Source organism: Palaemon carinicauda, chromosome 28 (assembly GCF_036898095.1).
Source record: "Palaemon carinicauda isolate YSFRI2023 chromosome 28, ASM3689809v2, whole genome shotgun sequence".
NCBI classification, from domain to species: Eukaryota; Metazoa; Arthropoda; class Malacostraca; order Decapoda; family Palaemonidae; genus Palaemon; species Palaemon carinicauda.
The window spans coordinates 37,096,388-37,168,476 of NC_090752.1; the positions used below are offsets into that span (position 1 = coordinate 37,096,388).

General features: G+C 43.7%; 1 protein-coding gene across 1 annotated transcript; it reads left to right on the top strand.

Moving 5' to 3' along the window:
* The first annotated feature begins 1,777 nt into the window (after positions 1 to 1,777).
* LOC137622003 (pre-rRNA-processing protein TSR2 homolog) lies at positions 1,778 to 35,715 on the top strand. The gene is made up of 5 exons (XM_068352490.1): positions 1,778 to 2,038; positions 5,626 to 5,716; positions 15,500 to 15,591; positions 15,748 to 15,882; positions 35,491 to 35,715. The coding sequence occupies exons 1-5, from the start codon at positions 1,979 to 1,981 to the stop codon at positions 35,647 to 35,649; spliced, it is 537 nt and encodes a 178-aa protein (XP_068208591.1). The 5' UTR covers positions 1,778 to 1,978; the 3' UTR covers positions 35,650 to 35,715.
* The last annotated feature ends 36,374 nt before the right edge of the window (positions 35,716 to 72,089 follow it).

The window sequence follows — 72,089 nt, forward strand, 5'->3', positions numbered from 1 at the left end:
ATCTTTTTCTTCATCTATGTTCATCTCATTGAAGTATTCATACATTTCTTTATTAACCAACACCAAGTCTATGGCACTTCTTTGATCACCTCTCTCCCATGTATATGTTCCTTTGCATTTCTCATCTACATTTAATAATATAAGGTTTTTATTGTTTATTATCTCGAGTATTTTCTTTCCATTTTCATTCTCCTCTTGGTATCCCAAGAAGCCTAGATGACCATTAAAATCTCCCATTATAATCAGTGCTTCATCTTCCTCTACTTCCTCTATTTTTTTCTCTAGCTCTGCTCGTATCTCTACGTTTCTCTCTTTACCTTCCCTATCCCCGCCACAATCCATATATACTACAATAAGTCTCACTTTCTTTTTAAGGATATTTCCTTTTACATCCAATATATCTAAGTTCTTCGAATTAACTTTTTCCATTTCTATATCCTTGTCGTCTTTGTATATCACCATTAACCCCCCTCCTTTTTTATCCTTAAAGTCCCTCATACTCTCCTTCTTAATTGTACCATCACTTATATTAATCTTATCAATTTTTTGTTGTGTTTCAGTTAGCACTACTATGTTGATGTCAAAGCTATCGTTTAAGAGACTTTCCATTTCCATGTATTTTTGCTTTGTTAGGCCTTGTATATTTATAATTTTGAAGCTAATTCTCTTATTCTTTTCCGTTGGTCTGTCGCGTGATCCGTTTTCATTCCTTTTTCTGTTCCCCTTTTGCATTTTTTGTGGTCCTATCTCTACCTCCTTTCTCTGGCCCCCTGTTCTCTGAGGAGTTTCCCGTTTTTTATCATCCAGCCATTCTCTCCATTATCTTGTTTTTCTTTAAGCTCTTCCCTAAGTTTTGCCATAGCCTCTCTTTCCTTTTTCGTCATGTCCTTTGTTATCCCAACTCTTTTTTTCAAAGGATTTTGTTCATGTTTTAGTTTTTTAGCACTTTTTAGGATTTTCCACTTCATTTTTAAATTTAATAAGCACTGGCCTAGGTCGTCCCCTTCCCCCCTCATTTCGCTTCCCTAGCCTTATTACCTGTTCCATCTCTATCTGATCTAGTTAACCCCTTGAGTGAAGAAGAATTGTTCGGTAATCTCAGTGTTGTCAGGTGTACAAGGACAGAGGGGAGTCTGTAAAGAATAGGTCAGACTATTCGTTATTTCGTTGTATGTGTAGGCAAAGGGAAAACAATCCGTAACCAGAGAGAATATTCCAACGTAGTAGTCTGGTCAGTCAAATGACCCCATAACTTTCTAGCGGTAGTATCTCAATAGGTGGCTGATGTCCTGGTCAACCTATTACCTAGTACATGGGAGGTACTATATATTTTATTTGATTTTCATAGCTCTCTTTTTCCCAATACTGTAGTATAAAATATGTTTTTTCTACTCTTGTAATCCGGCACGACATTCACTATTTTCATTCATTCATAAGTGTTTTTTTTTTTTTTTTTTTCCCTTCAGGTTCAGGTTCAGATTCATGGGTGAGGCATGGGCCTTTTCATAGAAATGTTATTACTACACTACTACTTGTCAGCTTACTAATAATTTTGTATAATGTTTCTAATTATAATGATTAGCACCCCTCATATAACCACGAGATTTTTATGCAATGACTCTTTTAGAAATTTCAATATTGTTTTGTAAGTGTTATTTGTATTTTCATGCTTGTATCACCCACTTTAAACTATTTTTATCAATGACCGAAACGAAAGTCATTATGAAGCAGTACTAATTTAGTTTACTTAACACTGCCAGGAACCTTCATGTAAGACTAATAACGTAGGGAAAAGAGAAAAACTAGTGAAAATAAGGAACACACAAAACTAAAAGACACAGAGGCGCCGTTGCAAAGGCAAAGCCTCAACCTGAATCTGATCTGAATCATCTGATCTGGGAAAACGTGCAATTTGTGTAAATTGTGTTAGACTTCCTTTAGACCTTTACCGAATACCGGTATATCCTTAAATGTGAAAATGTATCCTGCATTTAGAACTGCAGTAGAGGCGTTGCTGAAGAACTGGAATGCTTTGCAGGTACTGTATATAATTGCCTTTTTTGTAAGCCGTAAAACCAAAGGACCACGGTCTAATCTGTAGGTATGGTACACCAACCTTGTGGTAATTTTGGGTTTCCATGAATGAAAAATAGCCTGATAATGTCATGCGAAGTAATAGTAGTTAAAACTTATTGATCTATAAGTAATAATGAGCAGGCCATTGTTTTCCTTAATTCCTAAAGTATGGTATATGATTTAGAGTTGAGGAACATTTTGTCTTGTTATTTCTGTATATGATCCGTTATTTGTAAATGAAATGAAAAGGTTTAAATTGTAACAAATGTGAAAGATTATACTATACTAAACAAGGCGTAAGCAGAACTGTAAGCCTTTGTATAACGACGGACAGGACTTCTTTCGTCCTTAGAACATCACTTAACTAAACTTCTCCCCCTAACCTAACCTACAAGTCGTGTCCTTTCCTACTTCCCTAACGGCCCCTGCTACCCCCTTACTCTGCTGTATTGTTAGCGATAGGGTTGAAAGTAAAGGAGCTGGAGTCTTATAACGACGGGCAGGACCTCCCTCGTTCATAGAACACCACCTAGCTAAATATGAAGATATATTGTGGTGCCTTGCTAGCAGCTAAACAAAAAATAAAAAATGTAGGATAATTAGATGGAGGGTAGGGGATAGTATGTAGATATGTGGGGGTGTATGTATCATAGCGGCCACCTGTCTGTATCACTATGGCTAACTTTGAATATGGCAGTGTAAGGGGGATCGCAGGGGGCATTAGGGGAGGAATGTAGTTCGTAGGGACAGAGCGATATCTTTCCTATTACTAGCCAAATCCTTTTTCCTCATGGTGAAGATGTTCTTTACTATGATCCCATATACCATAATATGATGTTATTTTTCAATTTGAATAATATATTTTAACTATACCACGGCAATATTTTCTAAGTTCAGCCCGGTCTGAATGCAAGTCACGGGTAGCTCCTGCTTAGTTTCCAAACTTTCCCGATAGATAGAGCCCGTGTCGTCACAGAATAAGAATCGTTCGTTTTTACAATTTAATGCTGTCCCATCAATATACATTCTTACCCCTCGTTTAAGTTTGTTGTTAGTTGGGACACATCCTTTATAGTGGCGTTTCATACTGCTGTGGTAATTATCATGAATTGTTAGATATGTCAAAGGTCGTTATAATGCGCCGTTCGCTGAAGCCACGGCCAAGTTACTCGATCGTTAAATTTCCCCCAAGCATTGTTTCCTGCCTGACTATAATAACACCCGTTGGGCGGCGCTCTTCGCCTATCAGATGGTGGGGCAAGTTTGGAAATGTATTGATGTTCGGACTTATGTTTTCGCTAATTGCAACAATCTACATTCTCAACCCCTTGTTAAGATTGTAGTTTGTTGGGACATGGCCTGATATTATGTCAATCACTAATTTGTTATACAGTATATACAACCAAAGGTTAGATTAGCCAACATCTAGTTAAGATGTTTCGGTAGATAAAGCCAGTGTCAAACAAACCACCCGTACTAACCCTTCGTTTCTGTGCGCTTGTGGGCCTACTTTTGTGCTCAAATTTGTAATCCCCCCCCCAACCCGAGATCGACCCTTTCCAACGCTAAACGCCGTAATGGACAGACGTGTTCCGTATAGTTTGAGCGATGGTGTTGAGTTTATTACTCATATAGATCAGAAGAGGAGGTTGCAGTTGTTTCCTAATTGTCCAGACAAGTTTGACAGGGGAACACCCTGTTGTTGAAAGTTATATCCCTTTTCTCAGGAGGATGTAAAAGCAACGGTGGAGCAAGGCTAGCCATAACTCGCATCTGTCTTGCAGTTACCTTCAATGGTCCAAGCCTTTTAAAGCCAGCTGTAGTGAGAACTGTTTGTGGTAGAAGTAATTCAGGATGGATACCTTGTACCCTTCAAAGATCTTTGACCTTCTCTTATTTGCGCTCTGATGGCATTCCAGAGTTACCCTTCAAACTTGCCGGGAACCCTGGCCCTGGCAGAGAGGCGAAAACTGTATAGAAGTGTGTGTTTAACACACATCATTCAGCATAGAGGTGGCAAGTAGTGTGTCATAGCTACTGGTAGCAACTTTAAGTCAGAAATTACACTATATCAGTTCAATTCTTCAGTTACATATAGAAGATTATAAATTCCACAGTTTATATAAAAATAGGCAACAAAATAGTATTAAATTGCATATATTATTTCAACATCAGAGACCTAGAAGAATGGTAGACCATGAATTTTACATCCTGGACAAAAATTATCATATGCTATAAATTAGCTAAATAATTGGCTTGCAATAGAACTAGTCACTATTTGTACTGATAACACTGAATAATAAGTGAATTTGAAAGCAAAAGAAAAGGACTTTTAAAGGAAGTGATGAAAACTCGGGCACTATTCTTTGGAGACAATTGCCTTATAATTATAGTAAATATATAGTGAGCCAAAAGAAACAACTATTGATAGAGGTATGTAAGGAATGTAGGGCAAAAATTAACAAGAACAAGAGTAGTTATATAACATCAGAGACAAGTCTGAAGGGATAGAGGATATAAAAGTACAGTAACAATGAGCATTAAGTACAATCCTAATGAATAGAAATACTGTAAAGGTAAAGACAAATATATTTATGTTTAAGAAACCAAAGAGAAAATGTGGCAGAAACTTGAAATCTAGCAAACCTTACACTTGCTTTTATAGATAGAATATATAAGATTTTTAAAAGAGGAAAGATACTGGAATAATGTAGCTATACTGTATAAGATGGCATTATTTGATGTGACAGTCTAAGATGGTAAGATTGCAGCAGATAGAAAATGTAGTAGGATGGTTTATGGGCATCAAAATATTGTATGTAGCAGTAGCTACTCAGAGGACTGCCTTTAATGTCAGAAATTAGCTCTTGTGAAATGGGTAGAGGAGGAAAGAAGTGAGCAGTTGAAGAAAGTTCTGGAAGAATGAAAGTTAATGTAATAGATGAAAAAAAGACATATGCAAAAAATGTAGATAAATGATAAAACCTTTTGGAAAATTGGGAGAGGAGATTAAGGCTTAGATTAGAGAAGTAGATATTAAAAGAGGGCAGGAAATGGCAAGTGAATATGGTGTGGATGGTACCAGGCCTTGAGACAAAGCCTTAGTAATTAAGGATGCATTTTATATATAGGGTTTTGTTGCTTTGGATTTAATATGGAATGCTGATACCTCCTGATCTGTAAGTACTCCTCACATAAACTTAGTGTTGTCTTGCTTCCTCTGTGACTTTGTATTTACAGGTAAAATTATGTTAACTTTAATGTACAGTATAATGCTACTCAGTGAATGTAAAAGTGCATGTGAAAAGGAAGCATAACCTAAATTGCTGTATGAGTGTTATGGGGGGGGGGGTGACATTATTAATTCTACTGGACCCTTACAGGTCTACGTGACCTCTACTGGTCATGTGCTCATAATTTTGTACATTGCATTTATCCTCTTCACCCCTTTAAAACCTTTCATATCTGAAAGACTAATTTATTCTGAAAAGCTCTTCAAGAAACTTGTAGCTTTTCCTTGCCTTATTTTAAAGTATTCTCTATTTTCAGTTTGCAGTTCAGCAACAGACTGGTGGGCCACAAAGCAAGGAGATAGCAAATTGGATGGTGGGTGCAGTGGAGCAATACTTCTATGAAAATGGTAGGGGAGAGCATATTGGTATACCATTTTAGAGTGCAGTTTTCAATTTCGTCTGTTGTAAATCAGTTTAATTGTTCGTTAGTATTAAATGAGACAGATTTCCCGTTGTTAAGGAAAAAGCATTTGGTATTGATTCTGCAGTTATTTGATGCTTTGTGTTTTGAGTAGTTAGTCATAAAGATGTAATTACTGATAAGAAAAATTTCTTCTTATAAGAATACAAACCCTCATCCTTTAATAGGAGTATGCTTTCATCTTGGCAGGAATTTTGACTGTTAAAATTTACAATGAGGTGCTGGTAGTTACTGTGGGGTAGCAGGGAAGCTTTGCTCTCCAAGGCAATTAACTTATTAGAAATTTTTTAATCCGTGAGAGCCTACAGACGTACTCCCGGTGCCATCACTGGCTCTTTTGATTCTTTGTTTGTTCCGACATTAAATAAAAACCCTTTCGGTTTTAATAAGGGAATATACTTTCCGTAAAGCTGGAAGACTAGCCATAAGACTTTTAGCAAGGTGTAACTACCTCACCACTATTTAGTAGGGTTTAGTAGTATCTACCCCATTCACACACATGCCAGTGTTGTCTTGTCACTTTTGCTTTTGGTTCAGTAGAGAACGGACGTTTTGTCTCTCTCCACCACCCATACTGACTCATCTTTTTTGCTTTTTCTTTTCAGGTGTTTGTGTTACTTCTTTCGGTCATGATGCGGACGTATGCTCGACTTGAAGGGCATAAATGCTGCACCTTCATGTTAGCAGTCGAGACCGACCTCCATATGTTGTGTCCAGCCTGCAGGGGATGACTTTGTAATCAGTATGACCTCTGCAAGGAGTGTTGGGAGGGGCCTTCCTCCCAGTGGGAAAGATTTAGATGGTGGTGCAAGAACAAGTCAAAGAGGGACTCTTCTCCTTCGGGGTCATCCTCAAAGTCGAAGAAACCTTGTACTTCTTCTTCAACTCCTCGATCTCCTCCCGAAGCTGCTCCTTGCTCAGCCTCCCCTGGGGATCGAACGAGTAGGAGTGTTTGCTGTTTAACCCCAGGACTACCCTTGGGTTTGAAGAACGCTGCCGCTTCTCCTAGCTTTGTGGCACTGCCCGTCTCCACAGGCGAGTCTTTCTCGGTAGACGATTTATTGCAGATTTGGCCTTCCCATGGTGTTGCTAGTCCTCCGTCGAAGGAAGGTCTCTTGATTTGTTGCAGTTGGGAGCGGAGAGGAAGCGTACACCGATTTCCTCAGAGATGGAGTTGGATCCTTCTCCGAAGGGCTCCTAAGGTTTTGTGCCGGAGGTTCCCTGCTTCCATGTCCAACGCTGTGTTCCCGGACCCAAGTTCTCCACCTTCAGTCCCCGATCCAAGTTTTAAACTTGGGTTAGCCCCAGTGAAGTGGTTTGCAAGACAATATATATTTTCCTGTGGCACTATCCATTCTGAAGGATAGAAGATATCGTTTCCTTTAGCATTTCGGGGCAAGGACTTATTTCGAGCAGCCATGACTTCAATCCTTCTTCCTCTCCTTACAAAGGCGAGTAGTGGAGCAAGAATGACTTGCCTTAGTGATCCCATGACGGGACCACCCCGAATGCAATCACATGAAGCCAAAATAACGGATCTACCTAGCCTTCAGGAAGAACATGTTAGTGGGGCAAGTGTCAAAGGCTGAAATCTGGCAGTGCTATGCAATCTTAACAGCCCACTAACCCTGGAAATTTACCCACAAGTCTTTAGATATATTTTCATTGTGACATTTGGTAGCTGCTCAGCAGGTTCTGTAGTTTACCAAGCTCCTTGTGGGACAAGAAGTATCTCACCTAAGATAATGATCGCGAAACTATTATAGGATAATGATCGCGACACTAGTATAGGATCAGTGGTGGTGTCTGGCCCCTTTTACTCTTTTTTTACCGTTACTTGCAGGGTGCAGTGGTCCTTCCATTTTTTGCGGGATCTTACGTTGATGCGGGCGAGCTTCCATACTGAACATCTATTCTATACAAGTCGGTTATAGAAGTATTTCCCCCATCCTCTTTATGAGAGGGAGGATGGATGGAATGTAGGGTACACTATGCCTAATTGGTCATACTCATATCTGTCCGAGAATATAGGTTCTCTCTCGATTGTCTATCAGCGTACAAAAACCTAACCCATGAGAATCTATTCTCGAGTATTGGGAGTTGTTAGGAATCAAGGTCTGAGCGTATTCACATCCTGGGATTTTAAACTACCCAGTACGGTTACCGTATAGGGCTTCTTACCCTCAAGGATGATTCTCCTGTTAAAGGACAAAGATTTATATTTATGTTGGAACAGATCACAAGAAAGTATTTTGTAATTTTCCTTGCTATACAAATCTGAGTTTTAAGTTTCACTTCCTGCTTTAACCACCCGCAAGCCCTAGGGCTTCGGGGGCAGGGCTTCTCCGCCACCCGCCAATAACTACCGACACCTTGTTATACATTTTTAAATATTTAACTTAGCCGGTGAATATATAATAGCTGCAACTCTGCGGCTCGACAGAAAACACACTCAAAAAACTCGCGAGCGATCGCTATGAAGGTTGCGGGTGTGCCCACCAGCGCCAACTGTCGGCCAGATACCACTCTTGCATGTAAACAAACCCTTCAATTCTTCTCTGTCGACGTTGACGACAAGACGTATTCATACTCGCTGTTGAACCTGGAGTTTTCTCATCATATTTGGTGAAGTACTTTATTTTGGTTTGAGCTTTTGCAGTGCAGGTGTTTTTCCTCAACATAAACTCTTGAACTCTTTATTGAATCAGATTATTTGTTGATGACTTGGATTGTTTTTGGAATTTTCTTTGACTAATTCAAAATGGCAGACCCTTCTCAAGTACCTAGATTTCGAAAGTGTAATGCTAGGGACTGTAATAGGCGTCTTCCAAAGGCTTCTCTCGACCCACATACTGTTTGTTCCAATTGTCGGGGTAAAACCTGTCAATTGGGAGATCGGTGTGAGGAATGCGTGGGCCTTTCAGAATTCGATTGGCTCGAATACGATAAATATGCACGTAGACTAGAGAGAGATAGGGTAAGGAGGAGTTCATCTAGGTCTGTAGATTTTTCCTCTCCACATGCCCCTGAACCTAATCCTTCCCCTGTAGTGGTTGTTCCTAACCCCCCTTCTAGCACTCAGGAACCGTCTATGCAAGACATGTTACGTGCTATTCATGCCTTGGGGGAAAGAGTTGAAGCGTTAGCAACTGATCGTAATCAACTCATGGCTGACGTGAAGGAACTTAAGTGTCATAGTGCCACGGCGGAAAGTGGGAAAGTGATTAGTGCGCAAAGTGTTGTGAACAGTGTTGCGACCGAGGGTTCGTCTGTTCGTGCCTGTCGTTCACCTAGTCCGGGACCTCTTGCAAGCTCCCAAGCCCAGGGGAGAAGTAATGTCGTACGACTTATGGGTTCGAGAGGCCTTGATCAGCGAACAGACGTTCCCTCTATGGTATCAGGCGTATCTCACCAAGATCGCCCCTACCATAAGACGAGAGAGCCCATTTTTTTCCTCGTCTTCCGAAGGCTTTTCACGCAAGAAACCGTGGAGCAAGGTTTCTAGGCCTCTTAAACGGAAGTCGGTCCCTTCAGGACAGGTCCAACGTCCTGGATGTAGTCATTGGGACAGTTCGGACCCGTTGCAGTCATCGGAGGACTGCTCGCCGCCTAAGCAAGGCAAAGTTGTGCCGTCTCAGACGCTAACCCCGTCGGTTACCGCACCCATTCCCGTGGACCCAAAATGGGTCATACTGCAGGACATGCAGTCTAAGCTTGCGTCCCTTATGGAAGACTACAATGCCGATAAGGTTTCCGTTGAGCCTAGCCGTTTATCTCATCGAGATCCTGGCCTTCAGCCACCCAAACGTTCTTTTGTGCGTCCTGTTGACGCTGGTGTAGCCAAGTCACGTCAAGCAGTTGGGGTAGAACCACACTCGATGCGATCTCGTGTGGATTTTCAGCCGCATTTGGACGTTAGGCAACTTGCTGATGCGCCTGGTGACGTTCAGGACGTTCGCCAACCATCGGAGTTGACTTGTTTTGACGCTGAGCGTCAACTTCTGCAACCTAGAGTTGTTTTGACTGCTCAGACTAGGCGGTCTAAGCAGTCTCGGGTGGACGCTGTGCGTCCTCACGCACCTGTTGTTGTTGACAGTTCCCAGACTGTCAAGCAGTTACAGGACGCTGCGTCCTGGTCCGCCACTTATGCACCAGTGCGGGTGGACGCTGCGTGTCAAGCATTGCCAACCCCTTTGCTTGTTTCTCATCAGTTGTCAGATGAGGAACTTTCGGATGAGGACGTTCCTGACCCTCAGCCTGAGGATCATCCTTCAGATATTGATGAACCAAGAGCAGTTCTGCCATCTATGGACTTTAAGAAAGTCATGCTCATTTTTAAAGAGTTGTTTCCCGAACACTTTGTCTCTGTGGCTCCTCGTTCGCCGCCGTCTGAGTTTGTTTTAGGCGTACCTGCTGACATGCCAGCCTTTACAAAACTTGTTCTCTCTCGCTCGTCCAAGAGAGCTTTACGGCTTTTAGGCGATTGGTTGGAAACCAAGAGGAGTTTAGGGAAGACGGCCTTTGCCTTCCCCCCATCTAAACTCTCGTCTAGATCGAGCGTCTGGTATGCCACGGGAGAAGTTCTCGGCTTGGGAGTCCCTGCCTCTGCCCAGGGCGACTTCTCAAGCCTTGTAGACTCTCCCCACCGCCTAGCCATGAGACGCTCGAAGATTAGTTGGTCATCCTCGGACCTTGACCATCTACTTAAAGGCATTTTTAGAGCTTTTGAAGTTTTCAACTTCCTTGACTGGTGTTTGGGAGCCTTGAGTAGGAAAATCTCATCGGCTGATAGAGATGTCTCCTTACTCATTATGTCCTGCATGGATAAAGCCATCCGCGATGGATCCAATGAGCTCTCCTCCTCGTTTACTTCAGGAGTCCTCAAGAAACGAGAGTCTCTTTGCTCTTTTCTGTCGGCAGGAGTTACTCCCTGTCAACGATCTGAGCTACTCTTTGCCCCCTTATCGAAGTTTTTGTTCCCTGAACTTTTGGTTAAGGACATAGCTTTGTCACTCGTGCAGAAGGACACCCATGACTTGGTAGCGTCCTCTGCTCGTAAAGGGACTCCTTCGACTTCCTTTTCTGCTAGACCAAGGATAGACACTCCAGCGTCCAGGTTTATTCCGCCCTTTCGTGGCAGAGCTCCCAGCAGGGGAAGTACTCGTGCCGAAGGAAAGAGAGGAAAGAGGAAAGGAGCCAAGTCCTCACGTGGCAGAGTCTGACTGCCCGCAGCTTCAGACAGCAGTAGGTGCCAGACTCAAGAACTTCTGGCGAGCCTGGGAGAAGAGAGGCGCAGACCAACAGTCTGTGAGGTTGCTCAGAGAGGGGTACAAAATTCCATTTGTACACAAACCTCCTCTAGCAACTTCCCCCATCGATCTCTCTCCCAATTACCGAGAGGAAGCAAAGAGACAAGCCCTGAAACTAGAAGTGTCTCTTTTGCTAGAGAAGGGAGCGGAGGTCAAAGTCTCGGACCTTCAATCACCGGGGTTTTACAACCGTCTCTTCCTAGTACCGAAGAAGACAGGAGGTTGGAGACCGGTGCTAGACGTCAGTGCTCTGAACGTCTTTGTCACGAAGACAAAGTTCACCATGGAGACCACGAAATCAGTCTTAGCAGCTGTCAGAAAGGGAGACTGGATGGTCTCTCTCGACCTAAGAGACGCATACTTCCACATCCCCATTCACTCAGATTCCCAACCTTTTCTGAGGTTTGTTTTCGACAATGTGGTGTACCAGTTTCGGGCCCTGTGCTTTGGCCTAAGTCCTGCTCCTCTCGTGTTTACGAGGCTTATGAGGAATGTGGCAAAATTCCTCCATTTATCGGGAATCCGAGCCTCCCTTTACTTGGACGACTGGCTTCTCAGAGCCTCGTCCAGTCATCGCTGTCTGAAGGATCTCAATTGGACATTGGATCTGACCAAGGAATTGGGACTTTTGGTCAACATGGAAAAGTCACAGCTGATTCCATCCCAAACTATACTGTATTTAGGGATGGAGATTCGCAGTCCAGTTTTTCGGGCTTTTCCGTCTGCCCCCCCGAATAGATCAAGCCCTGCTCGTAATCCAAAGGATGTTGAAGAGAGAACGTTGCTCAGTCAGGAATTGGATGAGTCTAGTAGGAACCCTATCATCCCTGGAGCAGTTTGTCTCGCTAGGAAGGCTACACCTCCGACCTCTCCAGTTCCATCTAGCTTTTCACTGGAAAAAGGACAAGACGCTAGAGGCGGTCTCAATCCCGATTTCCGCAACAGTAAAGGCATGCCTGAATTGGTGGAAAGACAATATCAGTCTAAGAGAGGGACTTCCCCTAGCAGTTCAGAAACCAAACCACGTTCTATTCTCAGACGCATCGGATTTGGGTTGGGGTGCGACACTGGACGGTCGGGAATGCTCAGGTCTGTGGACCTCAAGTCAGAGGAGCATGCACATCAACGGCAAGGAGCTTTTGGCAGTCCACCTGGCCTTGATGAGCTTCGAGAGTCTCCTTCGAAATAAAGTGGTGGAGATCAACTCGGACAATACCACAGCCTTGGCTTACATTTCCAAGCAAGGAGGCACCCACTCCCTGACACTGTACGAGATCGCAAGGGACCTGCTCATTTGGTCAAGAGATCGAGGCATCTCCCTGGTAACGAGGTTTATCCAGGGCGACTTGAACGTCTTAGCAGATTGCCTCAGTCGGAGGGGTCAGGTAATTCCTACAGAATGGACCCTCCACAAGGACCTGTGCAAGAGGCTTTGGGCGACTTGGGGTCAACCCACCATAGACCTCTTTGCAACCTCGATGACCAAGAGGCTTCCAATCTATTGCTCTCCAGTCCCAGACCCAGCAGCAATAAATATAGACGCCTTTCTCCTAGATTGGTCTCACCTAGACCTATATGCATTCCCACCATTCAAGATTGTCAACAAGGTACTGCAGAAATTCGCCTCTCACGAAGGGACAAGGTTGACGTTAGTTGCTCCCCTCTGGCCCGCGAGAGAATGGTTCACCGAGGTACTTCGATGGCTGGTAGACTTTCCAAGAAGTCTTCCTCTAAGAGTAGACCTGTTACGTCAGCCCCACGTAAAGAAGGTACACCAAGGCCTCCACGCTCTTCGTCTGACTGCCTTCAGACTATCGAAAGACTCTCTAGAGCTAGAGGCTTTTCGAAGGAGGCAGCCAGTGCGATTGCAAGAGCGAGGAGAGCTTCTACCATTAGAGTTTACCAATTGAAGTTGGAAATCTTCCGAGACTGGTGCAAGTCAGTATCTGTATCCTCGTCCAGTACCTCTGTAGCCCAAATCGCTGATTTTCTCTTATAACTGAGAAGGGTTCGCTCCCTTTCAGCTCCCACAATCAAGGGCTACAGGAGCATGTTGGCTTCGGTCTTCCGGCATAGAGGCTTAGATCTTTCCAACAATAAAGATCTACAAGATCTCCTTAAGTCTTTTGAGACCTCTAAGGAACGTCGTTTGGCTACTCCTGGATGGAACTTAGACGTGGTCCTAAGGTTCCTCATGTCAGACAGGTTTGAGCCTTTACATTCAGCCTCCCTGAAGGATCTCACTCTTAAGACTCTTTTCCTGGTGTGCTTGGCCTCGGCTAAAAGAGTCAGTGAGCTTCATGCCTTCAGCAAGAACATCGGTTTTTCGACAGAAAAAGCCACTTGTTCTCTTCAACTTGGTTTCCTGGCCAAGAATGAACTGCCTTCTCGTCCTTGGCCTAAATCTTTTGATATTCCTAGCTTATCAGAGATCGTAGGCAACGAACTAGAGAGAGTATTATGTCCCGTTAGAGCTCTTAAGTTCTATTTAGCTCGTACTAAGCCTTTACGAGGTAAATCTGAAGCGTTATGGTGTTCGGTTAAGAAACCATCCTTACCTATGTCAAAGAATGCTTTGTCATATTTTATCAGATTTTTAATACGAGAAGCCCATTCCCACTTGAGTGAGGAAGACCGATCTTTGCTTAAGGTTAAGACGCACGAGATTAGAGCTATAGCAACTTCCGTGGCCTTCAAGCAAAATAGATCTCTGCAAAGTATCATGGACGCGACCTTTTGGAGAAGCAAGTCAGTGTTCGCGTCATTTTACTTGAAAGATGTCCAGACTCTTTACGACGACTGCTACACACTGGGTCCATTCGTAGCAGCGAGTGCAGTAGTGGGTGAGGGTTCTACCACTACACTTCCCTAATTCCAATATCCTTTTAATCTGTCTCTTGAAATGTTTTTTAATATTGTTTTATGGGTTGTTCAGAAGGCTAAGAAGCCTTTCGCATCCTGGTTGATTTGGCGGGTGGTCAAAGTCATTTCTTGAGAGCGCCCAGATTAGGGGTTTGATGAGGTCCTGTTGTATGGGTTGCAGCCCTTGATACTTCAGCTCCTGGGAGTCTTTCAGCATCCTAAGAGGATCGCTGGGCTCCGTGAGGAAGACAGACTTACAAGGCAGAGTAATCGTCTAAGTCAACTTCCTTACCAGGTACCTATATATTTTGGTTTTGTTATATTGATAACTGTCAAAATGAAAAAACTCTTAGCTTATACGCTGTAAACTTAATTAACTCTGGTCTCTACCCACCGCCTTGGGTGTGAATCAGCTATTATATATTCACCGGCTAAGTTAAATATTTAAAAATGATATTTTAATTATAAAATAAATTTTTGAATATACTTACCCGGTGAATATATAAATTAAATGACCCTCCCTTCCTCCCCAATAGAGACGCAGCGGGACGAGAAGAATTGAAGGGTTTGTTTACATGCAAGAGTGGTATCTGGCCGACAGTTGGCGCTGGTGGGCACACCCGCAACCTTCATAGCGATCGCTCGCGACTTTTTTGAGTGTGTTTTCTGTCGAGCCGCAGAGTTGCAGCTATTATATATTCACCGGGTAAGTATATTCAAAAATTTATTTTATAATTAAAATATCATTTTGATAAGACTCAGATTTATATAGTAAAGAAAAATACAAATTACCTTTAAAATTTGTGATCTTTAAACAGGTATTATGTAAATTGATATTCATTTGAAAATTAAAATTGCAAAAACCTTACAAATCTGTTTAAGAATACTACAATCAAATTTGAAATAAGAGATCCTCTGTTAGATTTAGGCTTAGTAATGAATTAATTCTCCTTGGATATATTTTAGATAATAGACATTTTATTTTTCATTCTTTGGGATATTATTGAATCATGTTGGCATAATATATACGTCTAGTTTAGTGGTTTTATGTGCTGGTCGACTCTCCTAACCTAAGGAAAACATTGAATTAAATAACATTGTTATTCTTGGTTAAAATGATTTGTTGAAAGATCACTACTTATATCATAGAAAAACAACAGCTTTACCACATTGCATTTTGTCTCAAACTTAGGAACCACACTGTCAGTTGTTTCCTAAAGTTAGCTTAAGATAAGTTATGAAACTATAAAAAATCTGTTGTTCATCCTTTTGCCTTTATAAGAATGTTATCATCAAACTGAAGTTGGTTCAATATTTAACTGAATTTGGGGTTTGTTACAATTTAATCTAATCCACAAAATTTTTTTAATAATGAAGAATTACAAGTTCTTGCAAGTTCTACATCACGATTCATTAGAACTTCAGATAGCTTGTATGGGATAAATGCAATTTATCATTATGTTAACGTTTATTTTCATACTTCATACGCTAATTGGTATTTATTTATTCTGTATTAATGGTGACCTATATATCAACAGAGGACCTAGATGGAGAAGAAGTAGGAGATTTCCTTGTTACATTGATGGACCAAGAACTTAATACAGAAGTTTGTGATCAGTCAGAAGATGAAGTAAGTTTTATTACATTAAGGCATCCCATTATAACAAGTATTTATGTGCAAAGGGACACTTGAGTCATAGTTGCAGTTGTGGAAGTAGTAATAGTAGTAAACAGTATAGAGGAGTCTTTTTTTATCATCTGTACAGTAAGTGACTTTACTTTGCAGATTGGCCAGCACCTTTGTCAGTTTTTCAAGTTATGTTCAGATGGCAATTCAAATCAGGTACTGGAAGAGATTTCAAGGATTCCCAGCGTTAGTTTAGGGTCGTTCAATATTCAAGAAGAATCTGCAGAAGTTTGTGTAAGTACAGTATTTTTATAACGTATGCAGGTTTGATTGTAACCTTTTTCTTTTGCTTATGAGAGGAATTTAATTCAAGATATGCAATTTTTTTTTTTTTTTTTTTTTTTTTTTTTTTGTAATCCCTCTGCATACCATATTTTTATACTTGGTTCATCATTGTAGAATATGGTATTGTTGTTTGCTATTTTGTTGATAGATATTTTAAAAGGAAAGATGAATGTAAAATAAGATTTATTTGAAGCTATAAATTGTGTGGAATTACTGTTAAAAAGAAAATTATTTATTTCTTACAATGTTCCGTAACTGGAACACAAACCACGCTATTTATTAGGGGTATTACTTTCGCCGGAGCTGAAATGACGAGCCGTTAAAATTTAGCGGGGGTTAACTACCCGCACCGCTAGTTAGAGGGGGTAGGGTGCGTAGTTTGCTACCACTCCCCCTCACACACCTGTGATTTAGCTCACTTTACTTTTGGCTCGTATGGGGAGCTGATGTTTCCGCTCTTCCTCCTCGTCTATTCCAGACTGCCATTAATTTTTGTCTTTAGTCTCTCCTGCGAAGTGATCACCTCTGTCATGAGAGGGGCCACGCATAGAGACTCCTCTTCAGATGATCGCTACTGCTGAAGGTCAGCTTGCTGGTCCACGGGCCCTCATGGGTGTCATCAGTTCCTGATCGTCCTACCAGCTGACCTACCAGCACAACCTTGCCCTGCAGCTTAGTCCCTGGACTTCGGTCCTGGACTCTTCTATGGACCTTTCACGGGCGCCATCGGTGAATGTTCGCCCTTCGAAAGGGCACATCCCAGTTCCTGATCGTCCTGCCAGCTGATCTGCCGACCTACCAGCGCAACCTTACGCTGCAGTTAGTCCTTGGACTTCGGTCCTGGGCTCTTCTGTGGACTTTTCATGGTCGCCATCAATGGATGTTCGCCCTTCCAAAGGGCTCATCCCAGTTCCTGGTTGTCCTGCCAGCTGACCTGCTGACCTACCATGCTACCTTACGCTGCAGTTAGTCCTTGGACTTCGGTCCTGGACTCTTCTGTGGATCGTGCCTGCTTGCCAACGATCTCCAGCACCTGCGCGCCAGTGCTTTCCTACGCCCCCGCGCTCTCATGCGCGCCATTGCTTCCGCGCACGCCTCCAATCCTCCGCGCGTGCGGTAGCACCAACAGTCTTCCACGCACGCGCGCGCGCGGCCCCTCAGTCTTCCACGCGCGCGCTAACTATCTTCCCCTCGCGCGCACCAGCCCTCTTATGCGCATGCCAGCAGTCTTGCGCGCGCCAGCCCTCTAACGCGCAATCGCATGCACCCTCCCTTGCGCAACCATTCACATGCTTCTGCGCATTCTAGGGAGACTGCACAAAACCCTACACAGTGCCATACTGCGTGCCAGCTCTCAGCTGCGCTCTCATATCTAGCACCCTCCTGCTCACTTGCGCTCTCAGATCCAGCGTTCGCCAATGCGCCAACTCTTCACAAAGAGCCAGCGCTTGCCTGTTCACCAGTGCTCGTCTGCACTCTCAGACCAGCGCTCTCCTGCGCAGTTGCAGTCTCAGATTCAGTTAGGCCATCTCTTGCCAAAGAACCAATGCTCGCAGATCCAATGCTCGCCAATGCGCCAGCTCTTGCCAAAGAGCCAGCGCTCACCTGCGCACCAGCGGTTGCCTGCTCTCCAGCACTCTTCTGCGCATTCACTGAAAACTGCTCTTCAGCAGAAACAGAGCACCAGCATCATTCTGTGTGCCATAGGTCCAGTACTCTCCTGCACACTCGCGCAATAGGTAAAGAATAAAACTTTGTGGACAGGTCACCATTGCCCCATTCCTCTCCCCGCAATCGCATAACATGGCCGCCGGAAAAAGAGGAAAGAGGCTTCACAGAAGGATTCAAGATCCCAAAGATTCCATCTTTCAAGGGGAATCAAAACAGGGAATCCTTGGTCCCTATCTCTTCTGAAGTTTTTTCATGACAGTACCACCGTCAGAAAACAAGAAAGCATCAACAGACTGATCTCTAAATCACTGTTTGCTGACCGCTAGCTTGCCGATCACCAGATCGCCAATTGCAAGCTCAGCTCTGATCATTGACCTCTAGTCCCTCCAATGACTTAACGATCTTCGATTGCTAGTCAATAACCAGTCATCAGCTTGCTGATCACTAGATCACCGATGGGCAACTCATCTTTCTTCGATCATCGAATTCAGCTCGCTGATCTCTGACCAGCCAGGAGGGACCTTAGTCAGCCTGCTGATCTCTGACCAACCAGGAGGGACCATAGTCAGCTTGCTGATCTATAGCTCACCGATCATGGTCCGCCATCGATCACTGCTCATCAATGGCTTACCATCACCAACTGAGTATCATTAAACCATTCTGCTGTCTCTCAGGGCTCTCAAAGCAGAATACCAACTCATTTATTGCCAACCTACCTTGGCTAACTGTCCAGACAGCCTTCAACTGCCTGCAGTTACCATCTTTGGCTCACAGACCGCCGATTCAGCGTCAACAATCTCCCATACGAAAGGATCCGCAAGGAGCTGTCCCTTTGGGTCAATGTCCACACCATGTTGGAGTTCGGACAAGGGCTAAGACTTCAGGTCTTCATTTGCACACTGGACCTAAAGGACACATACTTCCAGGCCCAAACCATCCATCTAGGAAGGTTGGAAGATTCAGTCTAGACCAACAAGAAACACCAGTTCAGGGCACTGTGTTTCGGTCTTCCCACTACACCCATCCTGGTCTCACAGGATCGGCTTCTGTCTCCTTTGTTTCGGGACGACTGACTGACCTTAGCAGACTCAGTGGCAACCTTGCATTTTTACCAAGATCCAGTGATCAAGGTAAACCTGTGGAAGTCTTCCCTACTTCCCTCTCAGAAGACTGGTGTATCTGGGGATGATTCTATACACCAATCTCCACAAAACTTTCTCAAAATGAGAAGAACTCCCATCCCAGAGTGACCTGAGTCTGATTGGAATCAGGTCCTCGATCCTCTAGACATTCTGACCCTCATGGGACCAGAAGTTTGGACGAACCTCAAGGGATGGGTGTCAGTCGAGAATCTACAGAGTGGTATAACCTTCTCATCCTTCCCCACCCCTCGGACTTGATGCTGTGCTTAGAACACATTAAAAGAAGAGAGGAGGGACCATAGTGCTGCATCACACGACCTCAGCCCTCTGGACAGAGTCCGAAAGTATCTTCACTTAAATCTCTTAAGAGATGAAGGCCAACTTTCTGGTCCTTCAGCAGACTCATCGGTTCCTAACAGACCACTCAGTGATGTGATGGGCGACAATACCACATACCACATAGAGGCTCACATCGACAAGCAAGAAGGAACTTGTTCGCAGCCTCTTCCCATCTAACAGTATAAACACTAAGATGGGCCAAAGTCTGTTTGGTGTCACTATCAGCCCGCTTCATTCCAGACTAGAGGAATTTGCTCGCCGACAATCTGTGCACAGCGTCTCAGATAAGGTATACCGAATGGTCTTTGGATCACCTTGTAGCTGACAAAGTCCCGACTTTTTGGGGTCCTCCATCTAGGGATCTGTTCGCAACGCCCCTGAACCTCAGGCTGCCGTTGCTCCCCATCCCTAGACCCCAAGGCTCTATGGCAAAAAACAGACCAACAACGGTGGGTACAACAATGACGTTTACGTCTCGTCCCTGTTTTGTCTGGAGAAGGGCACTCAAGAAGGCTTGAACATCGGTCAGCCTCTCAAGGGCTCTCATAGCTCCGCTATGGCAGTACGCAGAACGGTTTCCAAACCTTCTGCAGCTCCTGATAGTCTCCAAGAGAACCCTCTCCACATCACAGGCAACCCACTTTGACACCTACCACAAGCTATAGCTTTGGTATGATTGTACGCCTGGAGACTACCCAGTACCTCCTCTCTCACTGAGGCTTTTCGCATTAAGTTGCGAAAAGGTTGTCTAGATATCTGGGGAATTCCTCAGCATCAGTCTACCAGGCAGTATATCGTCTTGTGTGGTTGATGTCATGGGAAAGTGTCTTTCTTCCCTTGATACCTCTATTTCAGCAATAGGGAAATCCTCGAGCATATGCAAGAGGAAAAGACCCCCTTTTCAGTTTCAGCAGGTAAAGACGATCACTCAACCTTGAGCCTTCATCTTCAAACTGAAAGGAAGGGACATCCTCTCATTGCTAGACCTTTCCTAACTTATACTTATACGGACTTACAACTTGCCTTTCTCCAGTCGAAATTGAGACCTTCCTCTCAGAACATGGTTCAAATTCTCCGGTCTCTAAAGAGACCTCCTTATGTTCCACTTCACCAGGCAACAAATTTTCACCTGGCGTAAGAAGACAATGTTCCTACGCACTCTGACAGCAGCCATACGAGTCAAGGAACTTCATGGTCTCTTTTGACATGGCCCATTAATGAGAAGGGCGAAAGGCAATGTTCAGTTTCGTCCCCGAATATGTCGCCAGACATATTCTCCAGAGGTGACGGATCCTACACAAGTCTCCACTCGGTAACGGACGATCTAGATCATCCGTTACTATACCCAGGGTAAGGTATGAGACTCTATCTTAAGAGAACAGCAACAGCCCACCTGGGACCCTTCTCTTATCATCAGCACTGGGAGAGACTAAAGGAGGATCACCAAAACATCATCTCAACATGACGACTCACGATGTCAGGGGCATAGTTAAGCCACTGGCCCTTCTAAGCAGATTACTCTGTGACGCAGGTTTTACAAGAAAGGATGTGAATGCTCCAGGTGACTTTCACAACCTTTCTCCTGCAAGACGTGACCCACAGGAACTCGATACGATCTCTATTGGTCCGGTGGTGGCTGGTTGTATACCTCAAGCTCCTTAATGGACAAGTAGCAGAATGTTGAGGGCACTGTTACCCAGTGAATGAAAAGATTTGGCTGGCTCTTATTCTTTTCTTCATCCTCCCCTCTCATGGGGAAAGCAGCATCCTGGGTTCTCTGCATAAGCTGACCTCAAACCACTACAGGTAAACCATGCTCCCTTGTATACCTAGTATTAAGCTAATACAGTTGCGTCCCCATACTCTGGCGAGGTGGTATTGGGAAAGTCTTGGTTACAACAGTTTTTCCTACAAGAGACTCGGAATAACTTTACCTAGATAGTCACACTTCTGCATATCTCAACACACAGCTTGCATAGGCCGCGGACCTTGCTATCTGACCTTGCTTAGCAAGGTTTTAGCGAGGCGCAGGGACTCCTTATTTTTTAGTACTACTGTACTCAGATAAGGAGCCCCCGGGTAAACCCAAAAGCCAGATTGGCAGGGACCTCCTCCCTTCCTAATGGGTGAGTCACCCCTAATAATTAGCATGGTTTGTATTCCAGTTACGGAACAAATGACAAATTCATAGATAATTTGTATTTGTTCCTACATTTGATACAAACCCTCATTCTTTACTATAGGAGATATTCTAGCGCGAGCTGGAAAATGCGGCAGAAAAACTTTAACAAGGTCGTTAACGACCGGGCAGGTAATTACCCAGCTGTTAGTGGTGGGGTGAGCGCCGGTTGGTAGCTGCTGTTTACCTTCAATCGAATTCTAGCCGTCGCAGTGGTAACACCGCTGCTCCTGCTTTATTTGCCTGGCAGACTAGCCTTTCTTTTTTGGTTTTTTGATTAATCCTTTTTCTTTTTTTTTGTTAGATGTGATGTCCTCTATTATGAGGAAGTGTTCCTTTATGTTGCAGCTGGAGGTGGATCCAATTTCCCTATGCCCTGGCTACAGAGGTCATAGGTGTTCTGAGGGTCCCCCTGCCAAGTATGTAAGTATGTAAAAGTGGACATCGCAGTACCTCCTCCTCTTCTTTGTCCTCGCCCTCTTCGGAGGCTAGGAGGGTGAGAGAGAAGAAGAAAAGGAGAGCCTACACTCCTTCGCCCAGACGTTCTCGCTGGAGACACAGGCGACATAAGAAGAAACATAATCGTTCTCGCTCTTCCTCGCCTTCTATCTCTTCACGAGATGTCTCGCCGCGAGACTATAAGCACTCTCGTCACAAACTTAAGAAGAGCGCTTACTCCTTATCCTAACATAGGGCATCAAGAGCGTATGCGCTAACATGCGCATACGCTCCAAGAAGAGCATAGCTTCAACACGCGCCACCAATCTCCTGCGCAATGGTGCTCTCCTACGCGCTCCCGCGCGCCAACATTCTCCTGCACGTGCACATACGCGCCCAACATCTTGCTTTCCTGTCCGCGCACATACGCGCCCAACATCTCACTCTCCTGCCCGCCATACTGCGCGCCATCCTACGCGACAGGTAAAATCTGCGCGCCAACTTTCTACTGATAGCAGGACTTCTGACAACCCTTGCCAGCACTTACCAATGCGCCAGCCTTCTCTCGCGCACATCCGCAAGGATATATGTGTACACTCGTGAATCCTCTCCTAGGGATGCGCGCCAACATTCTCCCGTGCGCCCCGTATGAATCCACTGTGCGCCCGCGCGCTAGGGAATTTTCTCCTGCGCGCGCGCCCTACGGCTGGCACAGACGTGCGAGAACGCTCTCCCGCGCGCCCGTTTACACCTTCACCTAGATGTTCTCGCCGAAGAGACAGGCAATATAGGAAGAGACGTCATCGTTCTCGCTCTTTCTTGCCTTCTGTCTCTCCCCGAGACATCTCGCCAAAAAGACTATATGCGCTCTTGCCACAAACCTAAGAAGAACGCTTCCTCTCGTCATCGTTCTGCCTCGCTGTCGTCTTTCTCTGGCGAGGGATCATCCAAGAAGCCAGGAGCGTGGCCAAGGGCAAATCACGTCCTGACCACGAACCCTCTTCGCATAATAGTTAGAGGGTCTCCGTTCGCTCTAGAAAAGTCAGATAGAGCGCTTCTCCTCGCTTCACTCCTTATCTTCAGAGAAGATCGCTCTCGCCTTCGAATTCTCGATCTCTGACCCTTTGGGATCTCGTGACAGGGAACTTCGGTTTCCCGGTGCGCTATTCCTTCGTTTTCTCGCAACTCAAGTTGCTGAAACCTCAGGCTCTCGTGCTTTTAGTCTCACTGACACTTTGGTGTCTCGTGACAAAGGAAACTTCCGTTTCCCGTTGCTCTGGCCCTTCTGGTTCTCGCAACACAACCTCTAGGGGCACACACGATCACGCTGAACCTTCTGGTTCTCGTGAAAGAAGTCACCAAGAGTATTACTCTTATGACAGAGAGTCTTCGGACTCTTGTTGCGCGGAGTGTTCGCGTACGCTCAACCAACACTGCGCCCATGACCATCAAGAGTTTTACTCTTATGGCAGAGTCTTCAGACTCCCGTCACACAAGGTGTTCGCACTCAATTAGCGCTACACACGCAAATCTCCGGTCATACTTGCGGGATCAATCCCTCGCTCTTGTGTTTCAGACAGGACAACCTCCCCATTTCCTTTGCTCCCTAATGAGTTAAGGATTAAGAATCTCTCGGAAACCTCAGAAGAAGATGCAGGGGTTCGGTTGGCCCTTCTTCTCTTCGGTTGAGAGCAGGAGGGAAAGGGGAAACGTGTTAGAGAGGCTAAAAGAAAACCCCCAGATAGTAGCGACGTAGAACACAATGCCGAGGGCTTCAGCCGCTCTGTTCGTTATTCCTGCGCTTCATGTGGCAGCTCATGAGCTGCCCATGTTACGAGATAGCACTCGTTGTCAACCTGCAACTTGATCAACTTGTTGGGAAACATAGATTGCTGCCAGGAGGTTCGCCTCCAGGGGTTAGAGAACCTCCCCTTTCGAGGGAGTGATAACCTTCCTCGGAATTGGGCTGCGTGAGAGAACCACCCCCCTTCCGAGGGAAAGCTTCCCCACTTCAGCCATTCAGCATCCTTCCCTCCCTCATGCAGAGTTGCGAACAGCTCGATGAGTTTTACCTCTGCTATATCGTTCCCAAAGACTGAGCTTTCTCCCCTTGAGCTGGGGAAAAAGCAAGTCTAAGACTTGTTCCTGCTTCGGGGGAACTTCTCCCTCGTTCGCGAGAGAGATTATTACGCCTACACTTTTTTCCCATAGGAGCTGGGAGAAAACTTGGGTCAGGCGATGTCCTCCATCAGGAGGACTTCTCTCTCGTTCACGAGAAGGAGATTATTACGCCTACGTTTTTTCCATAAAACTGGGAGAAAACTTGCCTTAGGCGATGTCCTCCTTCGGGAGAACTTCTCTCTCGTTCGCGAGTGAGAGATTATTACGCCTACGCTTTTTTCCCATAGAACTGGGAGAAAGCTTGTCTTAGGCAATGTCCTCCTTCAGGAGAACTTCTCTCTGGTTCGCGAGAGAGATTATTATGCCTATGCTTTTTTCCCATAGAACTGGGAGAAAACTTGCCTTAGGCGATGCCCTCCTTCTGGAGAACTTCTCTCTCATTCTCGCGAGAGAGATTATTACGCCTATGCTTTTTTCCCATAGAACTGGGAGAAAGCTTGTCTTAGGCGATGTCCTCCTTTGGGAGGACTCCTCCCTCGTTCGCGAGAGAGAAATATTACGCTTACACTTTTTCCCATAGAGCGGGGAGAAATCTTGCTTTAGGCAATATCCTCCTTCGGGAGGACTTCTCCATCGTTTGCGAGAGAGGTTACCACACCTACGCTTTTCCCCATAGAGCAGGGAGAAAGCTTGTTTTAGGCGATCTCCTTCGGGAGAACCTTCCTCCCATTCACGAGAGAAAACTTGTAGGAGTTCGCTGATCCACGCTCCTCCCACTTACGCTTTTGATTCTCCCCTAGGGGTGGAGCGAGAGCCTTGTCTTAAGCGATGTTCTCCTTTGGGAGAACAAATATACCCTGCGGAGGAGTTATCTTCATCCCATACGTTCTCCCCCTTGTGCTGTAAGGAGACGTCTTCTTGAACCTAATGGTTCTCCTCACGTTGACCCTTCGGTGTCTCGTGACAATCACTCTTTCGGCGGGCGTGATCGAGAGCCTTTGAACTCGTCATGTTGATCCTACGGGTTTTCATTACCTTAGGAGTCCTTCGGGCCTTTGTCGCGCTGGACTTTCGAGTTCACACGACTTTGAACCTTCAAGTTTCAGTTACGCTGAGTCGTCGGGCTCTCGTAACAATTAGCACAGTGTGTCCGCGCACGCACGCAAGTAGCGCTATGCGCGTGACCATCGTCATCAAGAGTTTTACTCTTATGACAGAGTCTTCCGACTCTCGTCAGCGGTCTTCACCATTACCTCCAGACACTCTGACTTCTCCGTTCTTCCCCTTTCGATAAGAAAGATACGAGGGGTAAGTCATAAGGTTTGTCTGCTACTCACGTCTCACTTTTACCGGTAATAACATGCGAGGAATTAGCGCAGCCTGAGGATTCCTCGGGAGAGCTGCCGTCGAGGGACTTAGAATCCTCCTATTTTAGGACTCTTAAGAACTATGTGTAATATTTAATGCCTCTGCGATTTGCATCTGTCTCCTTGACCTCTTGACGCTCCAGCCTTAGACAGGCTATGTCGTCCACCCCAAACCCTTAGACCAGAATTAATCTTCTGGCTGTGGCCTGATTGGTAACGTCTCTGACTGGTGTTTGATGGTCTGGGGTTCGAGTCCTGCTCAGACTCGTTAGTGCCATTAGTGCCTGCAACCTTGTGGGCTAAGGTTTGGGGGGTTTGGGGGAGCTTATAGATCTATTTGCTGAGTCATCAGCAGCCACTGCCTGGCCTTCCCTGGTCCTAGCTGGAATGGAGAGGAGGTTTGGTCGTTGACCATATATGGTCAGTCTCTAGGGCATTGTCCTAACTGCTAGTGCAATATCACTTCCCTTGCCTCTGTTATTCTTGAGCGACCTTTAAACCTTTAAACCTGGTCTGTTCACCGAGATCAGAGACGTCAACCCTTCTCCTCTGATCTTGGATCCCCTCACGGCGAGGATCACACCGGGCTAATCCTTGAAGAGACACTCTACTCTTCCAGGCTCTTCTCAGTCACAGAAGCCTCGGCAATGGAAGCGACTTCAGTGTCTCTTCTGGCTTGACACGTGGTCTGATACAGTCGGCTACCTCGCAAGCCACGAGGACTTGTCAAACCAAGACTCCAGGCAGTCCCTACAGGAAGTCCTAACTGCTGGGGCCAAGACAATGGACTTCTTAACCGCTACAACAGCGACCATGTGGAGCAATTGGGTTCTCAGAAGGAAGGATCAGTAGTTCCCAGACATCCTTTTGTACCTCAGTGAGGAAGCTCCTCTCAGTCTCGGCGATTAAGGGCTATCGCTCATCCTTGAGCCTCATCTGTAGACTGAGAAGGGGTTGACCTCTCCACCTCAGAAGACATCACCTTGGTTGTTTCGGGGTTTTGAGTGATCTTGCCCCCCAGTTGAGATTAGACCATCAACATGAAACGTGTCTTACGTTCCCTGAAGGGTCTGCCCTATGAGCCCTTAAGGGCCTCAGGCTACTTCCTGAACCTTAAGACCGTCTTCCTCGTACTTCTGTCCTCGGCTAAAAGGGTCAGTGAGCTACATGGTCTGTCTTACGTCACCCATTCTAGGGGAAGGGGGGGGGAGGACAGTGTCTCGTAACTTCGTACTGGGCTTGGTGGCTAGACTCATAATCCTTCATCTACCGATGAGAGATTTCGAGAATTTCAGTTTTCCACCCTCAATAAGGTAACACAGGATACAGACCAGTCGTTACTATGCCCAGTCAGGGCGCTAAAGAAATATCTGAAGCGCACCAGACCTTTCAGACCACGTCTCCATCATCTTTTCCTTAGTACCAACAAGTTAAGAAGAGAACCTCTCGCAACACCATCCCTTTCTGGCTCAAGAAAGTTATTGCGAGGTCTTTTCACGGAGACCCAGAGGCAGCACAACCCAGAGCCCATCAAGTTAGGGGAGTGGCTGCCTCACTGGTGTTCAAGAGAAATTTCTCAGTCTCCCAAGTTTTAAGTGCTGGGGTCTGGAAACGCCATTCTACATTCACCGCTCACTATTTGAGCGACATTACACAGGTCTCTAGACACCCTTTCTATAGGGCCTATTGTAACAGGTCAACGGGGGCTATAGCTACCTTACGCCCTCTCAGGGGACAGTAACCATTGGCTGAGGATACTGGGTTACACTAGGTTTTAAGAAGGACATCCATCTATCTTCTTCGTCTCCTTCTCCCTCCCATCTGGGGATCCTAGTCTGTATCGAGTTTCAGCTGAACTCGCCAATAGAAAAAAAGTTATGATACTCATTTGATTCATCTCACAGGGTATAAGTTATACTCGTGGTCACGAGGTTTCCCCTTTGCAAGGTCGGGGGAATCCTAAGTTTGAAGGGGTCCGAGTCGAATGTTCCCGACCCACTTCATCCTGAAACATTTGTTTCCTCGAAGCTACAAACCTTCAGTCGTGCTGAGATTATGGGGATCTACAAAGAAAGAAGGTTAACGGAAGATTTTTGCTTCAAAAAGAGTCTAGTCTGAGGACTATCTTCCATAGGAATAGGGAACTCCTTGGCCACCCTGGCCTCAAGACTAAGTCTCCTATAGTAAAGAATAAGGGTTTGTATTAAGTGTAGGAACAAATGGCAAACTTATAACAGAGTTTGTATTTTTCCTAAAATACAAACCCGAATTCTTTACACAAATCTTCCCTCCATCACCACCCCCCTAGGTTAGTCCTAGCTAGAATCCGATTGAAGGTAAACAGCAGCTACCGATTGGCTGTCCCCCACCACTAACAGGTGGGTAATTACCTGCCTGGTCGTTAACGACCTTGTTAAGATTTTTCTGCCGTATTTTCCAGCTCGCGCTAGAATATCTCCTATAGTAAAGAATTTGGGTTTGTATGTAAGGAAAAATACAAACTCTGTTATAAGTTTGTCATTTTTCGTAACTATACAAACCTTAGCTATTAATACAAACGCCCACCAGCCCTATCCCCCTTGAAGTCCTACCTCTAAGCAAAGTGAGCTAAATCACTGGTGTGTGAGGGCGAGTGGTAGCAAGCTAACCCCCTACCCCCGCTAACTAGCGGTGTGAGTAGTTAACCCTCGCTAAATTTTAATGGCTCGTCATTTCAGCTCCGCTGAAAGTAATACCCCTAATAAATAGCTAAGGTTTGTATAGTTAGGAAAAATACAAATTATCAACGAATTCATCATGTTTAGAAAGCCAGACCCATGGAGCATATATTAAGATACTAACTGTACTTGTACATTTGGTTAGCTTTTATTCAAATGACTTTATTGCCCTTTTTATGTAGTACAGTATATCATCCCTCTAATTTTCCTATCTATGAATAAGTCATAATGAATATCAACATATTGATTTGCTTCTGCACAAATACAAACCTTCATCTTTTATTATTATAGGAGTATGTTCAGCACAGGCTGGACATTGTCATTGAAGCTTTGCAGAAAAGGTAGTAATTGTTGGCAGATAGGCGAGTTGATGTGTATCTCCCCCTATCATGGCATATGCAGTTCATTTTTTCCTACTGCAAAGTGAATGGATGTAAATGTGGCACTGTGGGCAACAGCTTGGTATTGACATGTTATTTTCTATAGGGTTTTCGGTCATACAGTACTCCCAAGTTGGTTGATACAGTAGAGGGATCTATGCAATATTGAATAATCTGTTCCTACAAAGTTGTAAACAGTAGACTTGTATGAGAAAGGATATTGATTTTTATATTGTATATGTTTTGCTTTTATATCATTATACTGTATTTAATTTTTGTTTTTAAATTAGAATTGTGAAAGTGATACTGATGATAGAAGGATTTTAGTTTTGTGTCTACCCTATGTAACTATGAGTAACTTAATTATTATAATTTAATATTAGGCTAAAATTCTTGCCAATTGTGGTTGCAAGTTATTTATTCTATCTTCTGATTTGTACTCTTGTTAATATAATAATATAAACACTTAATGCGGTAGCGAAACCAACTAGACCGTGCCCGAAGGCAGGCTTGCCAACCGAGTTCAAAACTATGATACGTAGTATATCATCAAAACATCAAAATAATATCCAAAGCACAATGATGAGGTGTAATCGGTGAGAAAAACCTCCATAATAAGGTTCGAAACGAAAAACAACCAGTATGGAAGACCAATTGTAATACGTTAAGAACGAGCGAAGGCGGTAGCAAGCCAGCAAGGGAGCCGCAAGCGGTCTGACAAGAGGAAAAATAAAAACCTCGAATAAAATTAAAATTAATGGCAATGCTACCCCCAAAAGCTCAAAACTCATAGATATGGTAATTAACTTATATGGGGAGACCAGGGAATCCGCCATCTGCACAAAGAAATGAGATATGAACGAAAAAAACGAAAAGAAAAATATACAAATATTCATGGAATGCTGTGCTATAAAGGAGTGATGTCACTGGCGTGGGTTAGGTTAGTGGTAGTAGTGTTGATCGGCACCTCGCTGTGGTGGGGGTTTTGAAGAGGAGATATCTAAATGGTGCGAGACTTTGGTTGTGAATTATCACGCCCCAGTTATACCGACACCTTATATAGGTGAGCGAGCTGGGTTCAACCTGGCATTCGTATGCAATTTTTTCTCTGGTAATATATAGCAGTTACATACCTTAGAAATGGTGCTAAAAAGAGCATTTCACTGGGCGGCACAGGAGGAGCCCAGAAATAGATTTTTCCTTCGTCAAAATCCCTTTATTCTATCTTCTGATTTGTACTCTTGTTATTGTGCATGGTACTTTTCCTGTCTAACAGCACTTCATTGTTATCGATGACAAAATTTTAGTACTATACTGCCAAGTGTTTAGTGTGCCTGGTCCTTGGTTTTGATGGTCTAAGACATACAGTACTTGAATTTGAGGGTTTTTCCGTCATTGCTTGGTACCAATATGTTAGACAGGTTCTGGTTCTTTATACTGACATACACTATTGTTTTTATCCCATGTCTCTGTACTTTGGTTAATTAAACATTCAGAGGTTCTTCTTTCTCACATACTGATAGTTCCTTTTAATTTATCCCTCTCTAAGGGATTTAGTCGAGTAGAGAGCAAAGGTATGCAAACGATTGACTATCCTTGATGTTGGGTTGTTACTTACAAGTGTCAGTTCCAGAGTCTGTTAAAGGTATGCACCTATATGGATAACACCTTATCTTTGTTGGATCAGAGTTTTTACTAGAATTTTTATTGTGGTATCCAGGAACTGCCAACCTTTGGCCAAGGCAATCTGAATACCCAGGTGTCTGCAGCTCGTGTGCCCACATTTACAATATGTGCACAAGAGATATTGAAACTTCTTGTTCCTTAACAGCTTTAGTTAGTTTTGGAAAAAATTTTCATCCTTGGAATCTTTTTCTTACAGAAAGAAGTCTCACGTGACCATTTGTCGCTTTTGGAGTTAAATAATGGTGCCTATCTGAGGACTGGTACTTTCAGGGTTCGTTGCCCTAAGCATGGGTTTGTGTATCTCCTATGCTGTTACATATATATTCAATAACCAATACTTACATCATAGATCATGTGAGATTAAAGCTCTGTTGATGGACCTTGATGCTTATGGAGGTGTAGACCCAAATGGTATTTTTCCTTTGTTTTTTATAAAGACAGCAGATTTCTTAGCTCCAAAGTTATCTGTTATTTTGCGCAAGTTAGCAAGAAGAGGAGCTTTTAGCACTAGTTGGAGAATTGGTAATGTTACTCCTCTATGTAAATGTGTTTGTGGTAGCTCAAGTCCCACTGATTACCGCCCAATTTCCATAACTCCCATATTATCTAAAGTTTTTGAACGTCTTCTGGCAAAACGTCTTAATAGGTTTGCTGAAGGTAATCATCTACTCCCTAGTTTGCAATTTGGTTTTCGTAAAGGCCTTGGAGCATGTGATGCCCTTCTTACAATCTCCAATGCTGTACAGAAATCCCTTGATTGTGGTCGGGAAGTTCGTATGATTGGCCTTGATTTTAGTGCTGCCTTTGACCGTGTTAATCATAAGGCCCTTGTTTTCAAACTGAAACAGTTGGGAGTGGGTGGGTTGTTTCTTAGCATTATTATTGATTTTTTAAGTAATAGATCTCAAAGAGTTGTTGTTGATGGGCACCATAGTGATTATAGGAATGTGATATCCGGTGTTCCACAGGGTAGTGTTCTTGGCCCATTACTTTTCATACTATATACACATGACATGTGGTTTGGCCTAGAAAACAAGCTTGTTGCATATGCAGATGATGCTACTCTCTTTGCATCAATTCCATCCCCTGAATGTAGATCTAGGGTTGGTGAATCCCTTAATAGAGATTTAGCTAGAATTAGTGCATGATGCAAATTATGGGGTATGAAGTTGAATCCTAACAAAACTCAAAGTATGATTGTAAGTAGGTCAAGGACGGTGGCTCCTCAACATCCGGATCTCAGTATTGATAATGTTTCTTTAAATATGTATGACTCTTTCAAAATTTTAGGTGTGATTCTCGACAGTAAATTTACTTTTGAGAAACATATAAGGTCACTGTCTTCTTCAATTGCACAAAAAATAGGCTTATTGAGAAAGTCTTTCAAGATTTTCGGTGATCAATCTATTCTGAAGAAGTGTTTTAATTCTTTCATTCTACCTTGTTTTGAGTATTGTTCTCCTGTTTGGTCTTCAGCTGCTGATTCTCATCTTAATTTGTTGGACAGAAACTTACGGTCTATTAAATTTCTTATTCCTGATCTAGATATTAATCTCTGGCACCGTCGTTCAATTAGTTCATTATGCATGTTGCATAAGATTTTTCATAACTCTGACCATCCTTTACATTCAGATCTCCCTGGACAATTCTATCCTGTTCGTAATACTAGGCAGGCAGTTAATTCTAATAGCCAGGCCTTCTCCATCACGAGACTCAATACTACGCAGTACTCTAGAAGTTTTATTCCAGCTGTTACCAAGTTGTGGAATGATCTTCCTAATCGGGTGGTTGAATCAGTAGAACTTCAAAAGTTCAAAGTTGGAGCAAATGCTTTTTTGTTGACCAGGCGGACATGAGTCTTTTTATAGTTTATTTATGACATATTTGTTTTTGATGCTGTTAATAGTTTATATATGACATGTCTGTTTTGATGTTGTTACTGTTTTTAGAATGATTTATTGTTAATTTATTCTCTTCATTTATTTATTTCCTTATTTCCTTTCCTCACTGGGCTATTTTTCCCTGTTGGAGCCCCTGGTCTTATAGCATCTTGCTTTTCCAACTAGGGTTGTAGCTTGGATAGTAATAATAATAATAATAATGTAGCACAGAAAAATGTTTCTTCTCATTTTCTTGAGATATGGCTGAAGGCAGAAGTGAGAATAAGAAGCAAGTTATGTCTTTATCCTCCATCAAGGCAGTCTCCTTCTCTTCATTATCTTGCTCTTGTAGAAAGGAGTCTTGCAGGAAAGCTTCCCAAGAGCTATATACTGTAAACAGGACCCACTATATCCCTAAACCTAGTTGATTCCCATGTTTTGACCACAATCAAACTTACTGAGTAAGCACATAAAGGCTCCCTGACACCATCAAATGCTTAGATGCAGTACAAAGATATGGCTACCAGGTACATTACCACAACCCCTTATTTTCCTTCTCTCCTCCCTTTGGGGCTACAGCCATACTGAATATGCGCTTGACTGACAAGCATGCTGCCAGGTTACATGTTAAGTCTTGTTAGAACATCTTATTTTTTTATGCTTAGTCATGAAAGAAGTGATTTCCCTTGTCCTGTTTTTAACAAAGGGTGAGGGTGGTAATAGACTTATCTCCTAACTCTGATTACTTGTGAGTGTTGGGATGATGACTGCCTTCAAAATTCTTATTGAATTATTAAAGGAGGGAAGTTCTTCTTTTTTATTTTTCTTGTAAAGACATTTTCTCACTAAAACTATTATTTGTCTGGGCCCTAGCTGCTTTAACCATCTCCCATTTATGGCTGATAAGTTTTCTGGGGTAATTTTTTCTGGGAATGAACCTTAGCCCATTGGTTCAGAATTACTGTACTACTTCCCATTAATGAAGGAGCCATCTACTAAAGGTCAAAGGTTTGTATTTGTGTATGAATAAATGGCAAATTTTAAAGAGTAATAAGTATTTTTCATAGGTGAATAAACCTGACCCCTTTAGTTATCATTTCCCACATCAGTCTCCTTTCTATAGTTCTATGGTCAAATGAAAAAGGGAAAAGCACAAGTAATAAGATTTGCCAGCACTCACTCTCGAACAATTACTATTTTTACTAATATTCAATGACCATTTCTTGCTGATGCCCAAGCTACTCCTACAGTATATCAAAATTTGCCATTTTAATAGCAGATCAAATGAAAGTTGAATCAGAATAAAGAAAATCTGCAGTCTGGAAATTACCATATATACTCGTGTAACAGCCGATCTCACATATTGTGTGACCCATAAAATATGATTTTACCGTATATCTCGTGTATCATGCGAGTTACTATTTGAGAAACTAAATTAAACAAGACTAACATTTTTACTCCATTTCTTTATTCCATCTTCTACTTCAATGGGTTAGAAAATTAAAAGACAAAGTTAAAAAGTATTGTTAGTAACGTTATAATCATTGCGTAAACGCATACAGCTAAAATAACAACCAGACCCCCCCCCCCCCCCAAAAAAAAAAAAAAAACAGTTGCTCGAATCAGATAGAAGATGTTTAGTTTGCATATTGATATTGTACAATAGTAAAAGAAGATAAGACTGACATTTTTACATTATACCCTTATTCACTATGGAGGAAAGATTAAGAAAATGTACTGCCAAATATAAACTAACAAGCTGTAAATGAAGGCAAGAAAACAAACAATATTCATAGCCGCTATTCTGTTTAGAATCTGGAAAAGCTGTGTCCGAAACCAGAGGAAACATAAGGGCAATTTATTGGGAGGCTATGAATTTGCAAATCGCATAATTAAATGTAAATGCAGAATTTCGAAGGTAAAGTTACAAGTGTCTGAAAACAGAGAATATAGTTTTGTTATAACACGATATAAATGATTTTGTTAAGCTTTATAATCAAGCACCTCAGGGCTAGAAAAAAAACTATAAACTATCGTACATCGGCAACACGAATTAAACTCCGGTTAACTTCTATATGTGATTTAACTCAACAGTAAATGAAATATGAGAGAAGTATTTCAAATGAAACTATTGAAATTAGTATGCTATTTGGAAAATGATAGATTAAGTAATGATAGTTTCGTTTAAGAAATATGAAATCTCCCTCGGTATTCTGTCTTAATCAGCTGATTTGGAAAGTGTAGAGGAGTGTTGATTGACTTTCAAACGTAAACAATGGAAAAGATTATGATTTGCATTGTTTTGTTTATAAATACGTTACTAAAATATGAATATTTTATGCATTATTATTGGATAAAGTTAAGTATAACATCAGTTTAATAAAAATCCGGTTTATTTCAAATACAGTATATCTATTTTTCTTACCCCAGTAAATGGATATACAATTTGAACGGCGACGTAGCCTAGTCCAAGAGCGCATATGGTAATTTGATATCTCATGTATGATGCGACCCCCTTGAATTTAGCTTCAAAATTAGTCTTCAGAACTCGCATGTTACTTGAGTATATAAGATAGTACTAGACAAGTTTCCAAAATTAAGTCCAAGCCACGGTAGATTTGTCATAAAATCTCCACTATTACCCCCAAGGTCAATAAATGAAAGCAACTAGAACTTTGCAATAGGTGGCAAAACATAGTATAGTATATTGTATGGGAGACAATAAGAAATAAGACATGTTCGTAATTTAACCTCACAGAATTAACTTTTTTGTTAAAATTACAGTAAGCTTAATTTTTCTATGCAGTCAATCCTTGATTTACCTGGTTTTTATTTTAGACCCCGTCATAAATGGAAAAATTTAATTAAATGAAATCGCATTTTTTAAAATATAATACAGTACAGTACATTGTACAGGATGGTTACATGTGTGGTTGTAATTTGAACACACAATTTCTAGGTTCCTGATTACTTGAGAGACTAAATGTTATATGAAAATATTGTACTACACTACTGTATTCCCCATATATGTTGTTCTTATCTACAACTATTTACAGAGCACTAATTGCAATGAACCAAGAATTACTTGTATGCTCAACTTGCAGATGGCTTTTATTTATGTACTATATACTGATAGTGTGAAAGAATAGCTATTACTATGAAGTTTGAAGCTGAAAAATGAAAAATATTCTTTCCATTTCATACAAATAAACTCAATTGCAACCACATAACATTTTGATTTATTCAGGAGTTGTGGATTGATGTATTTTACATATATTGTAATAATGATCTGAAATAGAAAAAAAATGAAATAAAATTTAAAGACTGGATAGGATTTTGATGGAGAAAATTTACATTTTCAAATTCATGTAATCATATTTTGTAGATTAAAGAGTGATTTTTTGGCATTAACATATACATAAAACTATATTATGCAAATTGATATTATCATTACTACCTATTTTATCAAATGTTTCTTATTAAACGTAAAATTCTGCAGAAGGCCACTACTTTATGTTAATTTTCTCCCATTTAGTGTATAAGCTGCTACTGAGGTAACTGAAAAAGAACTGGGTTTAATATTTAAGTCAATGATGATTTAATCCTTGTAAGATTTCATTTTGTTTTTATTCAACAGGGTGACGTTTCTGGTATGGAGGCAGATGTATCTGGATTACAGTTGAATGATGGAAATTGTGAGGAGCCAGAAAGAGAATTAACAGAGTTAGAGAAGCAGCAGTTACAAGATGAAGCAGAGGGGTGGACAGTAATAAGAAAAGGAAATAAAAATAGATAGGATTTCTTGAATGGTGTATATCTAAATATTTTATCTATTTATTATTAATAAGTTGTCAGAAGACAATTTTATCCTTCATCCTTAAATATGAAATAGTATGTAGTCAAGTGTCTGAGGAACATCTGGGGTAATTTTGTGTTGATATGTGTTTTATGTTGTCAATGATACCAGTAGACTGTGTGCGCGTATATTGTACCACAATATAAAGGTCAGGGATATGTGCCTGAGTGTTGTAATTCAAGGGATATTAGTTCCTGAGTTAGGTTGGAAAAATGTATGGTAGAGTACTAATTTATAGGATAAAATAGAGAAGGCAGTCTTAGAAGTACAGGTTGGTTTTAGAAGAGGTAGGGGATGTATGAATCAGATTTTTAGTTAGGCAGATATCCGAGAAATATTTGGCAAAAGGCAAGGTGTATGTTGCATTTATGGATCTGGAGAAAGTTAATGATAGAGTTGATAGGGAAGCAATGTGGATTGTGACGAGGTTATATGGAATTGGTGGAAGGTATTTTCAATCAGTGAAGGGTTTCTACATAGTCAGTATAGCATGTTTTAGGATAGGAAATGTAGTGAGCAAGTGGTTTCCATTTAGAGTGGGACTGAGACAGTGATGTGTGATGTTCCTATGGTTGTTCAATTTCTTTGTTGATGGAGTGGCGAGAGAGGTGAATGCTCAAGTGCTTGGTCGAAGATTGAAACTGATAGGCAAGAATGTTCATGCGTGGGGGTAAATCAGTTGTTGTTTGCGGATGATACTGTACTGGTTGCAGACTTGGAAGAGAAGCATGGTCAATTAGTGACAGTTTGGAAGGGTATGTGAAGGAAGGAAGTTGAGAGTTAATGTGGGTAAGAGTAAGGTTATGAGATTCACGAGAAGGAAGGGTAGTGCTAGGTTGAATGTCATGTTGAATGGAGAGTTACTTGAGGAAGTAGGTCAGGTTAAGTACTTGGGGTCTGTTGTTGTAGCAAATGGAAGCAGATGTACGTCAAGAGAGTGAATGAAGGATGTAGTGTTGGGGGCAGTGAAGGGAGTGGTGAAGAATATAGGGTTAGGAATGAATGTAAAGAGAGTTCTATATGTGAATGTGATTGTGCCAACTGGGATGTATGGATTTTGGGAAATGAAAGTGACAAAGAGACAGAAATTGAATGTGTTCGAGATGAAGTGTCTGAGGAGCATGGCTGGTGTATCTCAGTTTGATAGGGATAGGAACGCAGTAGTGAGGGTGAGAATGTGTTTAAAAAGTGATTTAGCAGCTAGAGTGGATATAAATGTGTTGAGACAGTTTGGCCACGTAGAGAGAATAGAAAGTGATTGTCTGCTGAAGAAGGTGGTTAATGCAAGAGTTGATGGGAGAAGTACAAGAGGAAGGCCAAGGTTTGGGTGGATGGATGGAGTGAAGAAAGCTCTGGGTGATAGGAGGATAGATGTGAGAGAGGCAAGGGAGCATGCTAGGAATAGGAATGAATGGCGAGCGATTGTGACACAGTTCCAGTCATCCCTGCTGCTTCCTCTGGTTGCCTTGATGACTGCTGAGGTAGCAGCAGTAGGGGATTCAGCATATGAAACTTCATTTGTGGTGGATAACGGGGGAGGGTGGGCTGTGGCACCCCAACAGTACCAGCCAAACTCAACTGAATCCTTCGTCAGGCTGGGAGGAGCAAAGAGAGGAAAAATCCCCTTTTGTTTGTTTCTTTGATGATGGCTATCCCCCAAAGTGGGGGAAGTGCACTGGTAAATAGATTCAACAGCAGTTATGGGATTCTGGTGCCCACTAAAGCATTCATGATTACTCCAGTTTTCTTACTTAGTTCTGATGTATAAATGTACATCCAGCATTAAAGTTAACCAACTACAAGGTCAAGTTGTATGCAAGCATTTGGAAAATATAGCCAATTTATTATCAGACACTGAAAGGATAGTGCTGACACTACTCTGCTTGAAGGTATCAAGAGAAATTTAAAGTTTTCAATATTAATCTTACCCGATGATCATGTAGCTGTCAACTCCGTTGCCCGACAGAAATCTAAGGTCGGGATACGCCAGCGATCGCTATACAGGTGGGGGTGTACACAACAGCGCCATCTGTGAGCAGGTACTCAAGTACTTCTTGTCAACAAGAACTCAATTTTTCCTCTGTCGTGCCACCGGCAAGACCTACTTGGATACGCTGTTGATTCTGGAGTTGTTTCTCACGATTTTGGTGATGTATTCGCTCTAGATTTTAGCCTTCGCTATTCAGGAAGCTTTATCATTAGCTTAGCAAGCTTTTTGATTTAATTTGGATTAATTGTTAACGAACTTTGCTAGATTTTGGAATCCCCCCTTGACTATTTCTACAATTCAAGATGTCTGACCAGTCTCAAGTCCCTAAGTACAGGCAGTGTAGTGTTAGGGCTTGTACTAGGCGTCTTCCGAAGGCCTCCATAGATCCTCACACCGTTTGTTCCAATTGTAGGGGTAAATCCTGTCAATTGGAAGATCGATGTGAGGAATGCGCTGGGCTTTCGGAATTCGATTTTAACGAATTCCTTAAAAATGCACGTAGGCTAGAGAAGGATAGGATCAGGAGGAGTTCTTCTCGCTCTGTTGATTTTTCCTCTCCCCATGCCCCTCAACCTTTTCCTTCCCCTGTAGTGGTGACTCCCGACCCTGCTACTAGTGCTCAGCCATCCATGGCGGATATGATGCGTGCCATTCAGGCTCTTGGTGACAGAGTGGAGTCATTAGCTAATGACCGTAATCAGCTTTTGGCAGATGTCAAAGAGCTGAAAGCGAAAAGTGCAGTGGGAAGTGTTGTTAGTGCAAGTGAAGTGAAAAGTGTCAGTGTCAGTGTTGCGCATGAGGGTACATCTGTTCGTGCCAGTCGTCCTCCCAGTCCGGGACCTCTTGCAAGCTCCCAAGCCCAGGGGAGAAGCAATGTCGAAGGACCAAAGGGTTCGGCAGGCCTTGATCAGCGTACGGATGTACCCTCAGTGGTTGCGGACGTAGCTGTCAGAGATCGTCCCATCCACAAACAGACGAATGAGCCCTATCATTCCTCGTCTGTGGAAGAAGTTTCAAGGAGGAAACGATGGACCAAGGTCTCACGACCTCTCAAGCGTAAGGTCCCTTCCGAGCGAGTCCAACGGCCCAGGTGTAGCCACTGGGTCAGTTCGGACTCGCCGCAGTCTTCCGAAGACTGCACACCTCCCAAGAGAGGTAGAGTGGTTCCACAACAGGCTACTGCTCCGTCTGTTGCTGCTCCTACCACGGTAGACCCTAAGTGGTCCATGCTGCAGACTATGCAGTCTCAGCTTGCTGCGTTCATGCAAGAGTATCATGCTGAGAAGGTTGACACTGCACCTGTTAACCTACAACCTGCCACGGTTGTACGCTCAGCAGATACTGCACCTGTTAACCTACAACCTGCCACGGTTGTGCGCTCAGCAGATACTGCGGCTGCCTGCTCCCACACTCCACCTGTGAGAGCTCCACCACCGATGCGCAGTCCACCCTGCCAGACGCATGTTCTTGCTGCACCATCCGTTAACATGCGTGAGCTACCGCATCAGCAGTGGGAAGGTGCTGTAGAGCTGCCGGGTTCTGACACTATGCGGCATGCTCCGCAACCCACGGCAACCCCTCCCACGCACCAGCACTCTACTTTTGTTGTTGCCAGCTCGCAGACTGACCAGCAGCGGCATGATGTTGGATCCGCAGCAGCTACGCATGCACCCGTGCTGCCGGATTCAGCCGTTCAGCTTTCTGCTCCGCCTTTGCCACTTCCTACTCAGCTTTCGGATGATGGAGTATCGGATGACGAAGCTGCACATTTGGATGAACCGCACTCCGACTTAGAAGGGCCCAAGTCTACGCCTCCCTCCTTAGACTTTCGTAAAGTCCTTGCCTTGTTCAGGGACTTGTATCCAGAACAGTTTGTGTCTGCAACCCCTCGCTCTCCTCCCTCCGAGTTTGCTCTGGGCATGCAGTCTGCTGCTCCTGCCTTCACCAAGCTTGTCCTCGCACGCTCATCCAAGAGAGCTTTGAGGGTTATGGGAGAGTGGTTGCAGTCCAAGAAGCAACTGGGAAAGACTGCTTTCATCTTTCCGCCTACCAAGCTTGCTTCCAAGTCTAGCGTCTGGTATGCCACGGGAGAGGAACCCGGCTTGGGAGTTCCTGCCTCTGCCCAGGGCGACTTCTCAAGTCTGGTTGACTCTCCCCGCAGGCTGGCTATGAGACGATCGAAGATTTGCTGGTCCTTTTCTGACATGGATCATCTGTTGAAGGGAGTCTTTCGTGCTTTTGAGATCTTCAACTTCCTCGATTGGTGTTTGGGAGCGTTAAGCAGAAAGACTTCCCCTTCGGATAAGGACTCTGCCATGCTGATCATGTCTAGCATGGACAAAGCCATTCGGGATGGGTCTGGTGAACTTGCGGCTTCGTACGTGTCGGGAGTGCTTAAGAAGAGAGAACATCTTTGCTCCTTCTTGTCGGCTGGTATCACTCCTTGCCAGAAGTCGGAGTTGTTGTTTGCTCCTCTCTCCAAGTGTCTGTTTCCGGAGGAGCTGATCAAGGGGATGGCTGCCTCACTGATCCAGAAGGATACCCATGATCTGATGGCATCTTCCGCACGTAAGGCTAAAGCTTTACCTTCCGTGCCTAGACCTTTCCGTCCTGCAGCAGTAGACACACCAGCAACTAGGTTCATCCCGCCCTTTCGTGGCAGAATCTCCAGCAGAGGAGGTACCCGTGCCGACAGTCACCGTGGCAAATCCAAGAAGGTTTCCAAGTCCGCAAAAGGCAGGATCTGACTGCCTTCCTCTCCAGACAGCAGTGGGAGCCAGGCTCAAGAACTTCTGGCAAGCTTGGGAGAGCAGAGGTGCAGACACTCAGTCTGTGAAGTGGCTAAAGGAGGGGTACAGAATTCCGTTCTGCCGCAGTCCCCCTCTAGCTACATCTCCCATCAACCTCTCTCCCAACTACAAGGAGAAGGACAAGAGGCTAGCGTTGCAACAAGAGGTGTCGCTCTTGCTACAAAAGGGAGCGGTAGTCATAGTCCGGGACCATCAATCCCCGGGCTTCTACAACCGTCTCTTCCTGGTAGCGAAGAAGACAGGAGGTTGGAGACCGGTGCTGGACGTCAGTGCTCTCAATGCTTTTGTCACCAAGCAGACGTTCACGATGGAGACGACGAAGTCGGTCCTAGCAGCGGTCAGGAAGGAGGACTGGATGGTCTCGTTAGACCTGAAAGACGCGTACTTTCACGTCCCCATCCATCCAGACTCCCAACCTTTCCTAAGGTTCGTCTTTGGAAAGGTTGTGTACCAGTTCCAAGCCCTGTGCTTTGGCCTAAGCACGGCACCTCTTGTGTTTACCAAACTGATGAGGAATATTGCCAAATTCCTTCACTTGGCAGACATCAGAGCCTCCCTCTATTTGGACGACTGGCTTTTAAGAGCTCCGTCAAGTCGTCGCTGTCTGGAGAATCTCAGATGGACTTTGGATCTGACCAAGGAATTGGGCCTCCTGGTCAATATAGAGAAGTCCCAACTCGTCCCATCCCAGACCATTGTCTATCTAGGTATGGAGATTCAGAGTCGAGCTTTTCGGGCTTTTCCGTCGGCCCCAAGAATCAATCAAGCCCTAGAATGCATCCAGAGCATGCTGAGAAGGAACCGATGTTCAGTCAGGCAGTGGATGAGCCTAACAGGGACACTTTCATCGCTGGCCCAGTTCATCGAGTTAGGGAGACTCCACCTCCGCCCCCTTCAGTATCATCTAGCTGCTCACTGGAGAAAGGACATGACGCTAGAGGCGGTCTCAGTGCCTGTTTCCGAAGAGATGAGGTCTACACTGACGTGGTGGAAGAACAGCATTCTTCTCAAGGAAGGTCTACCATTGGCTGTTCAGACCCCCGACCACCGTCTCTTCTCGGACGCATCGGACACGGGCTGGGGTGCGACACTGGACGGACAGGAATGCTCGGGCACGTGGAATCAGGAGCAAAGGACACTTCACATCAACTGCAAGGAGCTTTTGGCAGTTCATCTGGCCTTGATAAACTTCAAGTCCCTCCAGCTAAGCAAGGTGGTGGAGGTGAACTCCGACAACACCACAGCCTTGGCTTACATCTCCAAGCAAGGAGGGACTCATTCGAGGAAGTTGTTCGAGATCGCAAGGGACCTCCTCATTTGGTCAAAAGATCGAAAGCTTTCGCTGGTAACGAGGTTCATTCAGGGCGACATGAATGTCATGGCAGATCGCCTCAGCCGGAAGGGTCAGGTCATCCCCACAGAGTGGACCCTTCACAAGAATGTTTGCAGCAGACTATGGGCCCTGTGGGGTCAGCCCACCATAGATCTATTCGCTACCTCGATGACCAAGAGGCTCCCGATGTATTGTTCTCCGATTCCAGACCCAGCAGCAGTTCACGTGGATGCCTTTCTGCTGGATTGGTCCCATCTAGACCTGTATGCGTTCCCTCCGTTCAAGATTGTCAACAGGGTACTTCAGAAGTTCGCCTCTCACGAAGGGACACGGTTGACGTTGGTTGCTCCCCTCTGGCCTGCGAGAGAATGGTTCACCGAGGTACTGCAATGGCTAGTGGACGTTCCCAGGACTCTTCCTCTAAGAGTGGACCTTCTGCGTCAGCCTCACGTAAAGAAGGTACACCCAAGCCTCCACGCTCTTCGTCTGACTGCCTTCAGACTATCGAAAGACTCTCAAGAGCTAGAGGCTTTTCGAAGGAGGCAGCCAGAGCGATTGCAAGAGCAAGGAGGACATCCACTCTCAGAGTCTATCAGTCAAAATGGGAAGTCTTCCGAAGCTGGTGCAAGGCGAATGCAGTTTCCTCAACCAGTACCTCTGTAACACAGATAGCTGACTTTCTGTTACATCTAAGGAACGTGAGATCCCTATCAGCTCCTACGATCAAGGGTTACAGGAGTATGTTGGCAGCGGTCTTCCGCCACAGAGGCTTGGATCTTTCCACCAACAAAGATCTACAGGACCTCCTTAGGTCTTTTGAGACCTCAAAGGAACGTCGGTTGTCCACGCCAGGCTGGAACCTAGACGTGGTTTTAAGGTTCCTGATGTCATCAAGATTCGAACCGCTTCAATCAGCCTCTTTTAAGGATCTCACATTAAAGACTCTTTTCCTCGTTTGCTTAGCAACAGCTAAAAGAGTCAGTGAAATCCACGCCTTCAGCAGGAACATAGGTTTTACATCTGAAACGGCTACATGTTCCTTGCAGCTCGGTTTTTTGGCTAAAAACGAACTTCCTTCCCGTCCTTGGCCCAAGTCGTTCGAGATCCCAAGCCTGTCCAACTTGGTGGGGAACGAACTAGAGAGAGTACTTTGCCCAGTAAGAGCTCTTAAGTACTATTTAAGACGGACAAAGCCATTACGAGGACAATCAGAAGCTTTATGGTGTTCTATCAAGAAGCCTGCTCTACCGATGTCTAAGAACGCAGTTTCTTACTACATCAGGCTTCTGATTAGAGAGGCACATTCTCATCTGAAGGAAGAAGACCTTGCTTTGCTGAAGGTAAGGACACATGAAGTTAGGGCTGTCGCTACTTCAGTGGCCTTCAAACAGAACCGTTCTCTGCAGAGTGTTATGGATGCAACCTATTGGAGAAGCAAGTCAGTGTTCGCATCATTCTATCTCAAAGATGTCCAGTCTCTTTACGAGAACTGCTACACCCTGGGACCATTCGTAGCAGCGAGTGCAGTAGTAGGTGAGGGCTCAGCCACTACATTCCCATAATCCCATAACCTTTTTTAATCTTTCTCTTGAAATACTTTTTATTGTTGTTTTTTGGGTTGTAAGGAAGGCTAAGAAGTCTTCCGCATCCTGGTTGATTTGGCGGGTGGTCAAATTCTTTCCTGAGAAGCGCCTAGATTAGAGGTTGTGATGAGGTCCTTTAGTATGGGTTGCAGCCCTTCATACTTCAGCACCTAGGAGTCGTTCAGCATCCTAAGAGGACCGCTAGGCTCAGTAAGGAAGACGTACTTAAAAAAGGCAGAGTAATGGTTCAAGTCGACTTCCTTACCAGGTACTTATTTATTTTATGTTTGTTATTTTGAATAACTGCTAAAATGAAATACGGGATACTTAGCTTCTAATGTTAACATGTATGCTGGTCTCCACCCACCACCCTGGGTGTGAATCAGCTACATGATCATCGGGTAAGATTAATATTGAAAAATGTTATTTTCATTAGTAAAATAAATTTTTGAATATACTTACCCGATGATCATGAATTTAAGGACCCGCCCTTCCTCCCCATAGAGAACCAGTGGACCGAGGAGAAAATTGAGTTCTTGTTGACAAGAAGTACTTGAGTACCTGCTCACAGATGGCGCTGTTGTGTACACCCCCACCTGTATAGCGATCGCTGGCGTATCCCGACCTTAGATTTCTGTCGGGCAATGGAGTTGACAGCTACATGATCATCGGGTAAGTATATTCAAAAATTTATTTTACTAATGAAAATAACATTTCTCATGCAAACCACTTTGCATAGGAAGGTGGGATATTTTAGGTGCTACCGGAGTGAGATGTCCAAAAATGTCATCCCTTTTGGTTTTTATGGCTGACTTCCAACTACCAGGAAATGCTTAGGCCCGTTAAAGTATCGAAAGTTGCAAACCTGAAACACATACAGGTAATCCAAAGTTAATGAGACTTGTCAATTTTTATCCCAAGGGCTTCATGGGTTTTTGTCTCATTTCCACTGCTACATTTACAAACGGTTTAACCTCTATCAGTATTCCCCCTCCTTATATCCTTCAATTTTTTTTTTCCTAAATTCATTGCAATCCGACAAATTATTGTGGACATATTTGTGTTCACTGCCTCCTCCAAAGATATGTTTTAATTACTGTAATCCCCCTTACATTTACATAATAAATTTTGCTTTTCTTTACACATCCTGTTTTTTATGCTGCATCTTACATTTTTTTTTATCAAATCTCTACGTTTGTGTTTTTGCTACGTACGGTATTACATTTACTTACAGCTTCTTATACATAACCTGGTACCTGTGCCATCTCTTGATTTAATACTCCTCCCATTTAGCATCGTTATGCCCATGTTAATTGACTTTCATTCCTGAGTTTGGACAATATATCTTCCACCTTTTTCTTTAAAAATGATAATAATTATTATTATTATTATTATTATTATTATTATTTTGTTCCTTAACTGGAATACAAACCTATGCTATTTATTTAGGGGTATTACTTTCTGCGTAGCTGAAATGACGAGCCATTAAAATTCAGCGAGGGTTAACTACCCATACTGCTAGTTAGCTAGTTTTAGCTTGCTACTGCTCCCACTCACACACCAGTGATTTAGCTCACTTTGCTTTTGGCTCGGATGGTGTACGGACGTTGCCGTTCCTCATCCCTCGCCGTTATTTAGACTGCCATTCATTCTCTTTTTTGCTTTTTCTTTGTGGTTGTGTATTGACTTTGCAATCATGCGCACCTGTCCTGGATTTGTTGGCCGACCCTGCGGAACCTATATGTCGGCGGTGGAGACTGACCGCCACACCCTTTGTCCGTCAAAAAGTGTAGTGAGTGTCGGAAGTGGTCTGCCTCCCAGTGGGAAAGCATTGGGCGACGGCGGAAGAAGTCTAAGCGCGATTTTTCTCTTTCGAAAGTTCCTTCGAAGGGGGAAAAACCCAAGGCTGCTTCTTCCGTCTCCCAACCTTCCTCCGAAGCTCCTACTCGTTCGGTCTCTTCCGAGAGACCGTCGTTTACTGTGTTGCTTCCCTTAGTAAAGCTGCCCCACCTCTCCCCCTGGGTGAGGCCATGTCAATGTCTTCTGTATTACAGGTTTGGTCGACCTTGGGGCTTCCAGGTCCGCCCTCCAAAGACTCCTTGCTGCAGCTCATCTTCTGGGGTGCAAGTATGCAGCCGTCATCGTTGACTTTGGAGGTAGATCCTCTGGCTCTCGTCAATGTCATGGTGTCAGAGGTGTCTTCTGTGTTCTCTGCCGACTCCCCTGCCCCTCCAGACTCTCAAGCTCTCCAGCTTTTGCTGCCGACTTAGTTTCCCCCAGTCCCGATCATCCTTCGAGGGGGAAACTTAGTCCTACATCTGTCTCTCCTGCGAGTGTTTCATAGAGACTCCTCCTCGGAGGATTGCTGCTGCTCATGGTCAGCTTGCTGATCCAACGCCCCTTAGAGGGCGTCTCCGTCACCGAGCTCGCCCGCAGCTTTGCCTTAGAGGTCGCCCTTCACCATCGGTGAAAAGGCGCCTCTTCGGCACTTCTGCCTCGTCATCGCAGCCGTCACCCGCAGAGGATTCTCTGCTTCAGCCGTCTCATTCGACCTTCACCCGACGATGCTGCTACTAGTTCTCCACCTTCGGTCCTGGACCCTTCTGTAGATCGTTCACGATCTCCATTGGTGGATGTTCGCCCTTCCAAAGGGCACATCCCTGTTCCTGTGCTACCTGCCAGCCGACCTACCATCGCCGTTCCTGTTCCCTGTACAGCCTCCTGAGGCCCTACCTAAGTGCGCAGCTGCCCGCCCATGCTCTTCAGCTCGCCAGCTACCTGCAGTGCACCGGCGCTCACCAACATCTCGTCAGTGCCAGCCTGCGCGTTAGCGCTATAAAACGCTTCGGCGCGCACCCTCACCTGCTCGTCCTCAGCACCTACCATCGCAACAGAGCCCACTGAAACTCGCTGCTCGCCAACTCTCTCCTAGACGACAGTTACAACCTGCGCGCCAGCGATCTCCTGTGCGCCAGCACTTCTACGCGCCAACGATCTCCTGCACGTCAGCGCTCTCCTCCGCGGCAATGATATCCTATGCGCCAGCGCTCTTCTGCGCGCCAGCATTCTCCTACGCGTCATCACTCGCACATGCCAGCACTCTCCTGTGCGCCAGATCTCACCTACACGCTTGCCAACTCTCTCCTACGCGCCAGCGCTCTTCTCACCCTCGCACACGCACCAGGTCACGCATGTCCGCGCGCATCAACACCCGCCCACGCGTGCACGTCAACACTTGCCCGCGCGTTAGCGCCCACCGGCACATTCGCGCAATAAGTAGAAACTTCACATGGACAGGTCACCATCGCCTCATTCCCCTTCTCGCAAACGCCTTTCAGCGCGTCTGCCGGGGAAAGGGGAACAGGCCTCTGCAGAAGGGTTCAGGATCCCAATACTGCCCTCTAAGGCAGACCCATCTACAGCAGAGACCCCTCGTAGGGAACTTTCGGTCTCTTTCCCTTCAGGGGATCTGTCTGACAGTGTGTCAGTCAGTCAACAGCCATGGTTCAGTGCTATAGTCAGAGGAGTAGTACAGGCCTTCAATCCCGCTCTGTCTGGCCGCTCTTCGGAGCAGCCTATAGCTCCAGACCCTCGGCAAAGAACCATGACTTCTTCTTCCCCCCTGAAGAGGAAAAGAGGAGTCTCTGATGCGGTCACTTCCTCGAGGGGAAAGCTGACTCTGGTTAGACTGTCAAGGCTAGCTCCTCCTGCATCTACCTTGGGATACTCTCCCACCTTACCTTTGCCAAGGGAGTCGCGTGAGGAAAGGACTTCCTCCCTTCCACCTTCGGAGGAAGCCTCCCCTGACATGGAGAATTCCCTACCACCAATGGAAATCAGGAGGGACACGACATCTCGGCCTTCGATGCTGGAGTAATACCTCTTTCCTCGGAAGGAGCCTAAAGACTATAAGACTCTGCCAAAGTCCTCTTCTAGGACTACCAAGTCTACGTAGACAGCCAGTCACTCGAGGGATGTCCGCGACCCACCCCGAGAAGAGCTCTCGGGTATGGAAAGAGACTTCGCTGCAAGTCCAACGTCGGAAGGAGAGCAAAGTCAGAACATGCATTCTGGCAGGTTCTGACTCAGAGATGCCCCACGGGAGGGCAAGGACACGATCTTTGGCACCCAGAAACCTTCAAAGACCAGTGCAGCCCTGCCCTGGTCTCAAGAGCTGAAGGGTGGCAGGGCTAAGATCGCCCTACAGCACACCGAATATGCCTCCTACCATCGTTCCGGCTCAACCAATAACCTTCTCCCACCTCCTTGTGTCCAACAGAGGAGGTATTTCGAGATTCTGAAGGAGCCTCGTCCAGCTATTCCTCTCCACCACTCCTTGGAAGAGCTCACCAAGGGAATCTCTCTAGAGAGAGACTCCAACCGACAGGTCTCTTTCTCGACAACCGAGATCCTTAACCAGGAGAAGGTCACGAAGTATGCCATGCAAGCTACTTCATGGCTTGATATCTGGTTAGGAACCTTGGGAATCTTGGTATGGACTGAGGATTTCTCCAAGGAACATACCAGGAAAGCAATGGAAACTTTCCTTCTCTCAGGCACTCGTACGATCTAGTTTCTCGCCCACAAAGATTCAAACTTGTGGGCGAATACCACCTTGAAACGTCGGGACACGGTGTCTGAGAGGTTCCATCAACAAGTCCCTAATGCTAAGATTGCTAGGCTCAGATATTCCTCTCTAGAGGGAGCCCATCTATTCGAGCCTAAGGACGTGGAACTTGCCGCTGAGAGATGATGGTAGTCCCATCAGGACTCCCTCCTCCATAGGGCTTTGACTTCCAAGCCCTGTAAGCCACCAGCTCCTCAACAGTCCCGTCCAGCCAAGATCACGATGACCAAGACAGCAGCAAAGACTACGGTGTCTAAGAAGCCCTTTCCTGCCAAGGACAGGAAAGGCACTAAGTCCTCCAGAGAAGGAAAATATCCTAGAGGGAGCAGCCGAGGCCGCAAACGCTAGGATAGGCACTCCCCCTGCTTGTCCACCAGTAGGGCGATGCCTACAAAGTTGCTCGGACAGGTGGAAGCAACTCGGGGCCGAACCCTGGACAATCTCTGTGATTCGTCTAGGATATCGCTTCCCGTTCATAACATCTCTCCCTCCCCTGATCAGGAATCCAGTGTCTATAGACTCCTTTGCCATGGGATCAGCAAAGTGGCTGGCAATCCGTGCAGAAGTCCAGACCCTGTTGAAGAAGGGTGCTCTCCAGGAGGTCCTCGACGGGTCCCCAGGCTTCTTCAGTCGACTCTTTCCTGTAAGAAAGGCGTCTGGAGGCTGGAGACCAGTCATTGACCTCTCAGCCCTGAACAAGTTTGTCAAACAAACTCCGTTCAGCATGGAGATGGCAGACACGGTCAGACTAGCGGTAAGACCACAGGACTTCATGTGCACACTGGATCTAAAGAATGCGAACTTTCAGATCCCAGTCCATCCGTCTTCAAGAAGTACTTAAGATTCAACCTAGACAACAGGAAATACCAGTTCAAGGTGCTGTGTTTCGGTCTTTCCACATTACCTCAAGTTTTCACCTAATTGTTTGCCCTAGTGTCATCTTGGGCACACAGGATTGGCATCCGTCTCCTTCGTTATCTGGACGACTGGCTAATCCTAGTAGGCTCGGTATCAACCCTTCTTCCACATTGAGACAAACTTCTGAGGCTTTGCCAAGATCTGGGGATCATGATAAATCTCGAGAAGTCCTCCCTGCTTCCTACGCAGAGACTGGTATACCTAGGCATGATAATAGACACCAATCTCCACAAAGCCTTCCCATCAGACAACAGAATAGCAAGGCTGAGGAAGGTCGCAAGGTGCTTCCATTCAAGATATCATTAACCCCTCCGTGGAAATTACCAGAGATATCTTTTTTAAATATTTTATTGGTGCTAAAAAGAAGATGACTGAAATAGAAGCTAGGTCTTTTTTTTTTGGGGGGGGGGGGGCCTCAGCCATGTCATCCTGATGGAAGGTTCCTTTAGGCAGCTTTCTAAGGGAAAGCTGCCTAAAGGAACCTTCCCAAAAATAGATTTTTCGCTTTGCTCAAAATTCGTTTTATGGAACGTTTAAGAACATAGGGAATCGACTTTTATATATACCAATGGCTCCAAATTTGATGCTGGCATTAGATTTGGAGTATAAAGTAGTTCTTTTAACTGTAGAGGTGCACTTCCTCCAGTATCTTCTATATTTACTGCCGAGCTATATGGCATACTAACCGCTATTGAGAAAATATCGTTAAAAGAGTAGGGCAATTTTACCATTTTTAGTGATGCAAGAAGTGTCCTGCAAGTTTCAGAAGGTTTTAATTCCAACAATCCTTTAGTTTTAAAGAATTTCGAGTGGTTTTCAATTATTGGCCTGAAAGGTATAACAGTTCGATTTTGCTGGGTTCTGGGACCTGTAGGTGTGTCTGGAAATGGAGAGGCAGATTCACTGGTAAAGAATGCTGCAGCGGAGTTGCTACCAAGAAGGTATCCCATTCTCTGTAATGATTTTTTTTACCGTCATTTAAGAATCTTTTTTTATAATAATTGGCAGCAGCATTGGGATATTTTAACTGAAAATAGGATGAGAGAAATTGTGAATTTTATATTCCCTTGGAGGTATAACATAATGCCTCGAAAATGGGAGACTACTCTTTGTTGTCTCCGCATTGGTCACATTCGGATGACATGAGTTTCTGCTGGCTGGCCAACACCAACCATATGGCGACAACTGTTTGATACCCTTGACAGTGAGGCGTTTGTTGACTAAATGCCCCACTTATAGCACAGAAAGAAATAGATATCTGTTTGAGGCTCGAGGTGAGGATAGCAGGTTCATCCTTGCCAAGATCCTTGGACATAATGTGTCGTACAATTCTAGTGGCACTTTTAGATGTGTTTCAGAAGCAGGTCTGAATGCCATTTAGCTTTATAACATATTCACCTCTCTGGTTTTAATTGAATATTATTTTAGTCTTTATTTATAATAAATGATATCAGCATCAATTACCTTCTATGTCAGGATGCCAGAGAACTTCAAATCATTCATTCATTCTCTCCACTGACTCGGGATCCAGTTCCATCAAGCTCTTACATGAAGGGATCCACAAATGAGCTGGCACTATGGGCCGAAGTCCAGACCATGTTAGAGAAGGGCGTTCTCCAAGAGATACTCAACAACTCTCCAGGCTTCTTCAGTCGACTCTTTCTTGTGAAAAAGACGCCTGGAGGCTAGAGACCAGTCTTTGATCTCTCGGCTCTGAACACGTTTGTCCTTAGAGACGGCAGACACGGTCAGGCATGCAGTAAGACCACAGGACTTCATGAGCATGTTGGATGTCAAGGACGCATACTTTTATTTCACAGTCCACCTGTCTTCAAGGAAGTATCTCAGGATCATACACGAAAACAGACATTACTAGTTCCAGATTCTATGCTTCGGTCTTTCCACAGCACCCCAGGTGTTACAAGGGTATTTGTCCTAGTGTCATCATGGGCTCACAGGATTGGCATTCGTCTTCCAAGATACCTCGACGACTGGCTGATCCTAGCAGACTCCGTGGAAACCCTTCTTTAGCACCAAATCAGACTGCTTAAGTTTTGTCATGATCTGGGGATTGTGATAAACCTCGAGAAGTCATCCCTGTTCCCCTCTCTGAGACTGGTATATCTTAGTATGATAATAGACACCAAATTACAGAAAGTCTTTCCATCAGACGATACAGTACACAGGCTGAGGAAGGTAGCAAGCCCTTTCCTCAGACGAGAAGAGCTTCTAGCCCAGAAGTGGTTGTGTCTCCTAGGTTGCCTAGCATCCCTGGCCCGTCTAGTACCTAACGGCCTTCTCAGGATTCAATCTCTCCAATGACAACTGAAATCCAGGTGGAACCAGCACACCGGCTCCCCAGGTATGCTTCTGCCCATGGGGTCAAAGCAAGTGATAGACCTGCAATGGTGGGTGACAGACGAGAACCTCCGCAGAGGGACAGACCTTCTCATCCCTCCCCTGGAATTGGTCCAACTTCATGGGTATCATGGACCACTTCACCTCTTAAAAAGTTACTTGGCGGTCCAATAAACATAAATTAATAAAAAAATTAAATATATTAATTCATATATATATGCAATCTTAGAAGTACAGGGTGGTTTTAGAAGAGGTAGGGGTTGTATGAATCAGATTTTTACAGTTAGGCAGATATGCGAGAAATATTTAGCAAAAGGTAAGGAGATGTATGTTGCGTTTATGGATCTGGAGAAAGCGTATGATAGAGTTGATAAGGAAGCAATGTGGAATGTGATGAGGTTATATGGAGTTGGTGGAAGGTTGTTGCAAGCAGTGAAAAGTTTCTACAAAGGTAATAAAGCATGTGTTAGGATAGGAAATGAAGTGAGTGATTGGTTTCCAGTGAGAGTGGGGCTGAGACGGGTGTGTGATGTCGCCTTGGTTGTTTAACTTGTATGTTGATGGAGTGGTGAGAGAGGTGAATGCACGAGTGCTTGGATGAGGATTAAAACTGGTAGAAAGAATGACCACGAATGGGAGGTAAATCAGTTGTTGTTTGCGGATGATACTGTACTGGTTGCAGACACAGAAGAGAAGCTTGGCCGATTAGTGACAGAATTTGGAAGGGTGTGTGAGAGAAGGAAGTTGAGAGTTAATGTGGGTAAGAGTAAGGTTATGAGATGTACGAGAAGGGAAGGTGGTGCAAGGTTGAATGTCATGTTGAATGGAGAGCTACTTGAGGAGGTGGATCAGTACTTGAGGTCTGTTGTTGCAGCAAATGGTGGAGTGGAAGCAGATGTACGTCAGAGAGTGAATGAAGGTTGCAAAGTGTTGGGGGCAGTTAAGGGAGTAGTAAAAAATACTGTAGAGGGTTGGGCATGAATGTAAAGAGAGTTCTATATGAGAAAGTGATTGTACCAACTGTGATGTATGGATCGGAGTTGTGGGGAATGAAAGTGATGGAGAGACAAAAATTGAATGTGTTTGAGATGAAGTGTCTAAGGAATATGGCTGGTGTATCTCGAGTAGATAGGGTTAGGAACAAAATGGTGAGGCTGAGAACGGGTGTAAGAAATGAGTTAGCAGCTAGAGTGGATATGAATGTGTTGAGGTGGTTTGGCCATGTTGAGAGAATGGAAAATGGCTGTCTGCTAAAGAAGGTGATGAATGCAAGAGTTGATGGGAGAAGTACAAGAGGAAGGCCAAGGTTTGGGTGGATGGATGGTGTGAAGAAAGCTCTGGGTGATAGGAGGATAGATGTGAGAGAGGCAAGAGAGCGTGCTAGAAATAGGAATGAATGGCGAGCGATTGTGACGCAGTTCCGGTAGGCCATGCTGCTTCCTCCGGTGCCTTAGATGACCGCGGAGGTAGCAGCAGTAGGGGATTCAGCATTATGAAGCTTCATCTGTGGTGGATAACGGGGGAGGGTGGGCTGTGGCACCCTAGCAGTACCAGCTGAACTCGGTTAAGTCCCTTGTCAGGCTGGGAGGAACGTAGAGAGTAGAGGTCCCCTTTTTGTTTTGTTTCATTTGTTGATGTTGGCTACCCCCCAAATTGGGGGAAGTATGTATATATATATATATATATATATATATATATATATATATATATATATATATATATATATATATATTTCAATATTAATCTTACCCGATAATCATGTAGCTGTCAACTCCGTTGCCCGACAGAAATCTACGGACGGGATACGCCAGCGATCGCTATACAAGAGGGGGGTGTACTCACCAGCGCCATCTGTGGTCAGGTACTCCAGTACTTCTTGTCAACACCACCTCAATTTTTCCTCTGTCGTGCCGCCGGCAAGACCTACATGGATACGCTGTTGATTTTGGAGTCTTTGTTCACGGTTTTGGTGAAGTATTGCTCTGAAATTTAGCCTTCGCTATACAGGAAGCTTTTCCCTTAGCTTAGATAGCTTTTGGAATTAAATTGATTTAATGGTTAACGATCTTTGCTTTAATTTGGAATCCCCCCTTGACTGTTCTCTAATTCAAGATGTCCGACCACTCTCAAACTCCTAGACAAAGGCGATGTAGTGTTAGGACTTGTAGTAGGCGTCTTCCGAAGGCCTCGGTTGATCCTCACACCGTTTGTTCCGACTGTAGGGGAAAATCCTGTCAGTTGGATGATCGATGTGAGGAATGTGCCGGGCTTTCGGAATTCGATTTTAATGAATTCCTCAAGTATACGGCTAGGTTAGAGAGGGAGAGAGTTAGGAGGAATTCTTCTCGCTCTTTGGTTTATTCCTCCCCCCATGATCCTCAACCTTTTCCTTCCCCTGTAGTGGTGACCCCCGAACCTATTACGAGTGCTCAGCCTGATATGTCGGATATGTTACGTGCCATTCAGGCTTTAGGTGATAAGGTGGAGTCTTTAGTGAGTGACCACAATCTTCTCTTGGCAGATGTCAAGGAACTTAAAGTGAAAAGTGCAGTGGGAAGTGGTAGTGCCAGTGCTGTGCCTAGTGTCAGTGTCAGTGTTGCGCATGAGGATACTTCTGTGCGTGCCAGTCGTCCTCCCAGTCCGGGACCTCTTGCAAGCTCCCAAGCCCAGGGGAGAAGCAATGTCGAAGGGCAAAAGGGTTCGGCAGGCCTTGATCGGCGCACAGTTGTATCCTCAGTGGTTGCGGGCGTATCTGATAGAGATCGTCACTTCCACTCCCAGACGATTGAGCCCTTGATTTCCTCGTCTGCGGAAGAGGTTTCCAGGAGGAAACGCTGGACCCAGGTCTCACGACCTCTTAAGCGTAAGGTCCAGACCGAGCGAGTCCAACAGCCCAGGTGTAGCCACTGGGCCAGTTCGGACTCGCCGCAGTCATCTGATGGCTGCACGCCTCCTAAGAGAGGTAAAGCGATGCCTCAACAGGCCTCTGCTCCAACTTCTGTTGATCCCAAGTTGTCTATGCTGCAGACAATGCAGTCTCAGCTTGCGGTGTTGATGCAGGAGTTTCAGGCAGAGAAGGTTAGCACACCTCCTCCTGCGAGCGCTCCTCCACCTCTGCACAGTCCACCCTGCCAGACGTATGATGTTGAGGCTCCTCCTGCCTCCATGCGTGAGCTGCCGCATTGGGAGTTGGCAGGTACCAGCGCTATGCAGCAACCTCCACTTTCCTTGAGGCAGGAGCCTCTTGCTATGCGGCAACCTCCTCAACCCTTGAGGCAGGAGCCTCATGCTTTGCAGCAACCTCCTCTTCCCTTGAGGCAGGAGCCTCATGCGTTGCGGCAACCTCCTCCATCCTTGAGGCAGCAGCCTCATGCGTTGCGGCAACCTCCACCATCCTTGAGGCAGCAGCCTCATGCTATGCGGCAATCGCCTCAACTCTTGAGGCAAGAGCCTCTCTCTGCGCAGCCACCTCCTCAACCCTTGAGGCAGACGCAACTCTTGAGGCAGGAACCTCATGCTATGAGGCAGCCGCCTCAACGCATGCAGCAACCGCATTCTTCGCAGCATGAGCCTTTTCCCATTCAACATGAACCGCATACTATGCAGCATGAGCCTCATGCCTTACAGCATTCGCTTCTGACCACGCTTGCTCCTCAGACCTCCGCAGAACCTCCTTCATCCCAGCCTCATGACTTTGTCATTGCCAGCCCTCATCCTCTTCAGCAGAGACTTGATGATGGATCCGCAAGTGCGCATGCACCCGTTCTTCAGGATTCAGCCATTCAGCATACCGCTTTATCGTTACCTCTCGCTTCTCAACCCTCAGGTGATGAGGTTTCTGAGGATGAAGCTGCTCACCTGGATGATCCTTCTTCTGATGTGGAGGAACACAAGTCGTCGCCACCTTCCATAGACTTTCGTAAGGTCCTGACTCTGTTCAGAGAGTTATACCCTGAACACTTTGTTTCTGCAACCCCTCGTTCTCCTCCATCCGAGTTTTCTCTAGGCATGCAGCCTATTACGTCTGTCTACACTAAGCTTGTCCTCGCCAGATCATCAAAGAGAGCTTTGAGGATTTTAGGGGATTGGTTGCAGTCCAAGCAGCAACTGGGAAGGACGTCTTTTATGTTTCCTCCTCCTAAGCTGGCTTCAAAGTCGGGCGTCTGGTATGCCACGGGAGAGGAACCAGGCTTGGGGGTCCCTGCCTCTGCCCAGGCCGACTTCTCAAGTTTGGTTGACTCTCCCCGTAGGTCGGCTATGAGACGCTCTAAGGTCTGCTGGACCTTTTCTGATATGGACCACTTCTTGAAGGGAGTCTTTCGCGCCTTTGAAATTTTTAATTTCCTCGACTGGTGCCTGGGGGCCTTGAGCAAGAAGACTGCCCCTTCTGACAAAGACTCGGCCATGCTGATCATGTCCTGTATAGACAGAGCAATTCGCGATGGTTCTGGCGAACTTGCTTCTATTTTTGTCTCAGGAGTCCTCAAGAAAAGGGAACATCTATGCTCCTACCTTTCTACTGGTATCACCTCTTGCCAGAGGTCACAGTTACTGTTTGCTCCTCTCTCCAAGTTCCTGTTTCCGGAGGAGCTAATCAAAGAGATGGCTGCGGCTCTTATCCAGAAAGATACGCATGACCTCATGGCCTCTTCAGCACGTAAGGCTAAAATTGTACCTTCAGTGCCGAGAACTTACCGCACCCCGGTGGCTGATACACCTGCTACCAGATTCATTCCGCCCTTTCGTGGCAGAGCCCCCAGCCGAGGAGGTTCCCGTCCAGACGGTCACAGGGGCAAGTCCAAGAAAGGTGCCAAGTCCACGAAAAGCAAGCATTGACTTTCCTCCTCTCCAGACAGCTGTAGGAGCCAGACTCAAGACCTTCTGGCAAGCCTGGGAAAGAAGAGGTGCAGACGCTCAGTCTGTCAAGTGGCTAAGGGAGGGTTACAGAATTCCGTTCTGCCGCAATCCCCCTCTGACCACATCTCCCATCAACCTCTCTCCCAACTACAAGGAGAAGGACAAGAGGCTAGCGTTACATCAAGAGGTGTCGCTCCTGTTACAGAGGGAGGCAGTGGTGATAGTCCGGGACCATCAATCCCCGGGCTTTTACAACCGTCTCTTCCTGGTGGCCAAGAAGACAGGAGGTTGGAGACCGGTGCTGGACGTCAGTGCGCTCAATGCTTATGTCACCAAGCAGACGTTCACAATGGAGACGACGAAGTCGGTCCTAGCAGCGGTCAGGCAGGAGGACTGGATGGTCTCGTTGGATCTGAAAGACGCCTACTTTCACGTTCCCATCCATCCAGACTCCCAACCTTTTCTGAGATTCGTCTTTGGAGAGGTTGTGTACCAATTCCAAGCCCTGTGTTTTGGTCTAAGCACGGCACCTCTTGTGTTTACGCGACTGATGAGGAATATTGCGAAATTCCTTCACTTGGCGGACATCAGAGCCTCCCTTTATTTAGACGACTGGCTTTTAAGAGCCCCCACAAGTCGTCGCTGTCTGGGGAGTCTCAGATGGACTTTGGATTTGACCAAGGAACTGGGTCTCTTGGTCAATTTAGAGAAGTCCCAGCTTGTTCCTTCCCAAACCATCGTTTACCTGGGAATGGAGATTCAGAGTCGAGCTTTTCGGGCTTTTCCGTCGGCCCCAAGAATCAACCAAGCCCTAGAGTGCATCCTGAGCATGCTGAAGAAGAATAGATGCTCGGTGAGACAGTGGATGAGTCTAACAGGGACTCTGTCATCGTTAGCCCTGTTCATCGAGTTAGGGAGACTCCACCTCCGCCCCCTTCAGTACCATCTAGCAGCTCACTGGAACAAGGATATGACGCTCGAGGCGGTCTCTATTCCTGTTTCCAAAGAGATGAGGGCTACTCTAACGTGGTGGAAGAGCAACATTCTTCTCAAGGAGGGTCTCTCATTAGCTGTTCAGACCCCCGACCTTCATCTCTACTCGGACGCATCAGACTCGGGCTGGGGCGCGACATTGGACGGACAGGAATGCTCGGGGACATGGAACCAGGAACAGGAAACGCTTCACATCAATTGCAAGGAGTTATTGGCAGTTCATCTGGCCTTAATGAACTTCAAGTCCCTCCTGCTAAACAAGGTGGTGGAGGTGAACTCCGACAACACCACAGCCTTGGCGTACATCTCCAAGCAGGGAGGGACTCATTCGAGGAAGCTGTTCGAGATAGCAAGGGACCTCCTCATTTGGTCAAAAAGTCGAAAACTCACGCTGGTAACGAGGTTCATTCAGGGCAATATGAATGTCTCGGCAGATCGCCTCAGCAGGAAGGGTCAAGTCATCCCCACAGAATGGACCCTTCACAAGAACGTGTGCAGCAGACTTTGGGCCCTGTGGGGTCAGCCAACTATAGATCTGTTCGCTACCTCGATGACCAAGAGGCTCCCATTGTACTGTTCCCCGATTCCAGACCCGGCAGCAGTTCACGTGGATGCTTTTCTGCTGGATTGGTCCCACCTCGATCTGTATGCATTCCCGCCGTTCAAGATCATCAACAGGGTTCTTCAGAAGTTCGTCTCTCACGAAGGGACACGGCTGACGTTGGTTGCTCCCCTTTGGCCTGCAAGAGAATGGTTCACAGAGGTACTGCAATGGCTGGTCGACGTTCCCAGGACTCTCCCTCTAAGAGTGGACCTTCTACGTCAACCTCACGTAAAGAAGGTACACCCAAGCCTCCACGCTCTTCGTCTGACTGCCTTCAGACTATCGAAAGACTCTCTAGAGCTAGAGGCTTTTCGAAGGAGGCAGCCAGAGCGATTGCCAGAGCAAGGAGGATATCCACTCGCAGAGTCTATCAATCTAAGTGGGAAGTCTTCCGAAGCTGGTGCAGAGCCAATGCAGTTTCCTTTACCAGTACCACTGTAACCCAAGTTGCTGACTTCCTGTTACATCTTAGGAATGTTAGATCTCTTTCGGCTCCTACGATCAAGGGGTACAGAAGTATGTTGGCAGCAGTTTTCCGCCACAGAGGCTTGGATCTTTCCTCCAACAAAGATCTGCAGGACATCCTTAGGTCTTTTGAGACCTCTAAAGAACGTCGCTTGTCCACTCCAGGCTGGAATCTAGATGTAGTCCTAAGGTTCCTTATGTCATCTAGATTTGAGCCTCTCCAGTCAGCCTCTTTCAAAGACCTTACTCTCAAAACTCTTTTCCTCGTCTGCCTTGCAACAGCCAAAAGAGTAAGTGAGGTTCACGCCTTCAGCAGGAACATAGGATTCACATCTGAAACGGCTACATGTTCCTTACAGCTCGGTTTTTTGGCAAAAAATGAGCTTCCTTCACGTCCTTGGCCTAAATCGTTCGAAATTCCTAGCCTTTCCAACATGGTGGGTAACGAACTGGAGAGAGTTCTTTGCCCTGTCAGAGCTCTTAAGTACTATCTTAAAAGGTCAAAAACTTTACGAGGACAATCAGAGGCCTTATGGTGTGCTATTAAGAAACCTTCGTTGCCTATGTCTAAGAACGCAGTTTCTTATTACATAAGGCTTCTGATTAGAGAAGCTCATTCTCACATGAAGGATGGAGACCTTGCTTTGCTGAAGGTAAGGACACATGAAGTGAGAGCTGTGGCTACTTCATTGGCCTTCAAACAGAACCGTTCTCTGCAGAGTATTATGGATGCAACCTATTGGAGGAGCAAGTCAGTGTTTGCATCATTCTATCTCAAAGATGTCCAGTCTCTTTACGAGAACTGCTACACCCTGGGACCATTCGTAGCAGCGAGTGCAGTAGTAGGTGAGGGCTCAACCACTACATTCCCATAATCCCATAACCTTTTTAACCTTTCTCTTGAATGCTTTTATTGTTGTTTTGGGTTGTTACGGTGGGCTAAGAAGCCTTCCGCATCCTAGTTGATTTGGCGGGTGGTCAATTCTTTCTTGAGAAGCGCCTAGGTTAGAGGTTGTGTTGAGGTCCTTTAGTATGGGTTGCAGCCCTTTATACTTCAGCACCTAAGAGTTGTTCAGCCTCCTAAGAGGACCGCTGCGCTCAGTAAGGAAGACGTACTTATTAAAGGCAGAGTAATGGTTCAAGTCGACTTCCTTACCAGGTACTTATAATTTCATTTGTTATTTTGAATAACTGATAAAAATGAAATACGGGATACTTAGCTTCTTGATTAACATGTACACTGGTTTTCACCCACCCCCCTGGGTGTGAATCAGCTACATGATTATCGGGTAAGATTAATATTGAAAAATGTTATTTTCATTAGTAAAATAAATTTTTGAATATACTTACCCGATAATCATGATTTAATTGACCCACCCTTCCTCCCCATAGAGAACCAGTGGACCGAGGGAAAAATTGAGGTGGTGTTGACAAGAAGTACTGGAGTACCTGACCACAGATGGCGCTGGTGAGTACACCCCCCTCTTGTATAGCGATCGCTGGCGTATCCCGTCCGTAGATTTCTGTCGGGCAACGGAGTTGACAGCTACATGATTATCGGGTAAGTATATTCAAAAATTTATTTTACTAATGAAAATAACATATATATATATATATATATATATATATATATATATATATATATATATATATATATATATATATATAATAGAACTAAAAATTATTTTTTGAAAAATATTCTGTGACTTTAAGGAGCTACACAAATTATTAATGCCTGGCCTAGGCATACAAGCATAATAATAATAATAATAATAAAAGTAATAGATTTAGATATAATTAAATATGGTCTTTCAATAACTGATGTGGACGAATAAAAAATAGTGGCGGTAGTCATTGCCTGCTAATGAGAAGTCTGGTGAAGGTGCTTAATTTATGCTAGTGATAACTCCAGGTCACATATCCAGTTTTTAGTTTTCACATAGATTTCTGGTTTTAGAATTTACATGCTTCATAGTTGAAAAGCTGCATTCCTTGTGTACTACCAAACATAGAGTGAAGTTTAAAAGCAAAGGCTCTTAGTCTGGGGAGTCTCCTTGCAAATCAACTTCAGAAATTCTCCTGCTTAAGGCTACATTTTTATTTGCAAGCAATACTGAGTAACACTGTAGCTCACAAAACTCAACCTGAAGTTCTGGTAACTGTGCCTCTACATTAACGTCCATTTGACTAAATTCACAGGAGACTGGACTCCAGCTTCTCGAAGTCTCTCAATCTCTTTTCAATTTCAAGAGATAAGTTTTAGTTTTTTTTTTTGACACAGTATGAAAAGTCTGACTTTATATCATCTGTCATGAGCTCACGGCATGATGATAAGTGTCCAAAATCACTCTGTCTTGAGCAAGCAACAGCTTCTAGCAGAAAGCTGTAATATACCCAACCAATGCCTTCTACTCTTAAAGACCACTGTGTTCATCCAAAGGCTGCGACTACAGCTAATGCTGGGGACCTGGGGTCATGATTGCTCCCCTAGTAGGCACTGACTGGCGATGAGGATATTAGGGCAACAACCCTCCATCAGTGGGCTATGTTTGGTAATTCATTAGTTGTTTAAATAATATTACATTGTGTCTTTAGTCGAAATCAAAGCCAAAGCTTAATTAGAGTCCGAACGGTCGGTTCATAAATACTAAAATCAGAACTACCAACCACACCTAACTTCTCTATTGAATTTAGGTGCATTCACTGTTTATTACATTTTTAATGTTATGAAGATCTTCCCTTTATATTTTGTTGATACTTGTATGGTTTAATGCATCTTTGCTTAAATAATTGATAATACGGTTTGATATCAAATATTTGTTTCCACAGCTCGAAATATACATAGGTAATGTTGGTTATCCTGTGTTGAACGAAAATTTCAAATTGTTTTGTTTCTATAGTTTGAAGTAATTATTATACTTAGAAATTACCATACTTTTTCTTATGATTCTTATTAATATCATAGATATGATATGTGTGCATTATATTTTAGCTTTATTTTGCTTGATAGTGCTTCAGTGTAGGAAAAAAATTAGCTGTTGAGATACGCGTTGTAGTTGCCAGTTAGTGAACGAAATCCACTTAAATTTGTTGCATCAGTTTTGATGCCTACTGTACCACTACTCAAGGACTTCTTTTAACCATCTCTTTATGTACCACGAAATTCTAGTCTACAGTACAGGTGATTTAAGAGTAACTGGCCATTGTCACTAATATTTGAGCTCTCATCTAAAGCCAATAGAAAATATTTGCAGTGCTTCATTATATCTGTCAGTTTTAAAGAAACATTTACACCAGTTAATCTTCTTGCAACCATTTGGTGGGATAATAACATACTGTACTTTAAAATTTCCTGGCTAATTTTAGATGGTAATATCAACTTAATTTGCTGGTGGCGATATTTTGATAAACAATGCTTTAATACAAGTACCAATGGTGTCATCTTAACTGCAATAGACGATAGAGAGAGAGAGAGAGATTAAATAAAGCTTGTAACTACCACAATTTTACTATTTCATATAGACACAAAAACTCAGTGTACAAAGTAAATTTGCACTACATGTGATCGTGGGCTATTTTGTCTGATGAGAAGGGTGCTCAACAAGATCAGAGCATCCAATAATCTGTCTATATGATGCTCAAAGCTCCGCTATGGCATCATGGAGAGTGGTTCCCTGGGGGACCCTGACCTTGTGCATCTGACAGAGCTTCCGAAAGAACTCCCTCCACAACAAGGTTTACTCAACAGCCACACATGAACGACTCCCATAAGGTGGTAACTCACACCAGGAGACTATCCAGCATCTCCTCTCACAGAGAGGCTTTTTGCAACAAGTTCCTTGAAATATGTCTGTACACTATACCTGCGTAGATCCTCAGCTTTAACAATCTACCACGCCAAGTGGACTCTCTTCTGTGGTTGTTGTCATGGAAGGGGTATCTCTCCCCTCGATGCCACTATTCCAGCTATAGTGGAGTTCGTTGTGTACCTTCGGGAGAAAAAGCTTCTCTCAGTCTCAGCAGTGAAAGGCTACCGCATAGCCTTCAGCCTCGCCCTTAGACTGAAAGGAGTTGATCTTTCTTCGTTGGAGCTTTCTCTCCACATAGGAAGTTATGAGCTTACCTACCCTCAGTCGGAAGTTAGACCTCCATGGAACGTGGTTTGCGTCCTTCGGTCTCTGAAGGTGCTCCCTGTGAACCATTACGCCAGGCAACAGATCGCCACCTCACTTTGAAGACGGTTTTCCTGCTCGCCTTAGCTTCAGTCAGGAGAGGCAGTGAACTTCATGGTCTATCCTACGACATCACCCATTCAAGGGATTGGGGAGGTAACACCCAGCTTCATCCCTGAGTAGTAGAGGATCCTAGATTCGGGCCTCTCCAAATTGGGAGTCTTCGTTCTGTAACCGTTAATCCAGATCAGCTGTTACTATGCCCAGTGAGGAGTTTGAAGTTTTACCTTAAATGCACCCCAGCAGCTGACCTCTAAGTGTCAGCAGTTTTCGTCAGCACGGGGTAAGTCAAGAGGAGGGTCTAAAAGAACACCATTTCAGCTTGGATTTGCAGGGTCACTGATGATGCAGTGAATCCTGACCCTCCTGTGTGTCGACTTAGAGCTTATGACATCAGGGGCATAAGTATGTCACTGGCATTTAAACATAACTACTCTGTGATGCATCAGACGACCTTCATTGCCCACTACCTGCAATACGTGACCCACAGGAGAATGGAGATGTCGCCATTGGTCCTGTGGTGGCAGCACAACAGGTGACTTAGAATGCCTCAGTCTCCTTGATGGACAAGTAGCAGATGGTTGAGGGCAATAGGTTACCTAGGATCAGTCTGGGATGAATATTTAAGAATGACTGGCTCTTTTTTTCATATTCCCCTCCCTTGGGAAACAGCACCATGGGTCCTCTGCAAGCTGGCTTCATCTATCTTCAGGTAATTACCAATTCCCTAGTATAGATTATATACTGTTTATGTCCCCAATACTCCTCGCGAGGTTGGTAGGTCTATCGGGAAATGTCTATGTTTGAAACTAAGATTCATATTGAACTTGCAACAAATCCTACCTAGACAATCACATTGCTAGTTTTCACCCGTACATGGGTTGCACAGGCCGCCATTCGTACGTTGCACCTAGTTTTAGCAAGGTGTCAAGGTTTCCCTCAGTTGCGTGCCAAGCCCGTAAGGGGAAAATCCCAGGTCAATGGCCAAGCCAGTTTGGTGAGTCATCCCTATGGAGTTTGTATTAGTGTCGGAACAAATGACAAATTTGGAAGTCATTTGTATTTTTCCTAACGATACAAACCTGTAGCTATTTATACAAAGTTTCCTGCCACCACGGGTCCCTATACTAAGACCTGCCTGCAATCAAAAGTGGCCCGGATACACTGATGTATGAGCGAGATGGGTAGTTGGCAACCCCCACTACCCCTTATTACCCCCGCTAACTAGTGGGTTCGGTAGTTACCACCTCACTTAAAAGTCTTAATGGCTAGTCTTCCAGCTTTGCCGAAAGTAAATCCCTAAAATTAGATACAGGTTTTTATTATTAAGAAAAATACAAATTACTTCCAAATTTGTCATCTTTTTCAAGTTAAAACTTTAAAACCTTTTTAATGTTTTATTTATTCTGTAAGGACACCAATCCCTTCGTCGTCCAGAAAATCGACAAACTACTTATTTATTTAAATTCTCTCTTCGCCACACTGTGGTTTCCTATGTATATATATTCCGCTCTACCAGAGCTACATTTTGATATATGTATCGTTTCATAACATGTTTCTATTAACCCATAATTCATATATTTGTAAGTGTAAGAAAACACATATATTTTGGCGGGCACTTCAATCTGATTTGGCGCCAACGTCATCCTACCTTTCCGTCCGCACCTTGTAATATACTTCCGTGCACATTTGAATAAAGTATCAGTTGATCTTGGTGACGCTTGTCTCACTGTCCTTACAATTCATAAGAACAATTTCCTATTAGAATATATACACACACACACACACACACACATATATATATATATATATATATATATATATATATATATATATATATATATATATATATATATATATATACACATATATACACTTACATAGACCTACATACATACATTTCACTATAAAGCAAACTGCCTACTTTTTTTTTTTATAATAATACAGCACAGCTTATAGTTGATTGGGGATTAGAGTGAAAATTGAGAGTAAAAATAATTTTGGGAAAAAAAAGAATTAATTTGGAAGACTTACAAAAACATTTTTTTCCTAAACATAACATCAATAAAAGTGACGTAACTTGTTTCCCACAATGAGTTGACACATTATAATAAAAGACAGGAGAGTATTCGTATAAAAAAAATCGTGTGTTACAAGCAAAATGAAGATAATTAGAAAGCAAGAGTATAACTACCGTAATGAAAATACTTTAGTAGCCTTAATGTTGGAACCTAACTCATTATTATAATAAAAACATAAAATTATAAACTATCATGTGTATTAAGAGTAACATCTTAAAGGATAAAGTGCTAATAGAGAACTCAGACAACATCCAGGTGCATATAAGAGCGCAACAAAGAGTGACACATGCAAGATGGCACTGTAAAATCAGTTGGCCAGACCATAGTATACACAGCTCTGTCCCACGCTAGAGTCCCTGTATATAGGTAGAAGGGACTCTTTAGCGATGGTAATCTGCTCTTCTGGGAGAGACACACTCCAAAATCAAACCATTGTTCTTTAGTCTATATATAGTTTATATATGAAAGATCTAATCTATTATTGTTTCTGTCCTTAAAATATTTAATTTTGATTTTTTATTCTCACCTAGTTTATTTATTTCCTTGTTCCATGTCCACATTGGGCTATATTTTCCTGTTTGCGCCCTTGAGCTTATAGCTTCCTGCTTTTCCAATTAGGGTTATAGCTTAGCTTGTAATGACAATAATAATAGTAATAATAATAACGACAACCACAACAACAACAACAATAATAATAATGATAATAATAATAATAATAATAAGATCCAAGGCAAATTAGCAGCGCCATCTATGAGCAAATGTGGTCACGGCTAGAATGTGTTGTGTGCATTTGCAATACATTACTTAAACAGCTGCAAATTATTTACAGAAGAATTAGAATGTCCTTTAATACAGAATTGTTTAAATTTATGTGTTTGATAAATAGTGAATCTTTTTTCAATAGCAAAAGGGGTCTGTATAAATAGTGAATAAAATATTTTGTTGTATAATATCGCCTACCCATAGAATATTGTCAGCAATAATGCTGCTGTTAAATGGTTTGAATTGCAGGATTTTTTTTGTTTATCAAAATACGTATCCAATATACCTTAAGATTCTTAAACTAGTCTCCGCCACAGTCAGTACATAAGCGTAATTAAAGAAAAAAAAAACATAAAACTGCAGAATTAAGCTTAACACTAGCGGTTGCTCAACTAGCTGAACTATATATAATATAGAGAGATAATTGTGAAAATGTGAAAAAAATAGCCTATATGAAAGAATGATCTTTTTACAGGTGTAGCCTATAAAATTTTGCTGGAAATTACATGAAAAGACAAGCTTAGCCTACCAGTCATTTATTGTGAATCCACCAGATTTGTGTGTCATGTTATTCTGTTAATAATAAATGTAAAGTGTGACTACGCTTAAGGGTGAAAAAAAAAATAGCACAGAAATTAACTTTAGAATTTGCTGAAATTTTTTTTATACCTATCATCATCATCTCCTCCTATGTCCATTGACGTAAAGGGCCTCAGTTAGATTTCACCAGTCGTCTTTATTTTGAGCTTTGTAATCAATACTTCTCCATTCATCATCTACTTCACGCTTCATAGTCCATAGCCATGTAGCACTGGGTCTTCCAACCTCTCTTGCAGTTTCATTTCTAATCCTGTCCTGCCACTTAACTTCCTATATTCTTCTGGGGGCTTTGTTCTCAAATCTACAAAATCTGTTGGATAATTTTTCATTGTCATACCACGACTCATTTATACCTATGCAATAGTATATTCTATTCACTGTTCATACACTTGATATTTAAAATAAAAGATGGAGTATTCATTGATAACACACACACACACACACACATATATATATATATATATATATATATATATATATATATATATATATATATATATATATATATATATATATATATAATACCGTGCAAGGTGGGATTTTGCGTAGTTGTAGTCGAGCTAAAACGAACGAACGAACGAACGTGGGAGTCCCTTACGTCTTTGGTCCCTTATTGACAAAAGTTCGATTCTAATGTGTGACGTCGGGGTATGAACCTTTTTAGGACTTAAAATTCTAAATTGCAACTTCTGGCATTTTCACTTTGCCTTGCATGGGAACTTAACAATGTGAAGTATATTTTTCTTGTTTCATGCGTTTTTCCAAAAGAAATTTAATGTGTGATTGCAAGCTTACTCATTGGATGAAGATATAACAGCTCGAAATGGCGAAACAAGGTTAGATAATACTCCACAGTATCTAGTTCTGTGTATTTTCCTTCACCCATTGAAGGATGTTAAATTTTGAGGGCAATTTACTTGGAAAATTTACCAGCAAATCGTAAGTTATGGGTGATATTTGTATTTTTTTATTTGACAGACCGGCTAATAAAGCTATCTTTCAGTAGTTAAAGTTCATTTTTTTCATAATTAATGAGGAGGGAGTTGGGTTTGTTAGTCTTTTATTTTGCTTAATCCATGTGGAGCTTTTGCAGTTGGATATGACTGATCGCGTGTAAAAATGTCAAAAGTTTTGACTGAAAGACAACATTTTAAACGGGAAACACAAGATCACTACCTAACCTAAGGTTCCCCCTACCTAACCTCACCTAAGCTAGGAGCCGTGGTAAATTTGTATTGTATTACAGGGTATGATTTCGAACAGAAAATATACGTGTTCCTATAGTAAATAACGTGATTTAACCGAATTTGACCTTCATTTCAACCGCAATCAAACAGATCAACCAATCCGTCTAGCTTTAAGTTGGCGAATTGGTTGATGTTATTACGGATGAAATGAAGGTGAAAACCGGTTAAATCACGATATTTCCTACAGGAAAACATATATTACCTGTTAAAATGGTTAAATATCACTGTTGACATATATGATGTGTTAAAATATTTAAATATAAGCACTTGTTCAACGTTGTCACTTCTCTTACGAATGTACTGAGAACAATAACATTAGCAACGTTACCAATGATTCACAGTGCTACCAACGACGACGAATGGTACACAGAGTTACCAACGACACGATGACATTACTAGCGGTAGCAATGCTAGATATTTCCATACGTATTTTAAATATTTCCATATAACTTTTACACATTATATGAAAAGTACAAAAAGGGCACAGAACATAACAAACCCACCTAACCTGACCTAGAAGTACCCCGGTCACAAAACACATATAATGACTATTGAGGAATGACTTTTTTTTTTTTTTTTTAAGACGGCGACGAAACTTGTGGGTCACGGGCGGGTGAGACTGACGGATTAACTCCTATGACTGGGATGAGGATGGATGGGGGGGCATCGTGGTCTTTTGGGTCGAGGGGGTCCATTGTCTGTTGTTGTATAGGAGGGTAGAGGCGACTGGCAGTAATGAAGAAGTGGTGCAGTAACGTTTGTTCTGGATACTAGTGGGTAAAAAAGAACCTGGAAAAATATTGCTTGAAATATTCAGTCTTCATTCCAGGTCTCTGAACCCACTCCTTCACTTCTCTCCAGAGCTGTTCTATATTTTGAGTATGGATGGTTGGGTGTAGGGGGTTAACGAAATGTTCAGAATGATTAATAGACTTATGTTTGTAACCAATTTCCGAAAGAGTTGTATGCAGCCCACTTATCACTGATAATAACTCTACCAGGTTTGATATATTTCTGAATGAGGGGAATTAGAGTAGCAGAATCTCGTTTAGTAGAAAGGGGGGGAACTAAAGGGATAATGAAAAATTTTTTGGATTCAGGTTAAATACCCCCAAAGACCCATATGGCACTTAACGGTCTAGCTCGGTTGTATTTAGCTTTACAAAAATGAGATTCGTCTATTTCAACTGTTACTCCATCACCACCAATTGCCTCGTGATTATCGAAGAAGTATTCGGTAACCTCGGGACAGAAACTTCTCCAATCGACACTAGTTTTCGAGGATATGTCGATACCATGCATGAGGGTCTCATGGTCCGAATGTTTATGCAAAAAGTGGTTTGCAAATAATATCTTCCATGGGGGTAGACGACTTTTCCCCAAAAATGTACCTTTATAGGAAGTAACGGTATAACCACAACGACGTTTCTTCTTAGTTTTAGGTATGATGGATTCGGAATTACAATAAAACACATGAATGTCTTTCCTATAAGATAAAAGAGAACGGCACTTGGGGCACTGTAAGCGTTGAGGAATTAAGTTGTGTGATTTCAGGAAATAATCAACATTGGCTGAAGAATCATAAAAATCACCATGGAATTTAGCAACTGCTTTTAGGTACGGAATACTGCAGCCGTTACAAGTTTCTATAACTTTCTCCATCGAAAAATAGGAAAAAATAAATCTCACTTGAAATGATGCACACCTTACTAGGTCAAAGGTTACAAGGGAAAAGGGTTTTGGAGGAAGGGGCATGAACAGACCACTCAAAGAGATAAAGGAAGGGGGGTTAGGGAAATATCAGTAGACAACCCCCTTGTGTAAACTTTGAATAGGCATCGGTTGGTGATTGGTTAAGGGAAAAACAAAGGAGACTAGCGGGTAAACATGAATGAACTAAATTAGGAAACTAGTCCAGAGCAAGTATTTATGTGAAACAGAGGAGTGAAAAGGAAATAACAAAAGAAAAATAAAAACAATATAGGAAGATAAAATGGAATGTATGATAAATAATATTGAATGGGAATATAAAATGAGATGATTTTACCGTGAATGAACTGGATAGGGAAACTAGTCCAGAGCAAGTATTTATGTGAAACCGGGGAGAGAAAAGGAAATAACCAAAGAAATAAACCCAATATAGGAAGATAAAATGGAATGTATGATAAATAATATTGAATGGGAATATAAAATGAGATGATTATATGATAATAAAACGAGTAATTGGAAGGGGAAAAGCTTCTGGGCAGGGGGAGTGATATTTGCGCAGGCCGAAAACTGGTATGCACGAACGTACGTACAAATGGTGCTAATGTTAGCATGGAATGCTAACATTTGATCTACATCAGACGTTGGCAGCACTGGTTACTGTATTTTTTCATGAAATCTTTGCAACGGCTCTTCCAAAGTTTATCCAGTTTTACTGTTTTGTATTTTCCTCCGATAATAATACATTCAAGAAGGTAATGTTTAGTGAAGAAAAGGCTTGTTTTGCGATTATATATCGTTTCCCCAGTATGTTTTCCCCACCCAAAACCCCGAGTTCCCACTGGGTGTCCCCCATTATTGTAGGATATAGATGTATATATATTTCTGAAACTATTTATTTGCGACGGGAACGAGTGTCATTTTCGAAGAGAGCGTAATTTTTGTAGTTGTTTTTCTAGGTTACATTGCCCTGTAATACACTACAATAAAACCGGAGCGGTATCCTTACCTAACAGAGGGGAGGATGGGTACACCCCCTTGCAATCCCCTCTTAAACTGCTGTATACTTAGTTTACCCTAAGACTAATTCACAATCTAGTATTTGTTTCTCAACCGGTTTCATTCATGGCAAGGTAGCACTAAATCATAATATTTTGTAAATTGTAAATCCATAGTTCGGTATATCTAAACTGATAGATTGTTTACCTCCATGAGGAAACCCGTTTTCCCACTTCCAAGGTCTACAGAATACTCTATAGACCTTGGCCATTTCTCTCTTAACCTTTAAATTGTCCTCGACCAAGTCCTTGGCCATCTCCATGCGGGGCAATATTTGGGACGGTACTTGATTAGACTGAACATGTAGATTGTAATTTTCAAAACTCAATCCCTTTTCTATTTGGTTATTACTTTTGAGAATTTTTTTTTTATTGTGTTATGTTTGTTATAACTTATACCTTTGAATTTTCCATATGCTATACAGTAGGCAATTATATAGCATTTTATTTTAGCTTTTTTCATTAAGAGTAATAGAAATTGGTCATTGCCATTCATTATGTTTTGTGACATTTTCGTATAAACTTGACAGTATTGTAACTTCCATTTTTCTAATTTTATTATTTGATTTATTTTCCGGCTGCCATACAATCCCTTTCCCAAACAAGTCGGTAATGTAAAGGCATTAGCCTACCCTTTTGGATTTCGCACCGTCGAATCCGTGTTATGTACATATTAATACTAACCCATATTCGCTACAGATATATGTATATATATATATATATATATATATATATATATATATATATATATATATATATATATATATATATATATATATATATATATATATATATATATATATGGGCTCAAGCCATGGCGTCCTGATGGAAGGTTCCTTTTTGGTAGCTTCCTTGGGTAAATAACTACTAAGATATTCCCAGAGAATTTAACCACAGGTTATCACAGAATTCTAACTTCTGGAGCGAGTATCCTAAAGGTTTCCCTCTTAAGACATCGTATATCAACAGGGGACGCATGTATTAACGCGCCACATAGCTATCTACACGCCGAACAGATTTAACACTTCGGTGTGTAAGAGCGGAGAATAGCTGGGAGCCGTTCCACAGCTAATTTCGTCCGTGGCTACTTTTGGTACTCGAGACGTAAACAAACGGGCGCCATTGCTAAATGACGTCACGTCCGTCCTCATCCTTTGCATAGTAGCTCGCCTTACTTAGACGGATTTTCCCTGTGCTTACTTTATCGACTTGCATCTTCATCATGTCGCTACCTTCGGCCTCGCCTTCTTCTGAAAAGTTGAGTACAAGGTCCCAGTATTGTTTAGTTAAGCTCTGACCGTAAAGTAAATTTTACTTTTCGAGATATTTGATGTTTTGTGGCAGAGCTGTGCCTCAACCGGACCCGCCATTTTATGGCGTCGTTGTTGTTCTGCATGCCTTATTTAGTTAGCCTCAACAACGCTTCCGGCCTTATTAACTAATCGATACTATTAGTTTATTTAGTCTTCATAGCTAGGAACTTTTATATCGTGTTTTGACGCTTTTTTTATCGGTCATCGATTGACCCCATACCAGTTGTTTACTATAGCCCCCAGGCCAGAGCGCCTATATCAGTGTTCATGCATGATATTTATCAGTGATCCTAGGCTTATTTATGAAGATAGTGGCATTATTTTACAATACTATTGACTGTGATGCAAGTGTTTTCGCCTTCAGGGACCATATAGGGGATAGGTTAGATAGTGTGTCTTTCTAACCTAACCTACATGTAGGACCCCTATATGCTACCTTCATCCCCCTGCCCTAGAGCATTCCCTCTGTGTAGCCTTGCTCCCCCTACCACGTAAGGGGATCAAGCTCATATCAGAGTATTTTATCGCCTCTCTGTCCTCCCTAAGGGAATGATCCCCCCCTTAGGGTTGCGCCTGAGAGGGAGGAACGGCTAGTCCTTCCTCTATTGCTAAGGCTAGGTCTCCGACTTTTCCTGCAATAGCGATATGTCTTCAATCCTTCCTAGTTCAGGACGTACATCCCTGCTCGAGGTTAGGTTTTGGAGGGGTTAATTCTGTTCCTTGCTGAAACTATACCCATGCACCGTTTTCAGTCAAGCTGCCTTACCTTAGGCTAGGGAGTGTCCTCCCTTCCTCAGTGGCCGCTCTGGTACAGAACCCCCTCCATGGAAGACCCTTCTCTT

Excerpts from the sequence above, each read along its gene's own strand:
- LOC137622003 (XM_068352490.1), top strand. The coding sequence starts at position 1,979 with ATGTATCCTGCATTTAGAACTGCAGTAGAGGCGTTGCTGAAGAACTGG. Across the intron at positions 5,717-15,499 it reads GCAATACTTCTATGAAAATG|AGGACCTAGATGGAGAAGAA; the intron begins GTAGGGGAGAGC and ends ATATATCAACAG. Across the intron at positions 15,883-35,490 it reads AAGAATCTGCAGAAGTTTGT|GGTGACGTTTCTGGTATGGA; the intron begins GTAAGTACAGTA and ends TTTATTCAACAG.